This window comes from Martes martes (genome assembly GCF_963455335.1).
Source record: "Martes martes genome assembly, chromosome: 7".
NCBI classification, from domain to species: domain Eukaryota; kingdom Metazoa; phylum Chordata; class Mammalia; order Carnivora; family Mustelidae; genus Martes; species Martes martes.
This window is the reverse complement of record NC_137894.1, coordinates 68,900,676-68,972,764: the sequence shown is the minus strand read 5'-3', so window position 1 is coordinate 68,972,764 and position 72,089 is coordinate 68,900,676. Positions and strand designations below refer to the sequence as shown.

The 72,089-nt window shown below is 45.3% G+C and overlaps 1 protein-coding gene across 1 annotated transcript; it reads left to right on the top strand.

The window, feature by feature from the left end:
* The first annotated feature begins 31,898 nt into the window (after positions 1-31,898).
* TNFAIP8L3 (TNF alpha induced protein 8 like 3) lies at positions 31,899-70,813 on the top strand. The gene is made up of 2 exons (XM_080808637.1): positions 31,899-32,182; positions 69,319-70,813. The coding sequence occupies exons 1-2, from the start codon at positions 32,131-32,133 to the stop codon at positions 69,879-69,881; spliced, it is 615 nt and encodes a 204-aa protein (XP_080664763.1). The 5' UTR covers positions 31,899-32,130; the 3' UTR covers positions 69,882-70,813.
* The last annotated feature ends 1,276 nt before the right edge of the window (positions 70,814-72,089 follow it).

Genomic DNA, 72,089 nt, shown 5'->3' with positions numbered 1-72,089 from the left:
TGCTAAACTGACTTAACAGGATTCTTCCTGAAGACAGGTCAGGGTGATCAGATACCAAGGGTGTGGGGAATAAAGAATTTGATCATGTATCAAGGGTGATCACATATCACGGATGGGGGATTTCTTTAAACTGACTCGGCAAGATTCAGGATTCTAAAACTGGGTTTGGCAAGAACAAGACACAGAAACCCAAGGTGAAGGCCTAACCAAACAGAGGGCTCAGAGGAGCCTGACCACAGTTTGGTCAGTGACAGTCTTGGTCCCCTGCCGTGATGGTCCAGCTACCAGTTATCAAGCAAGACCCTGGGACTTAGTGTTCTCAATCTTCAAAATAATCCTGGAAGACAGGGACTGGAATCATCAGCCCTGTTTCACTGGTCAGGAAATGAAGGCACCAACAGGTTAAGTATCTCACCCAAAGTCAGACTGCTAGTCAATGACAGAACTGGGACTGGAACCCGGAAAGTCTGGCTCCAAAGCCCACAGCCAGCTGACATGGCTTCTCATTTCGTTCATTTTCTGATGGATTTCATGCTTAGTTACTCCCTCTACCACCAGTTTGGGGCACAGAGACCCAAAAAGACAGAACTCTCATCCCATCTTGCTTTATGAAAGACCTCCCTTCACATCCTTAATATGTACTTTGGGGCCAAGAAAGATAAGCCATTGTGATGATTGTTCCATAATGTGATTTGACCAACAAAAACATTGGTACACAAAAGAAGAAACCAGAGCAGATTTGTGCATTAGTTTCTATTTTTGTTGTGTTCTGCTTTTGTTTGATAATAAGAGGGAAGAGACTGAGCCTGAGCACTCATCTGCAGCAAGAATTTTTTATTACCAGGGCCTGGAAAACAAAATGAGTTTTAATTTCTTCCAATTTTATTTCAACTTTGCCAGTGGACATCTGTGCTCATGGGCTTGGAAGCCATGTATTACACGGCTAACACTTTCCAATAATTTTCTTTTGATAATTTCCTCTGACAGTGTTGAAAAAAAAGGGGAGGGGCAAACATGGATTAAATATCGCATGACAATACTTTCCCAATTCTATGTGGCAAATTGATACTTTTCTTTTTCTACTAAGATAAGAGGGAAGAAAAAAATGATTCAATAGGAAAAGCAGCAGGCTAGGTATCAGGGAACTTGGGCTCTCATTCTGGCTACCTACTCTATAGCTGTGTGACCTGGGGTGGATGACTTTGCCTCTCTGGGTGTCTGTTTCCAAAATGGGAAAGGAGATGTTTAGAAGACCTGACCCCAAACACTCTCCCAGCTCTGAAATTTCCTGAGTGATAAAAGATAGTACCAAGAGACCTTTACTGTGTAAGCATCATTTTGGTTTGGGGCTAATTTTGAGTTAACCTGTGGCCACCACAGGGGAGGAAATCCACAATTAACTGTGCACACTTACGAGCATAAAAAAAGGGCAACATTTGGGATGCCTGGGTGGCTCAGTTGGTTAAGCACCTGCCTTCGGCTCAGGTCATGATCCCAGGGTCCTGGGATTGAGTCCCACATTGAGCTCCTTGCTCAGCAAGGAGCCTGCTTCTCCCTCTGCCTGCTCTGCCTGTTCTGCCTGCCGCTCTCCATCCATCTGCGCGCACTCGCTCTCTCTCTCTGACAAACAAATAAACAAATAATCTTAAAAAAAGGGGGGGGCTAAATTTATTCCAGGGATCCCACATGACAGACAACTTAAGTGAGGACACCTGGCTGAGCAAGGAGACAATAGAGAGTAGCAGGGACAGTGGTGAACAGTGTCTCTGAAGGTGGCAGCTGTGAAAATGCAGGCCCCGTGTGACCAGAGTTTGATTTTTCAAGAGAAGAGGGAAGCCTAGATTTTTGTAGATTTCCCACATTTTTAAAACAGTACTGGAACCCAGTTAGCAGACCCTACGTCACATGTGCTAGATTAGATCTCCATGCCCTTCTCTTGGCTCCCAGAGTGCTCTGCACTTCCTCTTTCGGGCAGACCACCAGCCTATTTATTCATCTGCCTCCTTGCTGGGCTCAGAACATTTGTGAAAGTCATGGGTTCTATGTCAGTCCCGAATAGCACACTGTCAATTGTAAATGGCATAAAAGGTTCTTATTATTTACAACTAAAGCCTCACAAAAGGCCACAGACTGCATGGCTCAAACATGAGAATTTTCTTTTTCTCAATTCTGGAGGCTGGAAGGTCGAAGGTCAAGGTTCCAGCAGGGTTTAGTTTTGGGGGAGGCCTCTCTTCAGGAGCTGCAGATAACCACCTGCTTGCTACCTCCTCACCTGGCCTTTCCTCGGTGCACAAGCTAAGAGAGTAAGCAAGCCAACCCCGATTCCTTCTGAAATGGACACTAATCCTATTGGATCAGGGTCCTACACTTAAGACCTTATTGAATTACTTCCTTAGAGGCCCCATCTCCGAGCATAACCTCACTGAGGGTTAGGGCTTCCACATATGAATTTGGAAGGGGGTTTGGGAGGGCACAACATTTGGTCTGTAACACTCACCTAATTCTAATCCACAAGAATTGATGGAGGGGTTGGGGGAGGGAAAGGACAAGAAGCTGAGTCCAGGGGGTGAGGGGGATAGGAGATGCAGAGCCTCTCTGCCAAGCTTGTCTCTGCCTTTGCCCTTTCCCAGTGGCCCGCACTTCCTTGAGCCAAGGCTGCTACAGAAGACAGCCCTTACTCCACCTTGCTGATGCTCCTCGCTCCTCTGCTCTTCCATTACCCACTGAGTGAAGGGCTCTCACAGGACTATGACCTGAGCTCTTCCTACAAGCTAATACACATGCAAAACTGGCTAAGCCACCGCCAGCATCCACGTGTGTCATTCCCTTCTTTACCACAAGACTTCCAGGGAGACAGCATTATCTTCACACTCCTAATGAGAAAACTTGGGTCCACGCAGGTAGAGTAACAGGTCCAAGGTCTCATGGCTTGTAACTGGCAGGGCCCAGACCCAAACTCCAGTCTGCTTGGCAACAATACCCCTGCTCCACCCCTTGGGCATCACTGCTTTTCTGCCACCCATCTATCCACCAGGTGTCCTGTCCTTGACTGAGAACTTTCAGGTGTTAAGAGCCTGCACCTGAACCCCAAACTGACACCTATCAGGAGTCAATCCCTCAATCCCTCACCTTCCCCAGACTCTGCCCTTTCTAAAGGAAGACACCTCACAGCCCAGCTGATCATTATTTCCCCTCAGAGTCAGCTTGAGCATGCTGTAGGTAGGAAATGATCCATGGGGAATAGTTTCTGGGGTCCCAGCAAGACCCCCTCCCACAGAAGTGGTTTCTTAACACACTGCTTCCTGATGCTTGAAATTCCACTTTTTTAGCTTCCTAAGTCAATCCCTGAAATGAAGTGCGGCTAATTATCAGAACCATTCAGGAAACCTTTTTAAAAAAATATGAAATGTTCATTGGTTTCCCTCCTGTTAATAAAAGTAACAAAAATTTTTGGTAAAAATTTGAACGATATATAAAGATACAAGGAAGAGAATAAAACTCACCTGAAATTCCACCTTGCAATAATTACCATTGACACATCTATGACCATAAATTCATGTGTTTCTTTAGGAAGACATATTATACATGCATATAAGTTTTATGTGGTCATCTCACCCATGCTGTTTTTTATTGCTACCTCTTTAAAGGTAGTATTGGGGGGGGGTACCTTTTTTCCACCTCTGTCTCCCTTACCCAGCTAACATATATTCTCTATGTTCATCAATCACATGTAAATATGCAGACAGGCACAGGTTGATGATGACGATGATGACAATAATAAGAAGTTTAAAAGGGAGACAGATTATCCTTTGATTTATCCTTTAAAAAAAAGAATCATATACATTTCTCTGACTTTTGATTTTCTCATTTAATAATACCTCATAGGCATACCTCTTAGTCATCTTTTCTAAAACTACAGAACATCCCATATTGTTGATAATTGCAATCCATTAAATTATTCCCCTATTGGTGGGAACTTCATGTCCTATTTTTGTCACTATGAATAACATTGCAGTAAACATCCTAGGAAGTATCAATCCATACACCCTGCTTTTATTCTATGAAAGACAGTCTCTGGAATGGAACTGTTAAGTTGAAATAATGTGTTTTTTATTTTCATTGCTAATTCCGAAATGTTGCAGCAATCTACATCTCTCCCAACTGTGTGGAACCATACCCTCTACTGCTTCCCACAGGTAGTAAGTATTACCAGGCTTTAATGTCTCTTAATCCAATAGGTGGAAACTGATCACCCATTGTCACCTGTTTTTGCATTTCTCTCTCTACCAGAGAGCTTGAGCATCTTTACTGTTCATGAGTCATTTGGGTTTGCACTTCTAGAAACATTCTGTCCTTATTCTCTGCCCATTTTTGGTTAGGTTGTTTGCCTTATTATTATCAATTAGAAATTAATCCACTGGGATGGAGACAGGCTACCAGCTCACCTAACCCCTTTCTTCATCCTCCCAAGAGCAGGCAGATGACATGTGCCAGCCTCTCTAGTGCTCAGACATCGCCACAGACTGAGTTCCAGCTGGTGAAGTATACGGAAAGCACTATGCTCTACTCCCAGGCCCAGCCCACAAAACTGCCCCCTTGTGAGCCTCCCTAACCGCCTTTCCCCAACAGCTTTGAAGAAATGTATTAAAGTCAGAGGCTCACAGAATGGAGGGAGCCCGGATTCCTGGAAAAGAGCTACAAGTCAAACAGGACTACCCACCATGGACCACTTATGAGTGAGAAACTCATTTCTATTGTGTTAAGCCGTAGAGAATGATGGGTTGATATGTACAGCAGTCAGCGGCACCCTAACTAATTCACCCACCACCTGCCATGTGTTGTACAACTCTCCTCCCCAAATTATCTTCTGTGTATCCACTTTACTGGTAGTAAAATGTAAATTTCAAAATGCCTATATTTTCTTGTACTCCTGGATTTGATAGTATCTGTATTTTCTGTCTAAAATGGTCTCTTGGAAGCTTTTCAGAGATACTAAGATCCATCCTAGAAAATTCTGCTATAAGCAAACTGGAGTGGAGCCAGGAAATCTAGATATTTTTAAAGCTCCCTGGAGGATTCCACTATTTTCCCAGGATTGAGAGTGATGCTTAGGCCATTAAGGTTGGCAGCTCCTGCCACAGTAGGAGTAACTCTATGGTCATGACCAGCCTTATCACCTACTGATGCCTCTGAGAAGCAGCTTACCTGTCTTCTAAAAGCAGATTCTTAGAAGCATCTGAAGAGAGCCTAACCTGAAGCTATTTGTTACCCATCATTATGGGGAGGTTCTGGGTTCAAATCCTGACTCCATTTGCTATTACATGCTCTTGGGCAAGAAACTCAACTTCACTGGACCTCCCTTCTCCTTCCACACAAAATGGGGGGGGTGATTATAATTCCTACTTTGTAATATGAAAGTGACTTTAACTTTCAGGGTTAAGGGAAAAATAAAGAAACATATAAAAATACTTAATCCTAGACTTGGTACATGGGAATAGCCCAAGAAACTGTTGTTATTAACTCAAGATTATAGAGACAGCTGAAGCGCCTGGGTGGCTCAGAGGATTAAGCCTCTGCCTTCAGCTTGGGTCATGGTCTCAGGGTCCCGGGATCGAGCCCCGCATCAGGCTCTCTGCTCGGCAGGGAGCCTGCTTCCCCCTCTCTCTCTTCCTGCTTCTCTCCCTACTTGTGATCTCTCTCTGTGTGTGTGAAATAAATAAAATCTAAAAAAAAAAAAGATTATACTTTATCTATATACCTTACCATATATATATGCACTATATATATATATACACACATATATATAGTGAGAAAGAGAAAAAATACACATACACAATTAAAGAACAGTTTAGCTTTATAAGCAAAGAAACATTCCAGGAATTCTCTGAATCTCTCAAAGCTTGCTTAGTTCTATGTGCATTGTATTAGCATATTTGCGTGTGTGTGTGAGTTTATGAGGTGTGGTGTGTTGATGTATTCGTGTGTGTGTGTGTGTGTGTGTGTACATGCACACGTGCAAAAAGCATTAGGTTAAGCATAAGGACTACAAGCTCGTCGAAAAAAAATTTGGATGCTGCAACAATGTTTCATGAATAATTGTTCAGAGTGGTTTCTAACTAAATTGACAGAAAAATAGCTGGTGAAATTAAGTTGAGAGAACTCAAATCTATCGGGGACCAGGGCCAAAACTGTGCCAGGCCATGCGCTAAGGGTGTTATTTGCTTTCTCATTTACCCCTTAAATAAGCCCATGAAATTGTGTGTTACTCTTCTCACTTATAAGATGAGAAAACCAGGGCTCAGAGAGGCTAAGTAAGTTGCCCACAGTCACAGAGCTATGAAAGGATGGAGTTAGGATGTGCTCCCAAATGCAAGTTTCTTTAGGAGATAATGAAATTTTTCTAAAATGAGATCATGGTGATGCTTGCACAACTTTCTGAATATATAAAAAAATTGTCGTTATACATTTCAAAATGGTGAATTTTAATGGTATATAAATTATATCTCAATAGAGCTATTTTTTTTAAAAAGTGCACCCAGGTCTGCCTGACTCCAAAACCAGAGTTGTGCAAAATGTTTTCTGGTCTAAAAACCTGCCTTTCATGGGCATTGCTTTGTTGATGTCCAGACAGCCCCCTTCTCCCAACACCACAAAGTAGCTGTCGAAACCCCACAGGCCTACAGGAGGGGCAGGATGGATAAACAAAACTATAACTGGCCTATGACCTCTCAGGCCAGATGGTCAGCAAAACCACATGGAGGCCAGGGGTGAGAGTCAAAGTCAAGAATCAGAGTGGGGTGTGTGGGAGAGTGGTGGCCAGGGCAGATGGTTGCACACTCACCACAACTGCCACAAATCCTGTGCAGTCCATTTACAATGCTGGCTTGTTAGCCTCAGTTTAAAACTCAAATCAGATCTTGCGGATCCCACCACAGCTCTCCTTTGTCTTCAGAGTTATACAAGAAGCCTTCAGCATGAAACCCAAATCCCTCAAGACCCAAGGCCACATATTCCCTTGCACCCTAGTCACCCCAAGACTGCCATAGTCAGTCCCCCAACTGTAAGTGGACATTCAGGTCTTCATGCTTGTGCCCCTTGTCTAACTAAAGGATCCTACCCAACACTGGATTCCATTTTAACGTTTTCTCTGTGGTCCTCTTCTGCCTTCTGTCTCTCAGGGCCCCGACCTCCTAGCTCTCCATTTAGATTTCCTTCATATCCTTTTCACACAAGATTGTCACCATTTTCTTCTTGCCATCTCCCCCCTCTCTGCAGCACTACCACTACAGAGCCACACAGCCAACTGCCCACTTAGCCACTCCACTTGTGAGGGGCACAGGCACTGTTTTGGGTTGAACTGGGTCCTCCAAAAAGACAATGTTGAAGTGCTAACTAACCCTAGGCCACTGTGAATATGATCTTACTTGGAATAGGGCCTTTATAGATGGAATAGTTAAGATGAGGTCATACTGACTAGAGTGGGCCCCACCTCCAATTTGACAGATGCACTTACAAAAGGAGGAGACACAGAAACATAGACACAGTGAGAATGGCATGTGATGATGGAGGCAGAGATTGGAGTGATGCAGCCACAACCCAGAGAAGGCCAGAGATTAACCACCAGAAACTGGAAGAGGCAAAGAAGGATCCTTCCCTAGAGCCTTCACAGGAGCATGACCCTACCAATACCTTGATTTCAAATTTGCAGCCTCTAGAACTGTGAAAGAAAAAATTTCTGTTGCTTTAAGCCGCCCGGTTTGTAGTAACTTATTACAGCAGCCCTAATAAGTTCATACAAACATTTTATACCTACATCAAGGTGAAGGGTAGCAGAATAGGCCACTTCAAAATAATGCCACTTTGACATAAGGATTATTTTGAGCTGAAAGCAATTGAGAAGAAGCAGATACAGTATTTCCTCTATTTGTCCAAACACAGGACATAAATTTGTAAAGGTGTCCCCGCTCTCCTCTCTACCGGGATGGACTGAAGTTCATCACCAAAGACAACTCTAGGCCCTCACCCACTCAGAGATGGCAATAAGGAACCTATATAACAAATTAATAACTGGCCCTTATCTTCTACTAATTACCCATATATTTGCCTTTCTACAACTTGTTGCCTTAGAAACTCAGAGTCCTTTCCCTTTGTCTTGTCACTTCTCCGAAAACTTTATTGGTTTTCTTTTTGTTTCTTTGTTTGTTAAGATGGTATATAAGCCCAAGTTCTACCCACTCCTTTGAGTTACTCACCTCTGGGTACTCCCATGTGTATGTGTAATTTCTCATGTCAATAAACTTATATTTGTTTTTCTCTTGTTAATCTGTCTTGTCCCAATGTAAGTCACAGGTCCCCAGCCAATGAACCTAAGATGTGTAGAGGGGGAAAAGATTCTATCCTCTTCTAGAAAGGCCAAATCTGATTTCATGATCTTTTCTCCAAACTGGCCTCTTCCACTTCTTTTAGCACACCTAATCCTGTTACATTAGCCTGAATTCAAAAACAAGGTGGCCAACTTCCTCACCTCCGTATTCCCATTTCCAATTCACCACTGAGTCTTGTTGATTTTATCTGCTAAATATCTTTGGAACCTGCTGCCTTCTCTCCAGCTCCACTGCACCAACCTTGTTTATTATTTCTCACTGGACTACTGGCCTCCCCACACACATTCTTGCCCCTCCAGTCTTTCTCCACACTGCAGCCATGAAGTTATTGAAAAAGAACTCTGACAATGGGTCTCCATACCAGTTTAAAACACTTCCTGGCTTCCCATTACTCCTTGGGAAGAAAACAATACTTACTCTTCCAGTAGCACAGTGGGTGTCACCTTCTGTCTCCCTCTGAGATCAGCTGCTTTTTGACCTTTTGGGCAATTCTTTTAATACACCCCACTCCCCACCTCCACCACAGACCTTTTATATCCCCCTCTCCAATTCATAACTCCCAGCAACATTTCTTAAATCCCTTTTTTGTCCCCTCTCTTCCTCCAAACATACTCCAGAGCTTCTAATTTGCCATATGCCTGTTTGGCCCGACATGTTGGACATGTTGTTTCTTTTCCTCCTCTCTTTTTGCACTTTACTAAACAAATCAATTTCAGTTTTCCAGCTAAACTCTTCCCCTGCCCACTCCAGTCTTTCTGTAGCATGAAAGTCCTGAAACCCTTCTAACAAATGGAAACTTCCTAAGCATGGGAGTGGGGAGAGAAAGGGCAAGAAGGGACATAGGGATCAAAAGTTAATGCATAAAGGCAGCATTATCCGAACCAAGAGGAGACGAGGGAATATTCAAGTCTAAGTGTCTTTTAAGATGTGGTGAAGAGGAAAAGCAGTAAATGCTTTTAGGAAATGCTTTTAGGAAAATGTCTACAGTTTTGATCTGACCCTAAAATGCTGAATATTCGAAAAGGTCCTAACTCTATGATCCACATGAAGAGAATATGACATAGATACACACAAAACCATGACCAGGTAGATAGGATACCACAGAGTGTTCTCATGTTTGGGAGCCAGTGGCTGGAGAGACAAATTCCAAGAAAGGAGGGCAAGCATGGGGAAGAGTGGTGAGCTGACATATTATGTGTCGACAGAGCCGGGCATGAAAGATGGTGAGTGATAAGCAACACTGACAAAGAGAGCTAAATTTTTGTGATTTTTCTGAAGGTTAATGAGTCACGAGTCAACCATTTCCAAGTAAACATTTCAAGCTGCATTTGAGGTCTCTGGGCAGTAATAAAAATGAAGGAGTTATATCTGCATTTTCATTCAATTTTACTTTATTTTAGACATGACTCCAGACTTGTAGAAAAGTTGCAAGAATAGCTAGTTATTTTGTACAATGTCCTCAATTTGGGTTTGTCTGATGCTTTATCATCATTAGATTCAGATTATGCCATTTTGGTAGGAATGCCATATAAGTGGTGCTGAGCCCTTCTCAGGTCTCCTATCAGGAGGAGGTATGTTTAAATTTGCAAATAAAATATAACATAATATGGAGGGATTATTCTCTGAATAACTGTGTAGAGATTATGTTTACTATAAAAATGAGAACAAACTATTCCTACAAGAACCACAGCAGGAACAACTGTGAACAATGGAGGTGTTTTGTGAGATGACACCAAAGCCTGAAGTTGTTTTCTTCCTGTCTACAGAAATTTTTCTGTGTATCTAAGACCTGAGTCCATGTAAGAGCATTTGGCCTTTAAATTTTTTTAAATCATGTAATTTAAAAAACAAGTCTTTATGATATATCCATAAAATAGAATGCTACGCAGTCAATAAAATGGTGAGAAGATAAGAATCATATGAATAGACATGAAAAGATGTCCAGAGTAGGTTTTATTTTTTTGGTTTTTTGTTTTTTTGTTTTTGGTTTTGAGTAGGCTCTATACCTCACATGGGTCTCAAACTCACAAGCCTGAGATCAAGAGTTGCATGCTCCACCGACAGAGTCAGCCAGGCACCCCCAGAATGGGTTTTTAAAGGCAGGGTACAAAGCAGCAATGAAGGAAACCATCAACAAAACTAAAAGACAACCTACCAAATGGGAGAAAATATTTGCAAATGACATAGCTACTAACCAGTTTGTATTCAAAATATATAAAAAACTTATACAACTCAATACCCAAAACAAAAAAAATCCAATTAAAAATGGGCAGAAGACATGAATAGACATTTTTCCAAAGAAAACATACAGATAGCCAATAGACACATGAAAAGATATTCAACATTACTCATCATCAGGGAAATACAAACCAAGACTACAATGAGATACCACTTTACACCCGAGAGAATGGCTAAAATCAACAACCCAAGAACCAACATGTGTTGGTGAGAATGTGGAGAAAGGGGAACCCTCTTGCACTGCTGGTGGGAATGTGAACTAGAGCAGTCACTCAGGAAAACAGTATGGAGGGTCCTCAAAAAGTTAAAAATAGAACTACCCTATGATCCAACAATTGCATTACTGGGTATTTACCCAAGGAACACAATATACTAATTCAAAGGGATCCATGCATCCTGATGTTTATAGCAGCATTATCTACAATATCCAAATTATGGAAACAGGCCAAGTGCCCACTGACTGATGAATGGATAAAGAAGATGTGGGGTGTGTGTGTGTGTGTGTGTGCGCGCGTGCGCATGTGTGTACGTATACACAATGGATATATATCCCCCTAATGAAATAACTAATGAAATAACTCACTCATGAAAAAGAATAAAATCTTGCCATTTGCAACAACATATGTAGAGCTAAAGAGTATAATGTTGAGTGAAATAAACAGAGAGAAAGACAAATACTATATGATTTCATTAATATGAGGAATTTAAGAAACAAACAAGCAAAGGAGGAAAAGAAGAGAGAGAGAGAGAATATTGGGTTGAACAAAGTTCTACAGGTTTCTTAATACAGAATTCATCAAAATCCTTCATATTCAAATGGACACTTTGAATCTCTAAAAAAGAAGCTGTAAGTCCATTATATTTCAAAATTATTTGACCTCAGAATTTTTTTTTTAATTCATAGAAGATTCGTGCTCAGGAAAGATCCTTGTGAAGGGGACATAAAATGGAAAATAGGTCCCTGAGCCACTGCTTGGGGCTACCCAGGAGACCAACCTTACCAGAAACACCAGTGATAGGCTTTTGGCTAGGTGGGAAAAACATTTTTATTGTATCCAGCCACTTAATCTTCAGGATTGTTTGTAACAGCAGTTAGACTATGCTGTCTAATACAACAAATGCATGCAGGTTTTTAAGTTATTTGCCAAAGAATAGATTACCTTTTTCAGTCTGGGAAGTTTTGTCACAAACAATAAGGCACAAGAATTGCAACTTTCTTAAGACTGGGGCATTGTGATAAGCACTTTGCAAACATTATTTCAGTTAATCCTCTTGACCACCCAGTACAGTAAATACTATTGTTGCCTCATTCACAGATGAAGAAACCAAAGCTCTCACCAAGGCCAATAACTTGGAGACAAGAAGTCCAGAAAATGAATTCAGGTCAACTGATTTCTGGAGCCTTGCTCTTTATCACGTTGAGGTCCTGCCTTGTAAGCCCAGGTTGCAAGGTCAGAAAACCCGCATTTCAGGTGCCATGCATTAATTACCTAGACCCACAGAACATACAAATGACTGACTGACTTTTAGCCTTTTTATTTAGGTGGGTGGTTCTTAACCAGAGGTGGTTTTGACTGTATCTGGAGACTTTTTTGGTTGTCACAACTGGGGAGGTACTACTGGAACAGTACTTTTGTGGCCAAGAACACTGTTAAAACATTGTACAGTGCAAAAAATCACCCCACTTCCCACAAAGAACTAGCTGATCCAAAATGTCAGAGTACCAAGATTGAGAACTTTGGCCTAGACATCTTATATATTTTCCTGACAGAGCTCAAAATGTCCTACATTCCTGCTGGACTGAGAAGCATGCTTGAAAAGTCTACTTTCTGCCTCAATACCTACACCTAAATACCTAAGTAAGTGGCTCTTAGTGCTCATGGATTTTTGAACCTTGGCCTTTGTGGAAGGGAGTCCAGCCCCAAGAAGACTGACCATGGATAAAGAATGTGGCTGGCAAAACCTCAGGAACACTATATGGTGGCAGAATAGAAAATTTCTTGAAAGAATGCCAAACCTTTTTGGTTTCCTAGTAACATAATTTTCCTGAGATTTCTCTTACATTTGAATATGCAGCAACTCTACACCTATTTTAAATCAAGGCAACAAAAGAAATTAAAAAAAAAAAAGATGACATAACAGATTCAGAACCTCCTTAAGAAGGAGGGAAACCTAAAAGACATCTGGTCCACCCCCTTCCCTCCCCTCTGGTATATGGTGCTGATGTTCCAATACCATATGATTGCAGGGTAGGGATGTCACCATCACAAGGATCCTGTTCCATTTCCAGAATATTCTGTAGAAAGTTTTCCTCCCCAAGGGAAGAAACTATCTTCTCTGAACTCCATTGGTTGCCCCTAATTCAATCCAATGTTGGAGGTTGGTGGGGAGAAGGAAAATAGGTACAAAGAGAACAACATGGGATAGAAATTACCCTTTAGGGAAAACTTACTGGTCCCAGGCAGTATACTCGGCACTTTATGCATATAATTTTTATTCCTCCAACAATCCATCTAATCCTTCCAATTCTGTCCTCAGCAGCCTCAGTAATGATCATGTACATTCTCTTGCCAATGCCTGTTGACTCTTTCCTTGATGAAGCATCACAAGATCTATTTTCACATAGAAAAAACCCTTTGGCATGCTGTTCATTCACTCAATCATTCAGCACACATTTACTGACCACCTTCTTTGGGCCATGCTTGTGCCAGACTTTGGGAATACGACTGTGGGCAGGCTGGTCTCTCAGGACAGCAGAACTGTTGTGTAGTCTTGGCAAGGAAAGCCTTCAGTTTGAGCAGTCATTATTGTTATCTATGCCAAAAACTCCCATGCTGTTGACTAGCCTACAACATCAGGGACTCATCTTAGAGAAAGTGATGTCTAACTGGAAGGTAAAGCTCAGATGGGGGGGCTTCACCAGGCAAAGGGGATGAAGAGTGTTCCAGGTGGAGTAAGTCCTGTGTAGATACCATGAGTGCACTCAGGTCCATGTGGCAGGAATGAAGAGCAAGTATCTGTGAGAGACAAGAGTCATGGGGCTGGGCCCAAACCTTCGTGAGCCCTGCAGGTCCTGTAAAGGAACTGGGTCTTTAGCCAAAGGATAGTGAGGACCACCAAAGCTGGGAACAACAGGATTGATTCAACTTTTAGAAAGCCAGCCTTGAAAGCTATGTAGAGAATGGGTCAGAAGGAGTACAGGTGTCAGGGAATCTGGGTGGGAAGCCCCACAGCTGTCCTGTGTCCTGCAGTTGGGGGAGGAGGTAGAGGCAGTGGGGACTGCGAGATGAAACTATGGTCATGGAGGGGTTGGGGGACTCTAGCCATTGCCCGTGATCTCCCTAAATTCACCTCCAAAGTCACCCCAAGGAAACAGATCCTCAAATTTAAAGCAGGGTGTTGGCTATGCACCTATAGCTAAGAAAAGGCCTCCCATTCTGTCCCTCTTTTTTTTTTTTTAAGATTTTATTTATTTATTTGACAGAGAAGTCACAAGTAGGTAGAGAGGCAGACAGAGGGGGAGGGGGAAGCAAGTTCCCTGCTGAGCAGAGAGCCCGATGTGGGGCTTGATCCCAGGACCCTGAGATCATGACCTGAGCTAAAGGCAGAGGTTTAACCCACTGAGCCACCCAGGCGCCCCCCCCCATTCTGTCCCTCTTCTACCAGAAGCTCCCCTATGGTGAATTTTATCCAGCCTGGAGAAATGGGATTATTTAGGGTAGATAGGTCTTCATATTTAGACATGGGACACAGAGAGGGAGAGGAAGACAGGACGACCCCAATCCCTGGCTTAAGCAGCAAGAAGATGGAGTGTTTCAGGAACCAGGAGAAAGATCATGTTCAGTGGGGAGGAGCCAGGTAGAGCAGGGGGCACCTGCGGGTAGTCCAGGTGCAAGGAAAAGGATTGGAAGCCCTGGGAGAATCAGGGTGTGGGAGAAGACAGAGGACAAAGACATGAGCCTAACAGGAGAGTGAACAGCTTTTTGACCTCCATGAAATCTTAGGGATGTCTGTGAAACTCACAAAATGCTTGCCACAATGGCTACCCCATGGAAACAAGTGTGGCTGAGCTTGGCACCAGGGTGGATGTGAGAGAAAACAAGATCCAGGAGCGGGAAGCTGAGGGCACCCCATGACTATCCTAGACATGGCTTCATCAGGCTGTGGAGATGTGTAGGATAGCAAGAAGGAGGGGTGTCTAGGGAATTTTACCTAAAATAAAAGGAAGTGAGATTCCCAACCATATCCAAATTATGTTCATCTGGGGTTTTGGTACAAGAGTTCATTTGCAGAAGGAACTCTACTGCATTACCATCATCCCCTCAAAAAGAAGTCTGAAAACAACAGCATCAAAAGGGAATATTACTTAGCCATAAAAAGAATGAAATCTAGCATTTGCAATAACATAGAGAAATAAGTCAGTCAGAGAAAGACAAACACCATATGATTTCACTCAATGTGGAATTTGAGAAACAAAACAAATGAGCAAAGGAAAAAGAGAGAGAAAGGCAAACCAAGAAACAGGCTCTTATCTCTAGAGAACAAACTGCTGGTGACCAGAAGGGAGGTGGGTTAGGGGATAGGTTACTAGGGCATCAGGGTTAAAGAGTGCACTTACTGTGATGAGTGTAGAGTGTCCTAGGAAAATGTGGAATCACTGTATGGTACAGCTGAAACTAATACAACACTGTTTGTTAACTAATTGCTCCCTGAAAGAATGATCTGAGAGGCCAAATTTCCCTATAGTTTTATGCCTGGGGGCTGAATAAAAACAGGCTTAAACAATTGCACAGAAGCATCATAACCTCCTGGAAATCTCTTGGGAAGCTATGAGGTAGATGTGGAAAAAAAATTTTTTTAATTGCTGAAAAAATAATTTGCAGTTTGATTGCTATATGAAAACATTTTTTATATCATGTACATTTTCATTTCAGGCTCATCTTGTTGAAATAGCATTGTCTTTGTTCAGTTTTTGTTTTGTTTGGTTTTTCAGCACATTGCTAAGCAAGAAGAGGCCCATGTTCTGCCTGCTAATAGAGTAGTTCGGGTACCTGTCTTGTATGCTCCTGCTTCCCCAGCCTCCAATCAAGTTAGTCAGCTCTTTAAGACTAAAAAGGTTCCAGTTTTCCGTATCCTCAGAGGATATCCTCAGCAAGCCCAAGACCATCCCTCACAGGTAATAGGTGCTCAAGAGGAATCTGCAAATCTGAAGGAAACTGGGGAAGGTAGCAGCATGGCCTTTTCCTCAGGGAAAAAAAGGGGGGGGGGTCACGGGGCAGCCATCTGGAAGGGCACCTGTTCGGAGTGTTCCATGACAGGAGGGACTGGGCCATAATTCATTTTGTATCCCCAGTCCTTGATACCCAGAAAGTACTTAGCAAATGTTTGATGTAAGAGGCCAGGCATTAGGGCCAGGAAAAAGAACATTTGTACATCAAAGGGAGTACTACAAATCCAGGCCTTTCTTCCCCTTGCCATCACGGAATTCCAGGCCAGAGGATCAGCCTTGCTTTGGGTGCTGGCATGTTAGAGCCGTCACTGGTGAGGAATGGCAGGATCCGAGTTCCTGGTGGGTAAACAATGGGAGCAAGGGCCACAGATCAGCTCCTCAATGCCTGGACTCTGCGAAACACAGAGCCTCATAAGCCCCAATTCAGAACTTCTTTCTGAATACATTCAACTGTTCACATTTTTTTCTGGGAGGGGCTCTGGGGAAAGACAGATTTGGGTTTCAGCCAGAATTTCACCAATTAGCAGCTATGTGACCTTGGGCTAAAAGACTTAGCCTTTCAGAGCCTCCATTTTCCCATCTGTAAAACCAAGATAAAACTTAGTAATGCCCATCTCATCAGGAAATCTCAACACATGTAAAGCACAGTAGTTAGCACATGTCAAGTACTCAGTGAATTTCCCAAGTTCCCAAGTGAACTTCCCAAGGCGAGACTTACCCAGGATGTGCCCTGGCCAAAACTGCGAGGTGGGACATGTGTGTCCAATAAGACCTCTCACAGCTTCTTTTCCTGGCAGTGATTGCATGCAAACAGACCCTACCCCAGGAATGGGGTGGGAGGACTGGCGAGGAGCGTAAGTGGTGGCACTGCAGCAGGACCAGGAAGGGCTGGGGCTACGGGGAACCAACATGCAAGGTAGCCTGCTCCCATCTTGGTGTCAGGGATGGGGGGGTGGGGGTGGCCAAGTAAGGACTGTTGAGGCCATCCCCGGGAGCCCCTACAGAGCTTGCAGAGGGATGTAGTGGGGAGGGATGGGGAATTGGCAGGCAGTTTCCAGGGCCTCACCCAGGCCATCTGGGGCTTTGGATACAGCTCCTGGACCCTCTGGGAAGGAGGCTATCTTCCACTAGCGTTTACTCCAAGCCTCCCAGGCAGTTGGACTGGGAATCAGGAGTAACAGCTCCCACCCACCCCCATCTCTGACTTCCTCATGGACCTCGCTATGTCTCCCCTGAGCTCCCAGACCCCTTGCTGGTCGCCAGCATATCGCTTGTTCCTCTGCTCAGGCCTTCACCCTAGCTGCTCCCTCTATCTGGGGTGCCTTCTCTATGTTGCCCACTGGCTCGCTCACTGCACACGGCTTCTGCCTGGCTGTCACCCCATCCAAGAGAACTTCCCTGTCTGTCCAGGTGAAATATCATACTCTCCTTCCTTATCACTCTCCAGCCCCCTTACTTTCTTTACAGCACTTATCACAGTTGACCCACGATACATCTATCGGTGAATTTATTGTCTATCTCCTACCTAATGCACGCCCCATGAGGGCAGGACCCGTGTTTACTCCAGTATCCCCAGAGTCTAACCAAAACCCTGGCAACTGAGCATGTAGCTCAATAAATATTTGCTGAATGAGGGATGAGTGAGTGCATGAGTTTCAAAGCCCACCTGCTGGCAGGTGAAGGGTACCAGCATGCTGAATCAGCTCCGGAGCAGGCCAGGACTGAGCCAGAACCTCACGAAGCTCACAGGCACTAGTGGCCAGGGCTTGGGAATGGGGAGGAAGGGCTGAGTGCCGAGAAGGCAGCAGCTTTCCTTGGGGCTCCCATATACCTGCTTCAACTATGCATCCAACAGTACTGTTATTAGGAGACTCTGACACTCTGACAACTTGCTTTGGATTCAAGGGTGTGAACCACTGACGGTGGAACCTCAGGCCCTGGTGCCAGCAGGGGAGCGGTGTTGAGCTGCTGGCCTCACCCAGATCATACCCCTTGAGTCACTTCATACCTACTAGAAAGGCTAACTCCAATAGCAACCAAAAGGCCATTCATTTAAACCTTAGTTTCAGTGGCATTACCCAGATGAGTGACAGCTTGTGGCTAGAGCTTGGATGGCATTCTCATCCACAAGTCAGTGTTCCTTCTCTCCAATGCTTCAAATCACTGTCTGGCAAAGCATGCAGCAAGCAGGGTATCACTACCTGGAACAATTCAGGACCCAAAGTGCAAGAATGTCCCCTAAGCCCCACTCACAAGCCCATGATCATGATGCTTGCCCAGTCTGCTCATGGTTGAACCCATTGAGAGAGATTATTTTGGTACCAAGAACACATTTCTCTAGTTCCTGTCCATATGGGGGAAGAACTAGCAAACGCCTCTCTGTGACAGCACCCAGCAGACTCTCACATTGGTGAGTGACAGAAACCTCACCCACAGCCACGGCGGACATCTCAGAGGTTTTCCCAAGAGCCTTCTTGAAGCAGCAATGATATTTTCCAGAGAAGGGTGGGGCACGGTGGAGATAATATGGAAGGGGGGAAAGAAAACAAAACTCCCCATTCTGAAAGTGATGGTTGTGAAGGGGGCTGTTCCTTATAGGCCTGTCACTGCTCTGTCTCCTGTAGCTTGGCTTCCTTGCTGGCTGCACCCCCGGGTACTGAATCCCTCCTTAGCCAGGGCCAGTTACAACAACATGCCATTCCCAGGAAGGAGATGCGCCTGCACAGTGTTCACTTGGATGGGATCTGATCTATGCCTGGGGAAGTATTCTAGCTTATGTGGGCCTCCAAGTTGTCATCAGTACCTGCCATAACTACAAAGTGAATGGAGTTTGAACATCAGGTCTCCCAGTTAGCTGAGTTACCCTGGACAAACTTATTACCCTCTCTGAGCCTCAGCTTCTGCATGGGCAAAGTAAGACAACTTTAAGTTCATGTGTGATTTTATTGGGATCAAATATGATTAAGTAAAATTATGTACATAAAAATTTAGAGAATGCCTGGGAGTGCGTAATAGATATTATTTTCCCTGTCCAAGTCCCTCACTGTTTTGCTTACTAAATAATATTTGCAGGGAATAATTACTCCTTTTAAATTCTGGCCTAGACTGCCCCTTTAGTTTCTTGTATTTTATTTTACAGAATGTAGATAGAATATGTTTGGCTTTTAGCTCTGATAAAGCTATCTGTTGGAACCAGCTCAGTCCAATAACACTCTCAAATACTAGGGTGATTTGAGGGATATCTGTTCTCTCATTAATTCATTTATACCCCACCTTGCTCCAAAAGTATTTTGAGGAGGCTTACAAAAATAAATACAGTGGGATACAAAGAGATAAGAATAGTTGTTCTAAGTTGATCACAAAGTTGACCAACTGGTTTCTAGAAAGCTTCCTAGGAGCCAAAGCAAACAGGTAAGGCTGAGCAATGGGAAGACTCAAGAGTTTGTTAGATATCAGCTGCCACCAGGAAAGACAATTACTCCTGCACTAAGCTCTAAGTGAGCTCTGTCCCATCTTCAACACCATCTCCACAGAAGAGCTGCCTCTGATCCTACCTGTTGATACGAAACAGGGCACCATACCTGAGGGCTGCTCAGGAGAGACCTAAGCACAGTAGTTTTCTGCTGGTCTGTCTTGATCCAAAGGTAGGATTTGATTCAGAGGAATCAATAAAATACATCACAAATTGCCCCAAAACTTAGAAGCTCACAACTACCATTTTGTCTTGCTTAAAATCTCATGGGCCAAGAATTTGGACAGGGTATACGGGGATAGTTTATTTCTGCTCCATGATGGTAGGGGCTCACATAGGGGCAACTCCAAAGCTGGAAAATGGAGGTATTTTCACTTATATGTCTGGTGGTTCATCTGGTGCTCACACATGGCCTTTTGATGTGTCCAGGACTGCCTCACTGCCTGAAGCCCTCAGGCTAGTCAGAATTGTCATTGGTAGCTCAGGGGTCCAAAGATGAACATTCCAGAGAACTAGAGCTGTCTACTCATCTCTGGCCTACCTTCAGATGTTATGCAATGTCCCTTTCACTGGATTTGGTTGATTACAAGCAAATCGCAGCCCTCCCTGATTGTGGGGAGAGGACATAGAACCGATCCTTGATAGAAGGTACCAGCATGGTCAGATTCTGGTGAAAGTTTTCCCCTTGGATTGCAGAGAGCTACCTTCTCACTGTATGCTCACATGACCTTTTCTTTGTGAAAAGCATGAATGTGCGGGTTTGGCTGCTGGGGAGGACCTCTCTTGCCTCTCTTCTTATAAGGGCACTAATCCTAACATAAGGGCCCCACCCTCATGACCTCATATAACCCTAATTACCTCCCAAAGTTTCCATTTCCAAATACACTGGGGGTTAGGATCTCAACATATAAATTGAACACATTCAGTCCATTACACCGTGCTTATAGACATACCACCATTCGGTAGAAAATGACATCAATTCCTGAATATTTCTAAATATCTGGAGTCTTTAATCAAGTAGACAAACCACCCACACACATGAATTTTTCACTTTCTTTCCAACTTCGTCTTACAGCTAAAACTCAAGCCAGAGACTATGACATAGTTATAAATAGACCCAGAGCATCATTATATATAATTTAGAAAGGATTTCACTGGCATACATCTGTAAGCAGTTCAGGCACACTTTCAAGCTGTGTTTACATGATACCAAACATCTGGATGAAAACTGAAAAAAATAATCAATTTGGATTGGAAACAAAACAGAAGTACAAATCTCAGTACATGGGCCCTTGGAATACTGAATGCAGAACTGATCCTCATACTCCAAGAATGAGATAATAGTGCACAAGAAGAGCCATTGAAATGGCCAAGGGGCAAAAGGGGCTTCCATGGGAAGACAGGCTTAAAAAAAAAGAACTCCATTATGCAAACAGGGGATGGGAAGGGATGAAATCAAGGACTATGAAAAACATGAAGAATACAAATCTTAAAAAACTGAAGTGCTGGAACCAGGAGCTTTGAAGCTTTCAGGCAAGGATTTTAGTTCAACTGAAAACCCAATATATCCTGGCAATCAAGGAAAATAGCACCCAAGAGACTTGAGCTTTGGGATAGTCAAGGAATTATTCCCTTACACATCACAACCTATTTCCACAGTTTTGGACAGAAACCATTCTAAAATGTACTTCTTCCCCAACCTCCTATAGGGATTACACTACCCCTAGATCACCACTAAAGCCCTCATTGCGTACAGTAATTAATAATAATAATAATCTCAAGTACCAATGGTACCTGCTAAATGACCTCCTGAGCCCCAAAATAGTTCTTGTCCCTGCTTTTTTTCAGAATTCTTCAAGTTCCCCTTTCCATTTCTTCTCACCTTTTCATTCTTGTGGCATTATTAAGACAGGTTCCCTTAGACACAGGCCTTGAGATAGGATTGGAGGGCAAGTTGTTTGTTTGGGAGGTGATCCCAGGAAGCACCAGCAGGGGGCTGGAAGGGAGACAGGACTGGGGAAGCAGCCCATACAGGTGCATTACTTACAGGTGCAAGTTACTTAGCTCTGGGAGCACCTGGGGCTCAGGGCACTGAGACTTCCACAACACTGTGCAGAGCTGTTCCACAGGAGGAGCAGAAACCTAGATTTTATCCCCAAATCCTGTCTGTCATTATTTAAGGGCTGCTCCCCTTAGCAACCTGGCACTTCCAGAAGCCTGCAGGTGTTTGCAGTAGGAAGGCAGCAGGATATGGGGGGAGGTGAGTGCGGGGGACAGAAGCTCCTCCACTGTGGTTCTGGAGCTGTCTGGACTGGTGCTCCACCCCTCTCTTTTATTCTTACACCAGAATTTCAGGGTAAAGAAGGAAGACTAGACTATGGTTGAGAGTCTAAGGGACCCTCCTTTAGGTAAAAGATACCTTTTATGATAGCCCAATAAAGTCTTAACTTCTTCTGGTTCTTGGTTATATTCCTAAAATGTGCTGAAAGACAATTGGTAGTTTAAAAAAATTTTTTTAAGCCACTCAAAAATATCCAGTCACACTAACTTCTGAAACAGAGTGAGAGTCCACAAATTGCAGGTTGTATTAGGCAATCTCTCTAGAGATAAAATCTGGCTTATTCATAGTACCTCAAATAATAGGATATGCCCAGACCTCAGGTCTGTTCAGAGTGGGGTTACGGTCTCAAGAAGGATGCATGAGTGCAAGTGGGAAAACTGAGGCAAAACCAAGCATACTGCTTCAAGTATAAACCTTCTGTGGGGCAGAGCCAAAGGAGAAACTGTAGGTCAGTGGAAATGTGGGGTTCAGGGTACACTGGATGCCAGGTTACAAACAAGATTCATCCCCTCCCTCATCCTGGTGGGGGAGGGGACTTGGTCAGAATAGGCACAGGCATTAGCAGGGAAGAGAGGGGCATGTTCAAGACACGTGAGATGACAAGCTGAAGGTCTTCAGAACTTGCATCTGAGGAGGGCTGGGACAAACATCCCTGACTTATTTAAAGTCACATATCAAGTTCATGAACATCCAGGACAAAAATCCAGGTGTCTTCACTCCACCACAGCAGAAATTACCCAATAGCTAGTGGTCCCAAGACAAAGCCAGGAAGATGTGGGTTCCAAGAACACCAGGGCACGCTGGCCGAAAGTTCCTGCAAGGATAATTTCAGGGAGAAGGGGCCCCAGGCCAGGCCAGAGAGTCAAAACCTCTAACAAAGCACCCTGACTGATAGGAAGGAGGCAGGCTTTATGCTGGGGAGAGGAGGAGCAAGGAGCCTACATGCCAGGGATGGGGCTGCAGCAAACAGAACCAGAGAAATTAAGTGTGGGGCAAGACAGAAGCAGGGAGAGACAGAAACTGGGTGGGCATGGAACAAACCCATCCCTGCGTAGACTCTAGCTAGTTCTCTGTTTTGATATGTATTCAGGGCTCTTCTGTGCATGGGGAGCAGTGCAGGATAGTAAAGGTACAAGCTCACAGTTGAAAAAGGTGGAGCTTGAGCTCTGGCTTGGGTGTAGCAGGATTTGAGCAAGGCTAGACAAAGTGTGGGTGACACAGGAGAAGAGCGGAGAGGAGGGAGACTGCAGATTTGGAATCAAGAGGACTGTAGAGAAATTGCATTAGAATTTGATCGGACTGTGGATGCCAACATGAAAGAAAAACACAAGTCAGGGAATTCAGCTGAAGATTCTGAGCCTGGGGGACGGGGGGCTGTTGGCACCATGGGTGCTGATGGAGACTTTGGAAAGGTGTGATTCTTTGGAGCAGAGAGTCCACGTGGTGCTGACTCCACCCTGCACTCTGTATCTGGGAGAGGAGAGCATGATGGAGCTGGGATCCAGTGTCCAGGGCTGACCTCTCTCCTGTGCACCACTCCCCATTCCTGTTAACTCTTACAGCAATTTCGCTGCCCTAAGGAAGGAGACAGGTGTCCCCTACACTTGTTTTCTGGGATAGAAACCCAGTATGGGATCCTTGGACTTATCAACTTCACCAAAAGAAATTAAAGTATGAGTTGTAGGAATGTGAAGGGTGAAACAAGTTCCTGGATTCTTGACAATTATGTGATTTGACAAAATCCACACTGGAAAAAAGTAACACAGAGTTTGGAAGGAGAGAGGAATATAATTAAGCCAACTGGAAATAAGGCGTCAATGTGCCCGTTCAGGGGGAGGATTAGTGCGTTTGAACAAGGTCACTGTGACTCAAATATTGTACTGTCATGATGTTATCCTGAAAGAGCTTCAATAAATCTAACCTCTTGTGAACGTCCAGATAATACAAATTTGGAAAGATCTAAAAACCAGCTAAAAATGGGGCCCCTGGGTGGCTCAGTGGATTAAGCCTCTGCCTTCGGCTCAGGTCATGATCTCAGGGTCCTGGGATCAAGCCCCACATCGGGCTCTCTGCTCAGCAGGGAGCCTGTTTCCCTCTCTCTGCCTGCCTCTCTGTCTACTCTCTGTCAAATAAGTAAATAAAATCTTAAAAAAAAAAACAGCTAAAACTGATACTGACAGCTAAAGAAGAAAGTCGTTGAACACTGAAAACTACGATGGGATGATATGTGTTAATGTTTTGAACTAAAATAAATTTGGTATTTTCGGCTAGGGAGGATTTCCCATCTATGCCATACTGTCTGAGATGTTAAGATGCTCACATCCATAGTTAAGAGGCCAGGGAAGTAACAGAGATATGCCCAGGGGTCCTTCTAAACGATGACATTAATTTATGGCTTTCCTCAGAAAATGATCAGAGGTTTATGGCAACGAGGAATCATATCTAGTGCTTGAAAGATTTCTCCCTTAGAAGTGTTGATGGTTTCAACCAAACAGATTGGCTTTGAGCACAGAAGGGAGGAATCAATTAAAGAACAATGCTAAAGGGAAGACTTGGTGAGAAAGAAAATGTTGGCTAGCAAGGAAAGAGAAATGGAAATTTCGAAAATCCACTAGAGAAGAATAAGGGAGAGAAGAGAGTGGGGAAGGGAAGAAGGGGAAGGCAGGGGATGAAGTAGGTGAGGGAAAGGTAGAGAAGGGGAGGGGAGGAGAGGGGAAGGGGGTTGGGAGGGGAGGAAGGAGAAGAAAGAGGAAGGGGAGGGAAGGGAAAGAAGGGAGGGGAGGAACAGAAGAGGGGAGAGAAAGGGAGGAAGGGGAAGGGAGGGTGAGAAGGGGTAGGGAGACAAGGAAGTCTTTGATGAGATGAAGGAATTAAAGAGGGGTTGGTCAAGTCCTGCTTTTGATAATTCCATTCCAGGTGGAGATGGACTACTCTGACACTGGTATGCAGGAGGTGATAAAACGGGGAAAGATCAGTATTGAGGGGGGAGATTTGAGAGCTGAATTCAGAAGCAGATTGAAAACCAGATGTAGTAAAGAAGAGTAAACAGCCCATAAAAGAGCATGGTACTACGATGAGTGTCCTGAACTAGGACCAGAGACCTGGATTCTAGTCCCTCTTCTGCCTCAAACTTTGAGCAAGTCACTCCATCTTCCTGGGCTTGTCTCTTTATATGTAAAGTGATGGGCTCAGACTAGGGGACCTTGAACATCCCCTCCCTCTTCTATAGCCATAGACTCAGTGAAATCAGAGACTTATATAAATGGAACCTTCCAGAATGGAACATGTATTTAGCTTTTCTAAGTAAAAAATGCTTTGAATGGAGGGGAAAAAAGGTTCCACTCAACACTTGGCGAGCAGTATTTGTTCTGTAAAATAATTAGCAAGTAAGCATTATTGAACTGGGTTGTCCCATAATTACAAGAGAATTAAAAGGAAAAAAAGAATTTAGGAGGCTCAATTTTCCCTCACATAGATCAGAAGAGTGATTAACATAAACTATGGTTGGATGGCTAATAAAGATATAAGCAGGAGGAGAAAGCTAAGATCAGATGAAAAGGGTGCCAGTCCAGGGGTCAGGAGCCTTGAGTTCAGTCCCAACTCTGACTCTTCCAGGATCTGGACATGTTATTTCTCCTCTGTACCCCAACTTCCAACTGAACCTAAAGATCATGGATGCCAGCCTCTCATCATGTGGTCATCCACCTGTAATCATTAAAATAGTCTTTCTGCTCTCTGTATCTATACTAAGATCCAACTAGGAAGAAGAAGCTAGTTTATGTATTTTCAGGAGTAGTGCGGGGAACAGGCCACAGAGGTGACTGAAGAGCTGAGAAGGCAGAAAGAGGACAGCAAAGCAAGAGACATTAACAAGAGCAAGGAGTCACTGCCACACTGAGCTGGAGGGACAGAAGAGAGGAGGTGCTGTTGTTGGAACCCAGAGTCTGTGGTCACCTGATAGAAGCTCCAACCACAGTGGGTCCATCTGGTGGAAGCTGGAGGAGCCACGGAGGAGATGTGGCCACTGTCAGAGGTGCCAAGATCTAAGGGATAGACAGTGGCAGAGAACATCCCTGGCAAATGCAGACTGCCGGGGTCAGCACTTCCTCCAGACAGAGAAGGGAAATGGCAAGAAAAGGATCTGAGGACAAGCAGGCCAGGACTGGCATGAAATCCAAAGTCTACCTTCTTACCATGTTCACCTATGGATCCTGCAACAGCCTAGGGTCCGGGTCTTCCACACATTTGAGGACATCCCTGCTTTCATGCCTTGTTTTCTTTCTTTCCCAGCATGATGTTCAAACTTCCTCACACAGAATGGTTTTCAAACCTCTCTCATCATCCTAATTCCTCTCCTCTGGGAGCTCCCTGGTCTGTCTCCTTGAAACGTGGCTCCAGATGTTCACAAGCCCCCACGTGTCCATTATACCAGCTCATATACAGGATTATTCCCGCCCTTCTCCTGGCAACGTAGCTGTTCTCGCACTGTTGACTCACACTGAGTTTATGAACAATCAAGACGACATATCTCTCCCATGTGATTCCAAGTCTTCTCTGACTTGTCCTAGCAGGGTAATGTACATATTTGATAAACACAACTAAATTCATCCTCTAAATCACTGATTAAAAAAAAAAAAAGTAGAACAGACCAAGGACACAACCTTGTGTTACTCCACTCAAGACTTCTGTCCAAATTAACTCAGAACAATGACTCAAGGCTCACTGGGTAGGGTTGTTCAACCAGCTTCAGATTTACCTAACAATAAGAGAATTAGGCAAGATTTCATCAAAATCTTTACTTAAATAACAACTTATGGCATCTGTGGCAATCAGTTCCTTTCACTTTGCACCTGAAGATCAGAGAGTACTCAACTAATATTTGCTACTTTGAAGGCAAATAAAATTATCTTGATTTATATACCTCGACACCTAGTGACCCTGTGTAAAGGAAGTATGCATGGTCATTTTAATGACACATAAGAATGTATCCATGTTGGCTGCTGGTGAGCACCATTTTATTCTCAAAGTTTGTTCTAGACTTCTGCTAGCAGGCACCAAAAATGTCACCAATCTGTTATTCCTGGCATTTATTCCTTTCTTCCTTTTGAAAACTGGGGCAATATTGCCCCATCCAGTATTTGAGTACTCCCCTATTTTCCTGAAAACCCAATATACCCCAGAGGGAGGTGGGCCAGAACACAAGAGAAATTGGGTCTACATAGCTTTGTTCTTTCTCCCTCGTTCTCTTCCTCCTCCCTCAATTTCCTTCTCCCTCTGAATCAGTTATTTATTTATTTATTTATTTATTTATAGCTGGGGTGGAGGAGGAAGAAAGAGAATCCAAAGCAGTTTCCATACTTAGCATGTGGAGCCTGATATGGGGCTTGATCTCAGGACCCTGGGATCATGACCTGAGCCAAAATCCAGAGTCAGATGCTTAACCAATTGAGCCACCCAGGAACCCTTGAATCAGAGCTTTAGAGTCACTATAACTGCATTAGCTGCTCCAGAAGCTATCCTATAAGCAACTCATGAGGGCAAAAGCTAAGAACATAGAACAACTTGATGCCCAACTGCCCAGGTCCCCACACCCTGTCTCCTACAAAGTGGCTTGATTTGGATAGGGCTGTGCAGGGGACATACTGTCCACAAAGAAAATGTGAAAGGAAATTTTCCACTCCTCTCCTCAACCCAGAGGAATCCCCTCTGGGCTCAATGAATGCTTAGAAAATGCAAAAATGAACTCAAATGACTCACTTCCTACTGAGAGGAGACAATGCCCATGACAATTCTTGATAATCTTAAACTCTTGGTATATATACAGCAATTATTTTGTTAGATGCAATCGTCCATCTCTCTCTCCACTACAAAAAAACAAATGAGGGGCACCTGGGTGGCTCAGTGGGTTAAGGCCTCTGCCTTCGGCTCAGGTCGTGATCTCAGGGTTCTGGGATGGAGCCCCATGTCAGGCTCTCTGCTCAGCGGGGAGCCTGCTTCTCCCTCTCTCTCTCTCTGCCTGCCTCTCTTCCTACTTGTGATCTCTGCCTGTCAAAATAATTAAATAAAAAAATCTTAAAAAAAAAAAACAAATGAAGTTGTTGAAAGTTCACAACATTGACTAAAGACGTATGCAAAGATTTAGGCATGAAGTGTTTACTAATGCTGTCAGTTATACCAGAAAATTGGAAACAACCTCAATGCCCAAAAAAGGATTGTTTAACTACATGATGATATATCCCCATACAGTAGAATACTGTGCAGATATTAAACATCATGGCAAAAAGTAGATGGAATGATGTTCATAACATACTATTAAAAGGAAAAAGCAAGTTAAAAAAGTAGAATGCTACACACACAAAGAGAAAAGTTTTTCAAAAGATGTGTTATAGTTACTATAACTAGTGCAATTATGACTGGATTTTAATTTTTCCACAGTGATACTCCTGAAATAAGGAATGGAGGACAATAAAAATTTATTTTTGCTAGCCAGAAAGAAAGAGGAAAGGCCCCCCTTTCAAGGTTGTCTTCTGCCAGATGAATATGAAGCCAGTTCAGACCCCTCTGTCCAGCTTGCCTAGAGCCCCATGAAGGCCACCTCACTCTGGGCAGGGGCTTCCTTGGTGCCACAATCCACTTCAAGACAAGTTATTTAAAATGGGGCTGTCCTAGCCAACCTCTCATCCCAAAATACTAAGGGCCACTTCAGCCTAGAAAAAATGGCAGTGCCAGAGCCCTGTGGGGTTTTGAAGCCGAGCAGCAGCCCTAGCGCATGAGAGGAACCTCCCTCCTCTCTCCAGGCTGCTTGCCCAAAGGTTTACAGACAGCTCCCTTTCCATCCCACAAGAGGAGACAGGCAGATGAGTCATAGCACTGGCTTAGATTAAAGGAGTATTATTGTGTTCGCAGAAATGGATCTACTTTATTATCCGTTTCTTGACACCTTACATATAGGTAGGCTTTTCCCACCAGACTGGGCAAGTGTCTTTAAAAGTCAATGACTTCGTTAGCTAAAGCTAAGGAATGACCAATAAGAGTTAGAAACTCATCTGTCTGAAAAGCTGCCAGGCTGAAAAGATGTAGTGGAAACACTGAGGAAAGTGGTTTATAACCCTCAGACTTTAGATTCAAGTCTGCAAAGTGATGCCATTCTTCTAAAAATACACAGAGGAACTACGGAAATCCTTTCCTCTTTTCTAAGAGCTTTTCCTTTCCATCTTTTTCTTTTTAAAGAAATATACTAGGGCTGGCTTGTAAAGGAGATTCACCACCTCAGATTGCACTGTTTTCGTGGGGGTGATGGTCGTGAGATACTATTTTAAGGACTTCCTTCTCTTATACAGATTTTTCCACACTGGGAGGACAGATAAGGTATGTTCCACTAATGTTCCTCATTAAACCCACATGTGTGCCAGCAGTCATTTCCCTTTGTCTTGCTATCCCATGACAACAGATTGCATGTCATAGGAAATTGGAATGGGGACCTTATTTGGTTTGGATCTCTCTTCTCCATTGTTTAATTCCACATTCAATTTTTCATTCTAGGTCTGCTTTTTTTTTTGCAGAAATATACTATGACTGAATATAGGAATAAATAAATGAATAAGTGTTGTTTTTCTGGACTCATACACTTTTCTGAAGCACTTTGACCAGCATCCCCCACCCCCAGCATTCTATCTCTGGGATGAATGTACTAGTTATTCAGTAAAGACCCAATGACTGATGGGCCTATATGTACCATAAATGTGTGCTCTCCATACCTTGTTTACTGTTAACCAAGTTCCAGTAGTGAGCTTCCCCATTTCCTTTCTTGCTGTGATGTACAGATACCTCCGTGGGATTCTGTCTCTCTCATCCGTCAACCTAGACCATCTGTCCATTAAAACAAACAAACAATCATTAAAAAGCTTCTACCAAGTGCCAAGAAAGGAGGTGTAAGGGAGCAGAGAAAGTTTCACATTTCCTGTTGTTGAATCTAGGCTTGGCTTTCAGAGGAAGCTGGATATCTTTTCAATCTAATATACTCTGTTCTCTGCTACCATTCCTGTTTTTCCTTAAGAATGCAAAGCTATGGGGCATAACTAACTGGGTGGCTCAGTTAGTTAAACAAATCTCTTGATTTTGGCTCAGGTAACTATCTCAAGGTCCTGGGCTCCAACCCTGACTGGAGCTCTCCAGTCAAAGCAGAAAGCAGAGTCTGGTTGGGATTCTCTCTCCCTCTCCCTCAGCCCATCCATCCCTCCCCTGTGGCAAACAATATAAATTAATTAATTAATTAATTAATTTTTAAATCTTAAAAAAAAAAAAGGAATGCAAAGCTATGATGGCAAACTCTTTAAAGGATACCAGCTATTTATTTTTTGAGTATCAACTTTTACACAACTGTCACTGTTACTCTTTTCATTTAAAAATGTTATAATCTCTTCCAGTCCCGTCCATGTTGCTACAAAAGTTGGGTATTCGTCCTTTCTGATGGAGGCATAATTAAAATGTGATTTTAAAACATTTTTTCTAAATGGGATCCATTAGATCTAAGAAGTAATGTTCTTCTCACTTATCAAACATTAACTGTGTGTCAGGCATTGAGTAATAGCTTCCACAGTTATTATTTCATTTACTCTCTTACAACCATCCTATGAAGGAGATGCCAACATATGAGGAAACTGAGAGATTAAGCCATTTGCCCAAGATCACAGGGCTAGAATGGGAATCTTTTGACTATTCCACAGAAACCCATCCAACTTTTGTCAACTAAAGCCCATGAGTTTGGCCACCTAGAAAATGTTTTCTGAGGATGCAAAGTAGAACCGTACTTGTACTCTATGAAGCCCATACCTTCACTAAAAGAGGCAGTCGTCACGTAGCCAAAAGGCCAAACTGACTTGTTACACTCTACCCTACCAGCTGGGAGCAGGGCTGGACATCAGACAAGCCTGATTTCAAGTCACAGCTCACTCACTCACTGGACATGCGACCACAAGAAAATTATTTGCTCTCCCTGATATTCGGTTTCCACATGTATAAAATGGAGACAGCAATATTGGTCGGATTCTATGAAAATACCAACTTTGAGCTCTCTTTGAACCCCAAAAAAGCATCTGCACGTGGTTCAACCCAAACTCTTCAGTAGGTCGCTGTACAGATTAAACAAGAGCGCACAGGAAACAATTAAATGGCACTTTTAGGTAGACTGTGTCCTCCTGACTTCATTTCGCTCACGTCAATATAGTCTGCATTTTCGGTGGCACTTTATAAACACAGAGGCTGGCCTGAAGTTACGTAAGTGCTGGGAGTTGATAATTCGGGAGACAGTACGACTGCATGGATGGTCGAAAATTAACAACCAGCGATCTCCCGATCTCTTGAGGCCTTACAGCTCCTGTTCAGGGCGTCCCCCGCACCGGTCCCCGTCGTTTTGTCTCTTAATTACTAAGTAAATTCACAAATACCTCTTTCTACAAAGTGAGAGGGTAGGGGCTTCGGAGCATGTGGAGCACTCCTCGTTAACACGAGGTTTGAAAATCCCATTCTCCGCCCGAGTCTGGGGCGCCAAGGGGCGGGGCCGGGGCGGGCAGGGTGTGTCCGCGGCGCGCGACGGCCCGGAGTTAGGCCCCCAGCTCGGCCCCCAGGTGGGCCCGGCTGCGCTCCGCCGCCCGCCCGCCCCGCCCACGCGGGCAAGAAGCGCTGCCGGAGCGAGCGTACCTGCCGAGCGCCGTTCCCTTCCTCGCCAGGTGCCAGGCCCTGCTCTCGGCTCCTCACGTGCATTATCTTATTTACTCCCCCACAACATTCCCGGCAAAAGGCAACTGTCATTTCCCCATCTGCCAAGTGAGGAAACACCTCAGGGAGGTTGAGTTTCTCGCCCAAGGTCCCGGAGCGGTGGACTCGGATTCCAGCCAAGGCAGCCCCAGGACTCCCACACGGAACCCTTTTTTTGTCTATTTCCCTTACGGAGTAGAGGCGCTTTTTCGCCTCAAAAGCCAACCAACTTGGCCATCCGCAAGCGACCGCGCTCGGTCTCGCCGACCGGCACGACCTCACCGTGTGCCTCAAGTCCCGGGCTCCGGGCGCGGGCGCGGGCGCAGGGCGCGGGTAGGAGGAGCGGCACCGCCCCCGGGGTATTTAAGCCCCGTCTGGAGCCCACGGGGCCGGACGCTCCCGCTCCTCCCAGCTCGCGCCTCCCCTCCCCCTCCGCGCTCTCTCCCCGCGCGCCCCCACCCTCCGCCCGGCGCTCGCCTGGCGCGCAGGCAACGGCCGGCGGGGCGCGGGGAGCGGGGTGCGGGCGGCGCTCGCCTCTGCGGAGCCGCCCCCCGGCCCCCGCCGCGCATTGCCCAGCCCGCGCCGCCAGCGCTGCCGCCGCCCGGCTGCCCGTCCCGAGTGCGCCGCGGTCGCCGGAGCGCAGACGCCGGCCCGGAGCAGCCCAGCAGACGGGCGAGCGGCTGTGGACGTCCGGCCAGCAGCCCGCAGCATGGATTCGGATTCCGGCGAGCAGAGCGAGGGCGAGCCCGTGACCGCCGCAGGTACCGAGGGGCCGCGGCAGCCCAGCCGGGAGGGCCGGGCCCGGGAGGAGGGGAGGCTGGGGCAGGAAATCGCGAGTATTTCTCGAAGCTGCCGGACGGGAGGCCGATCCCTTCCAGGCCAGGACCGGGGATTGCTCCGCGCCGTGAGTTTGCTGTGAGGTTTTCCACTGCACTTGGGCGCGCGGGAGGGAGAAGAGGTGCATCTGCGGGTGGCTCTCCGCGTAGCTGCGTCCTGCGGCGGGCTCGGGTCGCCTTGGCTGGGTGGGGGTGGGGAAGGGTTCGGGAAATCCGCGTCCTGTAGTTTGCTGCAGCGAGGGTTGCAACACATCTGCCCTTTGAAATAACTTTCTGTGCGCCGACCCTGTCCTCGAACCCTGGCGCCAGGGACGTTGCGGGACAGGTGACCCGGTCCGGAGGCGTGACAGGGGACTCCGGGAAGGAAAGGACCCGCGGGTGGACGGGCAGGGGTCAAACCACAGCTAGTGGCTGCGGTTCCTGAGGCTGCTACACGAGCGGAGCAGAGGGGTTTGCCCATCGCTGCCCCGCAGAGGCAGAGGAGGTCCCAGCGGAGGAGTCCGGGAACACAGCCACGGCGGGGGGGGGGGGTTGCTGAGGGGGCGCAGACGCGGGAGTCGGGCTTCGCCTTTAAGAGGCGCCGCCGTCTTTTCACAATCGATGGTTATCGAAGCAATGGGTGGATGCTTACTTTGGAAAAAATGAATGTCCTCCCCCGCCTCTCCCTGATACTGAGCAACAGGAGGAAGCCACCCACAGCCTTGGGTCGACTTACCGCTGGGTTCTGCCCACCTTCACGGCTCGGCTCCACCTGTCGCCCACGGGTCCACGCACGGTAGAACTGATCGCCCAGCCTACCTGTCCCCGGCTTCTGGCACCCTCGGGGGCCCTGAAGGCTAGCCGCGGCCGGCCTGCAGACTTGTGACCTTAGAGTTTACCCTCCTGTTACAAACCCAAGGTCCTAGACTAGTCCCCACTCTTCCCTATGTCAGACCAGCATCCTGAGAGTGGGGGCCAAGTGCCAGGAGGCACTCTCAGCCCAGGCATGGGTGTAGGAAAGGCAAGCTCAGGAACCAGGCAGGACAGCGCCAGGCGCTGTGCCAAAGGCCCTACATAGATGATTCCCCTACATCTTCACAGCATCTAGCCAGGTGGTTATTAGTTCCATTTTAAAGAAGCCCAGAGAAGCTAAGTAGCTTGCCCACGTCTCACAGCAGGGAGTAGCCAAGGGCAGAGTGATTCCTTATCCACTCCACGGTAACCCTCCGCCTCTCACAGGGCCGCTATTGGTCAACACCTTTGGGTGGGTGGAAGAGATGAGGCCAGTCAAGAGGCAGGGTGGCATTACCAAGATGCCTGTGTTGAGGATTCCTCCGTGTGTATCTGTGTTTGAGTGTATGTGTAAGGGTCACCTCCTTTGTGCAGGTAGGTGTGGATATAACTAATTGACCTGAGCCCTTTGCCTACTTGTATGTTTCTGTGGCTAGGAAGCACCCAAGATTTTGTATCATGGGGGACTTGTGGATCTCTTCACATCTGTTTAAAGTTCCAGTGGGTGTTTATGTATGTATCTAAATGTATCTGGAAAGCTGGGGCAGGATTGGGGGCTGCTGACCTTGACACTTTACTGTCTCAAAATCCCAGGAACTAATATGCTGTCCCCACCCTACCCTCAGGTCTCTTAGGCAGGTTGATGTTTCAAGGAGAGGAGAAGGAAGCTTAGAGAAAGAAGAGGGAGGAGAAGAAGGGGGAGGAGACACTCCAGAGGTGAAGTTGGTGCTTTGGTATAAGGGGAGGGAAGGAGTTCTCAAGAGTCCTGTTCCTTTTCCACCAAGCCTTCCCAGCCCCAGGTATCCCAGATGTGTACGTGTCTGTTTGTGTCAGGCCCCTGCGCTAACAGCAGACCTTACCACTGAGGTCAGATGGGTCCCATGAAGAATAGGACAGCCAACTCTATGAGCTGTCACCATGTGTTTGTGCCTTGCTGTTTCCTACAGTGATTTCTTCTTCTCTGTGTGTGCCCAAATCTCTCAAGCTGAACATTTAATTGAATATCACAAGCCATTCTGCTAAATGGCATTCCATCTCATTATTCTTAGTCTTAAACTATTTTTCGTGACAAAGCTTCAGAACTAGATGCTAATTCATTGCCTTGCTGTAGTTGCATCCTGTCAAATGGAAACCCTTGTTGCAACTTCAGATACAGGTTAAATGAAGCTGTGTTATCCTTAGGGGTTGACCTTTGTCTCCATAAGGACCTTTGTCTCCATACAGGTCCATCTGTGGACCTGTATCTGTGCAAGCTGAGTGCATTTGTAACTGAGGACAACAGAGAAGTGGGACTTCTTGGAGTATTCCTTGTGTGTGTGTCTGTGTGACACTTCTTGGGGAGTTAAGATGTGAGGACTGCTTCCTCCCGAGTGGCCTTCCCTTCTAGAACTTGCCAAAAAAAAAAAAAGCCCTGCCATGAGATGTACCCTATTAAGGTCAAGAGCCTGTACTCTTGGAATCAGAAGGACCTAGGTTTCATTCTCTACCTGTTGGGCAAGTATCTTAACCTCTCCAAACCTGTTTCTCCCTCTGTAGAATGGAGATAACAGTAGTACCACAAAGAGGTTGTGAGGATTAAATAAAATACCACATGAAGTGTTCCCGGTAATCTTTCAGTACATGGTAGCTGCTATGTTGATTATCACTTGACTGGATTATTTATTGTAAGAATACTGCTAAATAATGTATGCCAGTGCTTTATAAAATGTAAATCAGTAGACATGTGTAACACGTATTATTGTCATTATTATCATCATATTAATGTAATTGCCTGAGAAGGTTTGTTTTGAATTTCACTCTCTCATTCTCTCTGGGGGGTGTGTGTGTGTGTGTGTGTGTCTGTGTATGTGTGTGTGTGTGTGTGTGTGTGTGTGTGTTTGCTAGTTGGTTTGAGGGAGGTTATCTTTAATTTACCTCTTCTTATCCTCCTCATCTTCCAGCTCAAGGCATGAAGATGGAGACATTCAGAACTATTACCTTCACCATCCCCCTTTCCTCTAACTCTAGGTAAAGTAACACAAAGCAGAGAAGCCCTTACCCAACCCACCGGCTAACTTGGAGATAGCCACTTTCATGCCATTTCAAATGAAACAAGAGGAGGTAACCCTTCCAACCAGTGAACCGTTTTCCTTCAAGGTAGCAGGAGGCCCAGGAAGTCCTCATCATTCCCCTTCCATTTTTACCCATCCCAGTCACCTTCCAAGTTACAAATTGGCAGAAGAGTGAGAAAGTCTCCGAAGACCACCTACTCTTGACCCCTTTCAAGAGACATTTCCAACGATCTCCCCAGTGCCTGTGGTGCCCTCATCAAGCAGGACAGCACTGTGCATAGTGGGTGAAGGGGGGAGATGAGATTTGTCTCCAGCTGCACTTTCTGTTTTTCAGGAAGCACAGGATGAGGCTTCTGTGTCATTCTGCTGCCTGAAACTCTACTCTGCCTTTCTGTCGTTTGGGGTTCTTTCTATGATTAGGAAAGAGGCAGGGTTTATGGAACACTGGATTCATTCCAGAGACCCAACTTGGCAGTCTGTCATTTGGCAAACCCACCATCCATCTCTCAGAAATTTTAGCACTTGGTATATTAACTCGACAGTGATTAAGAATCTTTCCTAAGAAGCAACAAGCAAGTAAACATTAGCAGTGTCAGCTTTTTCTCTTTTAGGCCTGTAAAACAAAGACAGTCTACCCAGCTGAGGGCAAACAAGCTCCTTCTACTCACAGCTAGGTGGTCCGGGGCCGTCAAGCTGGTGGGATTTCTTCACAACCCAGGCAGGTGCAACAGAAAAGCATATCCAAGCAATGGAGTCAAGATATGGTAGGGGAGCTTCAAGACAGTAAAGGAAACGGGAAGACAGCTGGCCTCTAACCCTGCCTTTGCCATCCTTCTCATCACCTAGGTCCTCAGTGTGGTCCTTGTGAACAAAGTAGCAAGGTGGATTAGGCAGGTAGGGTTCAAGTAGGTAGGATTCTGTAGGTGGCTAAGAAGAGGAAAGGTGTTCCAGAAGTCAGACACCACTTGAGCAAAGGCCCAGATAAGCAGGGAGGTGACTGGAGTGGAGGGCATATTCTAGGGGGTACTGGGAAATAAAGGTATTGGAGTGATAGGGAGGGCCACATGGAAAAGAGTTCTTCATGGGGCCAGAGGGGATCCTGATGAGCTGATCGTTAAGCAGAGACAGGACTGACTGAGAGCTGGGTTTGCAGGAGCCGCATTTGAGAGACACGGAGTGCGGGACTGTCTAGGCTTGGAGCACCAGTGACCGGGGGTGGCTGCAGTATCAGGGCAAGTGGCAGTGCTCAGGCAAAGCAGAAGAGAGAGGATGCAAGTGCCATTTCTGAGAAGCAAGCAACAGAAGCTGCTGACAGACTGTATAAAAGCAGTGAAAGGAGAGGGAGAGTGGAAGGAGACTGGCATGCTGAGTCGGGGTGAGGGCTGGGAAATACAGAAGACGGACTCCCCGACTCACGCTTCCGAGCCGCCCCCCTTCTTTCCATCAGGCACTTAGCGGTGGTGTTTTGCTTACAGGCACTTGTCCACTGTGAACAGTAGACCATGCTACAGCACTAGCTTCAGGGGATTATGAGGTTCGGCAGTTTGTTGATTCTCATTGTTAGGTTCCTGGTGGAGACCGTTGGGTAACCCTTGTTGACTGACAGATTGACAGTGGATGGGCTGGCCAGCCTGGGACGGAGACCATCTGAGGATGAGGTACCACGTGCCTGTTAGTCACTGTCTTGTGTCTTGTTCCTGTTTGTGGACATTTCCAGGGGCCTCTGCCTTGTCCACACACTGTCTGTAACTGCTTTATGGGTCAGGACCTTGTCTTGTGCTTTCAGGTTCCTGAGATTTTATGGGCATAATAAATGAATGTGCATCTTGAGGAGCCTCCTGGAAACTCTGCACTGAGAGACCAGACAGCCAGAAACCTTTCCTATGCAGTGGAACTGCCAAAGCTTGCCTTCAGTGTTTTAAGATTTCTTGTGCTGTCTGGGACCCTGTGTTGGGAAGTATGGGGAAGGCAGAGAGGTAAGGACACTATCCATTCTATCTTCCAGGGCTTAAGATCAGATGGGGAGACAGGACACATACAGCAATGGCCACGGCCTGCACCAGTGCATGAAGACTCCTGACCCCTTGCCCTGGGATTGTACCCAGCCAAATCTCTGTTGTCTTAATAACAGCCATTTCCCATTGTGTGCTTTAGGGTTATTCTGGTACATTCTCGTCTCTTGTCCTGGATTGTTAGCTCCCTAAGGGTAAGGATGGGGTCATTTTCACCTGTATCACCTCTCACTAACACCTTGGATCCTGAACACACTGGTAGGTTTCTGGCTGGCTGGCTGGCTGGCTGTGTGCCTGCATGGATAAGTGAAGACAGGCACAGCACAGGGATACTGCAGGTTCAGTTCCAGACCACTGCAATAAAGCAAATATTGCAATAAAGGTAGGCCAGGGAATTTTTAGGTTCCCCAATGCATATGAAAGTCACATTTACACTGTAGCATAGTCTCTTAAATGTGCAATTACGTGATATCTTTAAAAAACAATTTACATACCTTAATTTAAAAATCCTTTACTGCTCAGGCACCTGGGTGGCTCAGTCAGGTAAGCATCTGACTCTTGATTTCAGCTCAGGTCATGATCTAAGGGTGAGATGGAACCCCACGTGGAGCCTGCTTAAGATTCCCTCTTTGTGGGGCACCTGGGTGGCTCAGTGGGTTAAGCCTCTGTTTTTGGCTCAGGTCATGATCTCAGGGTCCTGGGATCAAGCCCTGCATTGGACTCTCTGCTCAGCGGGGAGCCTGCTTCCCCCTGCCTCTCTGCCTACTTGTGATCTCTCTGTCAAATAAATAAATAGAATCTTTAAAAAAAAAAAAAAAAGATTCTCTTTGTCCCACCCCCCATCTCTTTCTCTCTCTCTCTCAAAAAATTTTTTTAAAAATACTTTACTGCTAAAAAATGCAAACCATTATCTGAGCTTTCAGTGAGCTATAATCACTGATCACAGATCGCCATAACAAATGTTAATAATAATTTGAAAGTTTGAAATACTGTAAAAATTACCAGGATGTGTCACAGAGACATAAAGTGAGCAAATGCTGTTGGGAAAATGACACTGCTAGACTTACTCCACCAGTTGCCATAAACCTTCAGTTCAGGGGGAAAAAATCTGCAAAGCTCATTAAGCCAAGTGCAACAAAATGAGGTATGCCTGTATGTGGATGGATGGATGGATGGATGGATGGATGGATGGATAGATGCTGTTATAGGCTGTTTCCCCAGGAAGTGGACTCTGTGATTGAGGTTGGCATGCCCTGGGTTTATTTGGGGAAGGAAAGGGAAGGGGAGGGACACTGGATTAGGCAGAGTGAGAAGCTGAGCTCCAATGCACACCCAATAATAGCCTCCAGCTCTGGAGCTAGAACAGCCCTTCAGAACTGTTCTGAGTCAGGGTGAGGGGCCAGGCCTTCATGTCCCCTTATACAAGGGGACAAGGTTGGTCATTAGATGCAGGCCATCCCAAGGAACAGGGTGCAAGCTTTCCCCACCCACTGAGAGCTATCTACAGGGTGAAGCTTTCCCCACCCACTGAGAGCTATCTACAGGGTGAAGCTTTCCCCACCCACTGAAAGCTATCTACAGGCCCCCAGAGGCTTGTGGCACGCTTGGCCCTTCATTCTCCAGGAGGAACCTGGGCAGGACATTGCGACATCCCCCACAGAAGGTCCCCAGAATTCTTCAGGAGTGTTTCATTAGTGAGGGCAGCCCTGTCTACCAGCAAAGCTCAGGGGATAGTCATTGAGCTGTAAATTTTACCTAGACCTCCCTAGGAAAATTTAGATTGCCAGATGAAATTAGCCATTCCAGACCTCATAGCTCTGCACCCAGTTGTTCAATCCATTCAATCCAAGAGGTATTGGCTGATCACCTGTTTCGTTTTCAGAGTGGCACAGGGTGCTATGGTCACATAGAGAAATAGAATTTGATGGGACCCTACCCTCTAGAAATTTGCAGCTGTGTTGAGGAGAGAAAACACCCACCCAAAACTTAATCTGCAAGACTGGAAGGCATCAGCAAAAAATTCTGTAGGATCTGGAGCAAGAGGCACTGTGGTCTGGAATTCTGGTGGTGAGCTTCCTGGAGGAAATGGGCCTTGAGGGTAGCCTTGAAGGAGTGAAAAATTTAGATGGGGGTAGAAAAAAGAAGGTGGCAAGGCTGGGAACCTGTGAGGAGCTTGGCCTGACCCAGGGGGATCTCCTTAGATGACCAGCAGCAGAAGGGAGTTTTTGTACTTAAAAAGTAAAATTGGGGGTGCCTGGGTGGCTCAGTGGGTTAAGCCTCTGCCTTCGGCTCAGGTCGTGATCTCAGTGTCCTGGGATGGAGCACTGCATCGGGCTCTCTGCTCAGTGGGGAGCCTGCTTCCACCTCTTTCTCTGCCTGCCTCTCTGCCTACTTGTGATCTCTCTCTCTCTGTCAAATAAATAAATAAAATCTTTAAAAAAAAAAAAGTAAAATTGGGTGTCATAGTGGTACTTGTAGCCAACGTGTAAGCTTCTAGAGCTGGAACAAGAATATGTGTGAGTGTGTAAATATAAAGCCCTATTTCCTATGCTATTTTTTTCTTTAAAAATATGGCACCTGTTTTTTTATTTGTCAGCAAAACCAAATTATAGTCACACTTTCCATTAGCACTCTCCACTAACTTGTTCCTTTTCCTCCAGAGTTACCATTGGCTCCCACTTGAATTAACATGCAGATTTCTATAAAGACACTATATACATAATTTGGTTTTGTTTTTTGCAGTCACTTGGCTTGTAGCTCTTCATGTAAAATGCCTGTGTAGGTGGGTGTTTGGGCTGTATTCTGTGCAAGTATAGAAATAAAGGATAGAGAAAAATTTAAAAAACAAGTTTTCTCTAACAACCTTATCTAAGAAAACGTGTAAGGAGAGTGAGTACCCTTGTCCCCCACATATATTAAGGCATGCCAAAAAAATCTATTACTTTTTTGTACATCAGAGATGGGTTTGTTTGTTTGTTTGTTTGTTTGCTTTTAGGCAGTTGCATGGTCCAAATTCTGATGCTGCTTTCGAACAGTCTTCACGTTCATAGTGGCTTGCCTAAACATCATTGCCTGGGAATAAATTTGAGCCTGTTCATGGAAAATCTCCTAGTGTGCAGACTATAAAAATGGAAAGCTTGGCGGCACAGAAAGTGCTAGACACACCCTAATAGAAACCAGTATTTTGTAACTCGGTTCTCCAGAAAAAAAAAGAGGAAAAAAAAGACACTTTGGTGGTGTCCAAATACTGGTTTAAACTGTTGAAAAACCCCAGGAGCAGCCACTGTCTTGTAGGTTCTCTTCTCAGAAGTAAAATATGCTTTCTGTGAAACTCTTCTAACCATGCAAGGAAACATTTTGGTGATACGTAGTTTTATGGAGATTCCTAATTGATATTTTTATAGTGGAGGCCTCCTATTTCACACAAGGGAAGAAGTTCTGTCACGGGCTGTTCTGGTGAGCACATATGTCCAGCAGGTCTGATTTGAGGCCTGTGGATTGTGCTGGGAAAGTCAACAGAGGGTTCGGTGTGGAACGTGGGAGGGAGATGATGGGGCCTTCTACAGGGCAGGCCTCAACAGCGACTCTGTCTACCAGTGTGCTTCCTTGGTTTACTTGGGAAAACACTGACACAACGAGGGAAGACTGGGGTTGGGGTTATAGAGGAGAGGGCATGGGCTTTAAGAAGTTGTGGCAAATATCTAACAAGATGAGAAGCTGTGAGGATGCTCTTTGCCAGCCAGAGTCCAGTCCCAGAGGGCTAGTCCTAAATGTAAAATAATAGTGATGTTTTGAATTTTACTTATTTATTTCATGTTAACTAAGCACATATAATGTATTCAAATCTGGACTGATTATTTATGTGATATTTAACCCTTATACCAGCCTTCTAGGATATGTACTAGAAATAGCCTCATTTTATAAAGTGGGAAACTGAGGCACAGAGAGGTTAAATAACTCGCTCAGGAATGTGCATATTGTCAGTGGATATGAAGTCAGGGGAACTCCAAAAATAGTGCTCTTGTACAAGGTAGATTAGGTAAAGTTGTTGGATGCCACCAGGCTCGTTTGTATCCCCCTCCAGCTCCCACGGGGTCCAGAATCCTGACCGTTAGGTTCCTTCATGAGGCTCCTTCTGGTAGGACATGCCATCTCCAGAAGGCCCTGTGTTAAGCACCAGACATCAACTGCATTAGCCCAGTAGCACATTGACAAGGACTGGCTGGCCCAGATTCCTGTTCTAGAGCTGGTGAAGTGTGGTTTGGGAGGGAGGATGGAGAGAGGGGCACCAAGCTCCTACCGGGGAGAGAAGGTTGTAGAAGGACTCTGAAGCCATGCACATCTCCAGACCATGGGACGTGGTGGGTGGTGAATGTAGCAAACACTAGGACAAGAGAAGGACTGAAAAGGAAAGTCAGGAGAGGTGCTGAAGACAGACAAACATTCCTTTTATCAGAGTGTACTTAAGCTTGCTGGGTCCTCAGGCATTTTTTTTCCACTCCAGCATTAAATCATCTCATATAAAGAATTCTGAGGGCATGGTAACCCATTGGATTCGAGGATGAGCAGAAACCCAAGGATGAGCCTGCCTCACAGTGAAGAGAAGTTGAGATTCAGAGCTTGATTATTGGGGTTTGGGTGTCCCTGCAGTCTCTTACTTGCTGCTTTTTAGTAACATTCGTTTCTGACCAAAGGAATGCAAGCTCATGGTAGAATATGTGTAAAAAAACGGTACAAAGAAGGAAATTAGATTGAGCCCTAAGAATAGATGTACTTTTCCAAAGCCAAAAAACAATCCTGAAAAGATGCAAGGGAACTTTCTTTGGGGAGGGAGCAGTCTTTTTAAGAGAACAAAAGCCCTCCCAACGCAATGTTTTCTTGGGGACATTAAAGCCTCTGGTTATACTGCCAGGCAGTGTCAGAACCAGAGCTGGAGGCCAGATCCTCTGGCTCCTCTGTCCTTCCCAAAATCATACATAATTTTTAGAAAAGGATCAAAGTTATTCTGGATGTTGTGATATCAAAGGGACCCCTGCTCTGTGTCCTCTCAACACCTTGTCCTGTGTTCTTGCCACCCCTTCCCCACCAGGCACGTCTGCCCAGAACTCAGGCCACCACAGACCCACGCCAGGCCTTACCCTTCTGCCTGGCCCCTCCTCCCGTTAGTCAGAAGGGCCCTACACAGAGCCCTCAGAAGATTTTCATAGTTTTTGTGGCCAAAGATGTTTACTGGGTTTTATAGATGCTCAGTGACAATTGCAAAGGTTAATCTACTTTTGAGTTTAATAGTTACTGGCTTCAGGGATAGATTTATTGACTTCTAGTTCTCCAGTTATGTTTTTTATCTGTGTTTAGATTGACTGTTTTTGTAAGGAAACAGGGAAATTTGTTCATCTGTGTTAACCTCTCTACCCTTAGGATTTAAGGGTATTCATATTGAATGATTCAGTCTCAGTGAAACAAGGCAGGCAGAGTTCAGTTAAAACAGAGTCAACTTTGAGAGAGCCCAGAGCGGGATCCAATGGGAATTCAACAATAATATCTTGGCTTTTTTTTTCCTTTCGAATTCTCCGACCATATGTAATCCTGGTTTTCCCAGATCCTTCTTCCATTGCTCCTCCTGTGTCCATCATTAATAGTTTTCTCCTACACATGTCTCTTCAGGCTGAGTCCTCAGCCTGGTCTTTTCTGACAATATACTTTCATTTGGGAGAGACCATTCATTCTAAAGGTGCAAGGCCAAAAATTCCCAAAGCTGCAGCCTCGCCCAGTCCTCTCTCCCAAAAAATCCTGCCTTTCAGGGCATCTGGGCCTCTCCTTCTCACTGGCCAGGAGGCCCCTCATCTCAGCACCTCCACACCCAGACCATTACCTCTCCCTCAACTTTACCCAGGTTTTCTGTGGCCTCCTTAGCCACTAAGTTATTCAGAGTGAAACAACGGTAAAGGCAGAAGAACAATGAAATACCCTGTACACTTGATCCACGGCAAAACCAGGACATGGATAAAGCAGGCATTATTATTCTCAGTTTACAGATGAAGATACAGAATCAGAGATTACCCCAAATCACAAAACAGGTGCTAAATTTTCACTATTTAAAAACGGCACCCCCATCCCCACCAAAACGAGGGCAGCAGCAAACCTGCGTATCCAACCTAAAAAACATTTGGTCAAATAGCTACTGAACGATTAAATACATAACGACATTTCCACACAGCAGAATATTATTCATCTGTTAAGAAAAATTTTGGGGACGCCTGGGTGGCTCAGTGGGTTAAAAGCCTCTGCCTTCGGCTCAGGTCATGATCCCACGGTCCTGGGATCAAGCCCTGCATCAGGCTCTCTGCTCAGCAGGGAGCCTGCTTCCCTTCCTCTCTCTCTGCCTGCCTCTCTGCCTACTTGTGATCTCTGTCTTTTAAATAAATAAATAAAATCTTAAAAAAAAAAGAAAAATTAATTTGAAGAACATATAATAATATAGAGAAGAGTTTGCAGTATAATGTATAATGAAAGCTTGATAATCTGTGATCTCACTTGTGCTCCATACATGCATATACACACATATTATATGTACATATATTTACTTATACACACACACGCCCCTATACATACATATACATACACTCGTTTTTATAGAGAAAAGGGGAAGAGTCTCCTTTACACTCATTCATACATATAAACTTTTTTTTAACTTTTTAATTCTGGAACAGAATTAACCATTCTATATGATGAGTTTATGGGTAATTATAATTTCCTTCTTTGTACTTTTCTTCCAGATATTTCACAGTGAGTATGTATAACTTTTAGCAGGACATATTAATTTTAAAGCAACAATCGAGTGAGATCTGGTGGCCTAGTCCACTGCTCATCCTGTGGGCTTTCTTTTAATTTTGTCCCAGTTCCCTCCCTCTTCTTCCTTGAAAGCAGTTCTTCCCTCACTTCCCTGTGATCTTCTTTCCCCTTGGACAAGTCCTCCCTGAGTCCCTCTCGGGGCTTCTTCTGGTGGGGGGCATGCTCCAGGCTTCTCAGCCCTCTTCCTGCTCACCCACCGCCTGGGCTGTGGCCCTCCACTCTCCCTGGTGCCTCCCCTGCATCATTCTGTCCCATCTGGGGCCACCTGGCCTAGACTTCATGGGCCCTCGTGACATGAAGAGGAAGTGTGGGCCGTCAGAGTAGGTAATGAGTAGGTAATGAGCTCATAGATTTGGGGTTTAGAGTCCGGCACAGGGTACCAGAGCCTCTCAAGCCAAATGCAATGCTGGAATGAGCTTGCTGACTCAGCCATCTTGGCCCCTGAACATGGCCTCACTGACGCTAGCTGACTGTCATTGTATGCAGCTGGCATGACATTTCTCTGTCCCTGACCTCTATCCCAAATACGAATGACTATGACTTTCCACTTTTTCATTTACACATTGATTTTGTGTCTTTATTACTTTTACAATTAGAAAAAAAGGGGTGAGCATTTAAAATCCTATTATAGAAGGATTATTAGCTTTTAGGAGGTACTAGTCTACTGCCACCATTGGTCTGCCATTCTAAAACAAAATTATTAGTGAGGAGCTGTATGATATTAAATATCATGTGTATCTATTTGTGTGTGTGTGTGTGTGTGTGTGTGTTTCTAATGGAATTAGAAATTTAATTGAGGATTTCTTATGCAGAGGGTTTCTTGGAGCTGAAAATAAGAGACATCGTGGCCCCAGTGTTCTTTACACTGTCCACTATGTCCCTATGTCCACCTTATTCTACTCTAGCCAACCAAATAGGGGTAGCCCAGTCAAGAAGCTTATAGGAAACAGAAGTGCTAACCATTTCGATTCACCTTTGTCAGAATTTTTAACCTAGGATTTTGTCTGTCTTTACTTTCTTGGTTTATAATATGCAAAATGATTATTTTTACCTCTTTTCAGATATAAAAATATGCATTGACTATGTTTACCCTCCAAGAAAACTTCATCCTCCCATTGAAAAAAAAAGTCACTTAATTTTCCCATGGAAGGCAATGTCAGTTCTTTATTAAGCAGCCATATCTCCTTCTTATCAATTGCAAGTGAGTGAATATGACCACTGTGATTTTTAAAAGAGAGATCAGGGAATAGGAAAGGCAGAATAATCAAGATAGGAGTGAGTTCTTGGAGAAAGTAGGCATTTATGCCAATAATGGATGATACATCTTAAGACCAGCATTTGTAGTAAGCACCCAGGAATTATCTCCAGAAAGCTGTCACCAAATACCCCCACCCCAGGCTTTCCTTCACCCCAGGAGGGAGGTCAGTGATGAACTGAGGCATGGGTGGGATGAAGATGTCTGGTTCCAAACATCCTTGGGGTTTTTTTGTTTCATTTTTGGTTAAGAAAAAAAAACAAACACATAAAAATAATTCTGCCAAATTGTCATAACCCAATGAGAGAAACTGGAGTCTAAGTAAAGTCTGAAGATAGTTGATAATTAAGGGGCCAAGATTATCTTAAGGCAGTCTGGAGGCAGGCAAGAACAAAGAGCAGCTGGTCGGGACATCAGGAAGTCGGGTTACATGGCAGGGAGGCCAGAGGGGCAGAGGTCGCAAGAAGGGCCACTCTCTTGAGTCACTAGGCCTGCAGCGGTCCTGACTTTCATGGTTTCCCAGCCTTCTTGGACCTCTTCACCTGGAGGATAGTACCTCTTAAAGAGTCCAACACTGAGAAAAGCTTGCTCCCCAGCAGCAGCCTCCTGACCTCTTATCTCTTGCCAGAAGCAAGTCTCACTCCTGACCTGTCCCCTTCTGTCCTGTCTCCCTGGCCCCAGATCACTGTCTCATCCTTAATGCTCCCCTTCCCTGCAGCCTTTCCCACCCAGGTGCATCTCTCCATTTCCTCTCCCTGGACACCCCACTCACCTCACAAGCCCTCCTAGGCATTAGAGGAATGAAGGCAGAGGAAATTCTGAGACGTGCGGCCATGAGTGGTCATGAAACAAAGATCTTAAAGCTTCCAGAGAGAATAACTAGGCCCTTTTACCAATGGACTAGTTTTCCAACGAGCAGCACCAAGAGCTGAACAACAGTGGTACAATGCCTTTGAATTCTCAAAGCAAAGGATTTCGCAGGTAGAGTTCTGAACCCCGTCAAACCATCAGTCGAGTGTGTGGATGGAATAAAGTCATCGTAAGACACATTAGGTGTCCAGAACATTACCCGACCACATTCCCTTCCTTAGGGAGCTGCTAGATCAGGAGTCAGCCAGCTGAAGCCCCCAGGCCCCGTCCGGCCTGCCGCCTGTTTTTGGATGGCCCATGAGCACTTTTACTTTTTCTTTAATGGCTACATTTAAATGGTTCTGTAAGTGCCCAGATATATTTTGCCTTTTGGCCCTTTATTGTCGGGCTCTTTCAGGTAGTTTGCTGATGCCTGTGCTGCACAATGTGTTCCACTGAAACGGGGTGTAAGTTAAGAAAGAGGAAGCCATGAGACAGACACAGGAGAGAAGGGAAGAAGGATGGAAGGAGCACCAGGGTGGGGGCCTAGCGGGGGCTTAAGAGGGGGAGGTGCCCAGATTTGGACCAGCGCACCGAGAGCACCCCAACAAGTCTCCAAGAAAGAAAATTAAAGTAAAAGTTGAGGTGATGTGTCTGAGCCCATTGAGAACGTTGTATTGTGCCAAGAACTTTGGGAGTAAATTAGTGCTAGGTAGATAGAAAACTAACCGGAAGAAAAACAAGACAGTGTTTAACTCCTGAGAAAATAAGATGAATAAAATAGGAAATGCAGTCATGGAAGTGATAGAGCATACATGAGTCAGCTACGAATGGAATCCAAGTCACAGTAATGTAAATCACTGAAGTCTGATTTAACCAAATATTTTAAACCAGAACTAAATGGGAAAGTGGAAGGAGAAATGATTGGGAGAGAGCTAATTTCTCGGCTTCCATAATAGGAAGTTAAAAGCAAAGTGGAGGACTAACAGTATAAGCATGTAATTTATGTCTTTATATAAACATAAAGAGGTAATTATTAGTTGAAGTAGCTAAAAGAGTTTGAAGTGTTTTGCCATGAAGAGCCAGCATCCAAAGTGGGCCAGAAGATGCTGCATTTTGGATAAGCCCTAGAGTGACCAGACTTTTAAAATAATGTACCCATATCACTTTGAAAATAGATTTCTAAAATAATAAAAAGGAAGCATGACTGTTGAGCTGGAGGAGTGATGTCCTGGCAAGCATGCCCAGGTGGGAAAGAGGCTCAGTGGGGGTGACCTCAGGCCCCTGGTTGGAGGAGACAGGCTTCAGTGTCCTGGGGCCACACTAGTTCTGATTATCGTTATTTCTCCTGACATAAGTGTGAAGACATTTCAATAAAATGTCAAGACTGATAACCATTTGCTCACGCAATGAATGTTCTCTGGGTTTCAGTCCCTGGCTGGAGCCATGGGATGACTACATCTTGATGCCTGCCGTCCAGCCACTCACAGACAGGCGGCACATGACGTCACTCATCCAGCTGGTGTGTGATGGCTCTGCACTAGGACAAGTAGACTAGAGGGAAATGTGGTGGCAGGGATGCGTGCTCAGAGGTCAGAAGTCCTTCTGTGGAGCCTGGCAGGTCAGATAGGAATTGGGAGGAAGGGGGTGAGGGAGGCACCCATGTCCAAACACCAGGGAGCAGGATGTGCAGAGGCACAGAAAGGACCTGGGAGTGATCAAGCCTGGTACTGGGAGACCTGTGTGTGGCGGCCGGCAGTCAGGAACTCAGAGTCTGGAGAGAATGAAGCTGGAGAGGGGAACAGAACATAGATTCTTGGCCCTGCAAGGTGGCAAGCCATGATAGAGCCTGTCTTTGTCTTCCCCCACAACATTGCTTCCTGACTTGTCACTACTGGTTTTTTTAGGTTTAAATTTATTTGAGCTCCTACTATGTGTCAGAGACACAACTGTGGACACAGCAAGGCAGGTCCCCACTTCTGCAGTTTGCAGTGGACCAACCAGTGAAATCAGGCAGGAGGTCCTTAAATAGGCCCTGTGTTGGGGGTGGGGGGTTCTGGATAGAAGGACTGTTCAGGGGAGGGGTGTAAGGGAGAGCAGCACAACACAACACTTCTACACAGGTAGAAGCTGCATAGAGTAAAGCGTGTGGGGCTGGGGCAAGGATGAACCAATTTCTCTTTGGCAGAAAGGTAGGATGACAGGGAAGTGAGACCTGGCAGGAAGAGCTGGCCCTGAGGGTTTGGGCAGAGCTCCCATTGGCAGCACAGGGTGGCCTGCTGGGGCTGGCAGTCTGTGGCTTGGTCTGTGGGAACTGAGGCCAGCACAGGGACAGACCTCAGGGAGAGTCTGCCGACCGCCTGTTCTGTGTTGACCACAGGCTGTGGTCTGATGGAGGAGGCAAGGGCCCCAGGAAATTTATGGAGGGGACATTCTGGAGGGAAACCACAGAAAAAGAAAGCTGGAGTCTCCAACGTCGGTGCCCTGGGTTTTTCAAGGAGCGAAAAAGGAGGCATTGCATTGCTGAAATGGGCAGTTGGAGAGCAGAGTGAGAGCTCAGTGGATGAAGGAGAATCTGAGAGAAAGGAGCCTGAGAATCCATCCTATGGGTATCCGCTCATATGTCATGTATGCTCAGTGCTGTTCTATGGACTTAAAAACTCCATTTCTGATTCTGAAAAAGTTAATATAAAATTAGCAGAATCATCTAGTCCAGCTCCCCTATTTAACAGACCAAGAAACCAGGAAGGTGAAGGCTTGGGCCCATGATACACAGTCAGCACAGTGGGGGCAGTGGGGCAGCCTGGGGTCGGCCTCAGTCCTCCATGCCATGCTGTCTGCACAGTGACTGGGCACAGAGACAGGGGAGCAACTCCATGGCCGCAGCTCTGTACCCTGACCTCACAGGACAGCCATTGTCAGCATCTGGGGGTGATCACACCAGATAACTTGATTTGAAATGGTAAAACAAATCATTTAGGGACATCTCCTGCCATGGGACAAGTATGGATAAAGTTTAATTTAGAAAGGAAGCCTCAAAGAAAGACACATTTGTGTGTAACTTCCAGGAACACGAGTTCTCCACAACTTGTTTGGTTCTTGAGTGATGTGAGTGGGACCCTCTTGGCTGACAGCGGTTCTGTCTGAAAAGGGGTCCCAGCCGAGCCCAGGAGTCCAACCTTGGAGACTTTGCAGGTGAATGAGAGACCTGCCGTCTCACCTCCCCTCTGCAAACTCCACTCCCCGACATGGCCTTTCCCCTGGGCCAGAAATGACCATGGCCCCAGTGGATATCCAAATGTGGTCTGACTTACTTCTTAGATCTCAAATCCATGGACAAAAAACAAAAACAAAAACAACAAAAAAACCCCACAATTACTACAGAATATATGTAAGGGGTATTATTAATGATATATTACATGTGCCCCTTTCCTGTTCCACTTTCAAATTGACTGAAATCCAAAAATGTCATTGTACAAAATTTATGTTTCATTTAAAAAAAAAAGTAAGTAGAACATTGAGCAAGGCAGGGTACTATCTGCCAAATCATCTCCCATCTAGAAGTACCTTCTGGTTTCTTCTCCCTCATGTGTTCTGACCTCTCTAGTACAGCTACTGTTTATTTATTTTCTTTTTTTTTTAATTTTTTATTTTTTTATAAACATATAATGTACTATTAGCCCCAGGGGTACAGGTCTGTGAATCGCCAGTTTTACACACTTCACAGCACTCACCATAGCACATACCCTCCCCAGTGTCCATAACCCCACCACCCTCTTATTTACTTATTTTCTTTAAACTCACTAAGCTGTGTTAATCTAATCACAGCACCTTCCAAGAGCCTCATTCCTTTAGGCTTACCTGCCCACTAATCTCAGGCCATTATTTTGTTTATTTTTTTTCCAGTATAGACTGGAATGTGTTCCATCTTATTGCCTGATTTTTTTTAAGGTTTTAGGTTTTATATCTACACTCCAAATTTGAAGAATTCCAAAGGCTGACATTTTTATTACATCAGTCTGTTTACTAATTTCACATATTACGAAGTTGGCATCCTCCCATGACTCTGAATGCGGCATCCTACTGGTGTCCTTGTTAACAGTCTGCTGGCCTGAGCCTGGGTTTTCAGCGCCTGCCATGGAGAACAGTGTGGGAGCCGCCGGCAGAGAGGGGATCACCCAGAGAGACAGATGTGGCCCATGCTCTTGTGATTCCCAGGAGCTCCTGGGTGTTAAAATATCAAGTGAGCGTGAAGGGATGTGAATGGGAAGGCTCCGGGGGTGGCAGGAGGGTGGGGGCTGCTGCCATGGAGAGAGAGCTCCTGCTGGAGTTGAACACGGAGGGTGTGGTGGGCAGCAATGCTGGTGCCCTAGGGGATGCTGCCGCGTGCAAGGGTGCAGACCGGCAGGACCCAGCTGGGCCTCGCAGGTGACTTTCTGGGAAAGGCGGGGCATGAACTTGTGCTGAGCTCAGAATGTTCAGCAGGTACCCCATGCCTCCGCACACTGTGCCAGCGTGGATCCTGAACAGATAGAATCTGGGCCTCAAAGAATGAGGACGAGCACTCTACATCGTTCAATCAGTTATTCGTTTACAGACATTTATTGAACACTTGTACATGGCAAATGCTGCCCTCGTTGGGAGGATACACAAGTCCTCTGAGCATCAGTCCTGGAATAACTCAGTGCCAATCACAGTGCAGCACTGGAAAAGGACCACACTGGACATAGGTGCGAGCATGGGTGCGAGGGCCCCCCTTCCTGGAAGGATGTGAGTGCTGGAGAACAAACCTTCGCTGCCCCTCTGCCGCCTGGGCAGGGATCCATGGGATTCTGTGATGGGCACAGAAGACCAGGGCAGCTGGGGTCAGGGCATTAGCCCCAGAGGAAGCCCACTGAATTTCTGGTACCGCTTGGCTGTCACCTGCCTGTCTTCAGCCATTTGGGCTAGGGCAGAGCCATCCATGTGAAGGGATGAGCTGCCCTTTGGCGTCTGATTTCAGCGTGTCCTCTAACATCCAACAAGCAGGCATCTGAAGGGATGAGGTGGACGGAGCCAGGGGTTCTGTGGGAGGCGCTCCTCCTCGGTGTCTCCTGCCACCTCCTGGCTTAGGAAGGGGCAGTAGAAGGGACTCCTGGATGTGCAGGTAGACACCTTTGTACACCCTTTCCCCCATCACACACCTGCTGCTGGGTATTTGTTACTTTCTGTAGATTAGAATATAGGGTTCTTTGATCATGTGTCTGTGGATATGAAAGTGTGTATAGTGTGGGAGAGTGTTTGGTAGAATATACACATGGGGGCTGTGACGCATGGAGGGGTTATGGGAGACTCATTTTCTTCCTTTAGTGTATGCATCTTTTCTGACTTTTCTCAACACTATACATTAATCATTTTTTGTAATAAAACTGTTAAAGAAAATATTTTGAGAAATATTTTATCTTAAAATAGAACACGGAAAACAGTATTGAAAATTATAGCTGTGGATGGTGTTTATTGTTTTATTCCTGAGAGTGACCCATCATTCACAGTGGCTACCTATTTTGTGGGCACTCTAGGGAAAGAAAAGAAAAATCTAGAGAGCTTAAAATAAATGTTAAAAAAATCGTAAGTATGTGTTGATTTTAGGGGATTATTGCTCTTCTACACATGAATAAACATTAAAGAAATTGATTCTCCATTCATCCCCAGTCTCAAAACACAACACTTGTCACAAGTGGCTTTATGGGTGAATTTTACTAAACCTTTAAAAAAACAAGGAGGCTACACAATCCATTTCATGAGGCTAGTTTACTCGAACATCAAAATCAGACAGGGACTGTACTAGGAGAAAGTTATAGTTCAATCTCACCTTTGAGCATAGTTGCAAAATGCTGAGTACAATACTTACTATGGAATTCCTCAGTATATTATATGCGTGTATGTTACATACATACTTATATACTATGCTATATATAATGTACATATGTAATGATGATGAAGGGGGTTTTATTGTGGGAAGGCAATGATGATTTAAATCAGAAAGTCATTTAATAATTGGTTAGATTCACAAATTAAAAGGGATAAACCATATGGGGATCTCAATAGGAACAAAGGAAGTGTTTGATAAAATTAGATACACATTCCTACCTTCAAACAAAGCCTTACTAGCAAAACCGGAGCAGATGGAAGATTCTTCCACTTGATAAGTGGTATCCATCAAAAACCCATAGCAGAGATCATATGTGGCCAGGGTCAGGGGTGGGGAGGATTTTAGAGGCAATTCTGGTAGTTGAGAACAAGACAGGGATGCCAAATAGCACCCTTATGATTCAGCATTACACTGGAGGCCCCCAACAGTGCAACAAGGCAAGAAGAAGAAATGAGAGGTAGAAGAAAGTCATTTTGTGTTGGCAATGTAGTTGTCCATATAAAAAAATCTGAGAGATGCTATCAAAAATCAATTAGAATTAAGAGGGTTCCCCTTTCTCCACATCCTCTCCAACACACGTTGTTTCCTGTCTTGCTAATTTTGGCCATTCTAACTGGTGTAAGGTGGTATCTCAATGTGGTTTTGATTTGAATCTCCCTGATGGCTAGTGATGATGAACATTTTTTCATGTGTCTGGTAGCCATTTGTATGTCTTCATTGGAGAAGTGTCTGTTCATGTCTTCTGCCCATTTTTTGACATGATTATCTGTTTTGTGTGTGTTGAGTTTGAGGAGTTCTTTATAGATCCTGGATATCAACCTTTTGTCTGTACTGTCATTTGCAAATATCTTCTCCCATTCCATGGGTTGCCTCTTTGTTTTGTTGACTGTTTCCTTTGCTGTGCAGAAGCTTTTGATCTTGATGAAGTCCCAAAAGTTCATTTTCGCTTTTGTTTCCTTCGCCTTTGGAGACATATCTTGAAAGAAGTTGCTGTGGCTGATATCAAAGAGGTTACTGCCTATGTTCTCCTCCAGGATTCTGATGGATTCCTGTCTCACGTTGAGGTCTTTTATCCATTTCGAGTTTATCTTTGTGTACGGTGTAAGAGAATGGTCGAGTTTCATTCTTCTACATATGGCTGTCCAGTTTTCCCAGCACCATTTATTGAAGAGACTGTCTTTTTTCCACTGGATATTTTTTCCTGTTTTGTTAAAGATTATTTGACCATAGAGTTGAGGGTCCATATCTGGGCTCTCTACTCTGTTCCACTGGTCCATGTGTCTGTTTTTATGCCAGTACCATGCTGTCTTGGTGATCACAGCTTTGTAGTAAAGCTTGAAATCAGGTAACGTGATGCCGCCAGTTTTATTTTTGTTTTTCATTTCCTTAGCAATTCGGGGTCTCTTCTGATTCCATACAAATTTTAGGATTATTTGCTCCAGCTCTTTGAAAAATACTGGTGGAATTTTTTTTTTAAGTTTTATTTATTTAAGTAATCTCTGTAACCCTACGTGGGACTCAAACTCACAGCCCTGAGATCAAAAGTCCCAAGCTCTTCCAACTGAAATACTGGTGGAATTTTGATTGGAATGGCATTAAAAGTATAGATTGCTCTGGGCAGTATAGACATTTTAACGATGTTTATTCTTCCGATCCAAGAGCATGGAATGGTCTTCCATCTTTTTGTGTCTTCTTCAGTTTCTTTCATGAGTGTTCTGTAGTTCCTCGAGTACAGATCTTTAACCTCTTTGGTTAGGTTTATTCCGAGGTATCTTATGGTTCTTGGTGCTATACTACATGGAATCGATTCTCTAATTTGCCTTTCTGTATTTTCATTATTAGTGTATAAGAAAGCCGCTGATTTCTGGACATTGACTTGTATCCTGCCACATTACTGAATTGCTGTATGAGTTCTAGTAGTTTGGGGGTGGAGTCTTTCAGGTTTTCCATATAAAGAATCATGTCATCTGCGAAGAGAGAGAGTTTGACTTCTTCCTTGCCAATTTGGACACCTTTTATTTCTCTTTGTTGTATTATTGCTGTTGCTAGGACTTCTAATACAATGTTGAACAAGAGTGGTGAGAGTGGGCATCCTTGTCGTGTTCCTGATCTCAACGGGAAGGCTGCAAGCTTTTTCCCATTGAGGATGATATTTGCTGTGGGTCTTTCATAGATAGATTTGATGAGGTTCAGGAATGAAAGGGGAACCCTCTTACACTGCTGGTGGGAATGCAAACTGGTGCAGCCACTTTGGAGAACAGTGTGGAGATTCCTCAGGAAATTAAAAATAGAGCTTCCCTATGACCCTGCAATTGCACTACTGGGTATTTACCCCAAAGATACAGATGTAGTGAAAAGAAGGGCCATCTGTACCCCAATGTTTATAGCAGCAATGGCCACGGTCGCCAAACTGTGGAAAGAACCAAGATGCCCTTCAACGGATGAATGGATAAAGAAGATGTGGTCCATATACACTATGGAGTATTATGCCTCCATCAGAAAGGACGAATACCCAACTTTTGTAGCAACATGGACAGGACTGGAAGAGATTATGCTGAGTGAAATAAGTCAAACAGAGAGAGTCAAGTATCATATGGTTTCACTTATTTGTGGAGCATAACAAATAATATAGAGGACAAGGGGAGATGGAGAGGAGAAGGGAGTTGAGGGAAATTGGAAGGGGAGGTGAACCATGAGAGACTGTGGACTCTGAAAAACAATCTGAGGGGGCGGGGGGTGGGAGGTCGGGGGAACCAGGTGGTGGGTATTAGGGAGGGCACAGATTGCATGGAGCACTGGGTGTGGTGAAAAAACAATGAATACTGTTATGCTGAAAATAAATAAAAATAAATTAATTAATTAAAAAAAAGAAAATCAATTAGAATTAATTACAGAACTCAGCAAAATTTCTCAATTAGAGATAAATATACAGGAATCAGTTGGATTCCTACATATCACCAACAACCATTTAGAAACTATAATAGAAAAAAATTATACTTGCAGTAGCAACCAAAACCATATGATACCCAGAAGTAAATCTGACAAAAGATATGTGAGAGTTTCATGGGAATGACTCTTAAAGCATTATCGAAGGACACAGATCTGACAAATGGAGAGATATATCATGCTAACGGATGGGAGACTTGATAGCATAAAGATCCCTGTTTGCTCTAGATTAATACAGCATGTTCATGGCATTTGGTCCAAAGATCCTTAAATTCATGTGAAAGAATAAAGGCAAGAAGAAGAGTCAGGACAATTTTTTTAAAGATTTTATTTATTTATTTATTTGAGAGAAAGATAAAAACAGAAATAGAGAGAGCGCAAGCAGGGAGGAGGGAGAAGCAAGCTGCCCGCTGAGCAGGGAGCCCAATTCGGGGCTCGATCCCAGGATCCTGGGATCATGAACTGAGCCAAAGGTAGAAGCTTAACCAACAGAGCCACCGAGGTACCCAAGTCAAGACAATTTCTCAGAAGAATAAAATGGCGGGGGGGAGCCTTCCCTGTAGCCTATCAAGATTTATTATGAGTTCCAATAGTGAATACGGTGTGGTGCTGGTACTTAAATAGTTTAGTAGAACACAGTACAAGACACAGACCTGTTGTAATTTGGAAATTTGATAAGAAAAAGGTGGCCCAACGGGTGAGTGGGACAAGGATGAACTATTCGATAAATTGAATAAATTGTGAGGAGACAAAGGTACCTCATGCAGAATGCACAAATAAATGCCAAATGAATTAACGACCTGCAGGTGGGAAGCAAAACCTTTAAACTTCCTGAAGATTATATGAGATTCACTTCCCACCTCATGGCAGGAAAGGATTTCTTAAAACAAGATACAAAACCCACTAACAATAGAGGAAAACATTGATAAATTGGACTGTGTTAAAAATTTTAACTTCTGGGGCGCCTGGGTGGGTCAGTGGGTTAAAGCCTCTGCCTTCGGCTGGGGTCATGATCCCAGAGTCCTGGGATTGAGCCCTGCATCGGGCTCTCTGCTCAGCAGGGAGCCTGCTTCCCCCTCTCTCTCTGCCTGCCTCTCTGCCTACTTGTGATCTCTGTCTGTCAAATAAATAAATAAAATCTTTAAAAAAAAAATTTAACTTCTGTATGACTAAAGACACCACAAATAAAGTGAAAAGGTAATGCTACAGACTGGAAGGAGATGGTTGCAACTCATGTGACCAGCAGAGGATTAGAGTCCGTAGCATACTAAAAGCGCCTGCAGGGGAGCCTGGGTGGCTCAGTCCGATGACAGTCCCCTCTGCCTTTGGCTCAGGTCATGATCTCTGTGTCCTGGGATTGAGTCCCGTGTCAGCCTCCCTACTCAGCCAGGAGTCTGCTTGTCCCTCTCTCTCTGCTTGTGCTTGCTTTCTCTGTCTCTCAAATAAATAAATAAATAAATTCTTTTTTAAGGAAAGAAAAGAAAAAGAAGCCCCTACAAATTAGCCAGAAAAAGACACACAATCCAGGGCGGGGGGCCGGGGGGGGGGCGCGCCTGGGAGGGTAAGGCAGGAGTTAGCAAATTCTACGAATAAGCAATTCACAGAAGAAGGACCTGAATGCTCAATATACACGAAAATACATTGAATTTCCCTAGCAGAGAAAGATATATTACAACAAGCTACTACTTTGTACCTACCAGATTGGCAGGAGATTAAAAGGTGGGCTGTTTGAAGTGCTGATGAGGAAGTGGAACTGCAGGAACCCCTCGGCTGCTGCTGAGAGTGAAAATTAGTGCTGTCTGCTGCAAAGCAACGGGCAGCCTTGGGCCCAGGAGCCGGCGGTCACCTCCTAGATGTAGAGCCCAGGAGACTGACGTGTGTGCACAGAGAGACAGGTCTGTGGATGTCTTTGCTCGCAGAAAGGGGAAAGAACTGAATCGTCCATCATCAGGAAACATGGGGACATCGTATAGTCATATAAGCAACTCCATGCCTGAATATGATAAATCTTGAAAGCATGATCGTGATCGAAGAGTTGCAGAAAAATGTGTGTGGTCTGACATCCTTATCTGAAGTTTTAAAACACTCTAAACAACATACTGGTGATACATGCTTTCTCAGGAGCCAAAACTATAAAAACGTGGAGGAGACAGACACATCAGCTTCTGAAACGCAGTTAGATCTGGGGAGATATAAAGGGAAAGAGGCAGCTGAATACAAGGAGGGAATTTTCCCTAGCTCTGTCTCCCAGGACAAAATACTGAGATTTGTCACACCTGGGCAGGGGCCAAATGACTAGAGTTTGTCAGATTATTTCCATTCTGTCTACATATTTGCTATGTGTCATGGTTTTTAAAACATTAATTTTTCTGAGGGGAAAAAAAACCCATTTCCATTTTTCAAGTGGGCAGTAATTCAAAGCACATTTAAACTAATTGATCTTTGTCACTCGAGAATGGCAGTTTAGCGTGGCGGGGTGAAGCATGGGACTCTGGGGCCGGCTTCTGGGTGTGAACCCAGCTCTGCTGCTCCCTGAATGGTGGCTTCACATGAGCTATTTAATCTCTCTGCTGCGGATGCCTGGGATGGAAGACATAGAACGCCATTACTGCTGCTGATGATGATGGTGATGATGGTGATGATGATTGGCGTGTGCTCATAGAGTTGTCACAAGGGTGTGATGAGGTTGTGTGCATAAAACACTACGGAAGTGGGCTCTCTTATCATGCCTGAATATGATCTACCGTCCAGACGGACCCCAGTTAACTCATTAGATGCAAGGGAGAGTGGGGGAGGGGATAAACAAGCTCTGGTTCAAGAAATCACGTAAGTAGATGTTGTGTTTGGTGGTGGTGGTTCTTCTACTGCAGTAAGACAAAAATATCTCTCAAATCTCCAAAATTAACCTGTGGAGTTGGAGATGACTCAACCCCCAGCGACTTCACCTATATCTGCCTCAGTTAGCTCTGCTAAGTAAAATCCTCACTCATTCACTTTTCAGAGCTGACTGTAAATCAGTAGGAAAAACAAAATCAGTATGTAACTGTTGAAATATATAGGATTCCCTCTAAAAATGAAAGCGACATCTATCTTCAGGTTTTGATGAGTATGTGGCATTGTTCTATTACCTAATAAGAATGGTTTTTGTAGTTAACTGATGAAATGTACATCTCCTCGCTAGATGGGGTCTTAAATTGAAGCCTATTTAATGTCTCCAATAAGTGAGAAATCACAGACATTTGGGAGCCAAGGATGATTTTCTGAAAGCAGGTGCCAGAAGGCCAAAATGGCGGGCTTTGTCTGGAGCTGATCTGAACTTGGGCCCGACTGCAGTTCTGCTGCTTTCTAGCCCCGTAGCTGTGAGTGAATTACTTAAATCTGCCATGGCTCAGATTCCTCATCTGTAAAATGAGACTCCCCACCCCTCTCTGGAAGCACTCTTGGGAAGATCAGATACATGCTGTCCACCATCCCAGGTACATAATCTGTGCTCAGTAGTTAATAGTATCTGTGATGCGATTCTTAATTAAATGAGCTGCTCAGTGCTGATGGGTGGGGGGCTTGAAGGGGATCTAAGACAAAATGAGATAAGGTGCTGATAGGTCTTACTTACAGCTGACCCTGACAATCTCTCTTCACCTTACTTAGAACAAGAAGTTATTTCAAGGCCCAGGAATTTTTTGAAATGAAAACAAACAAACAACAACAACAAAAAAAAAACAACTTGGTCTTCTCCTTAAAGGTGATCAAATGCAGCTCTTAAAGAGTAATTATTTGGGACCCCTGGGTGACTCAGTTGGTTAAGCATCTGCCTTCAGCTCAGGTCATGATCTCAGGGTCCTGGGATCGAGTCTGCACGTTGGGCTCTTTGCTCAGCAGGGAGCCTCCTTCTCCCTCTGCCTGCTGTTCCTCCTGCTTGTGCTCTCTCTCTGACAAATAAATAAATAAAATCTTAAAAAAAAAAAAAAAAGGAAGAATGATTCAGTGCAAGGTGTTGCAACAATCAGAATCAGCTCTCCTGTAAGAAATGTCCCGTTTTGATTACCATTGCTTTTCTACATTTTTGCACAGCATCCTGAAATGTCCTGTACAGTTGGGAAGATTCATCATGCTTGGACCCCCAAAAACACTCATTTCTAACCACTGGATGAATGACTCTCGAGGACTGAGCAGCCACCAAGGGCAAAGCCCAAACTCTGCCTGCTCCCGGGCCTGGGCCAACGGCAAGATTTCCAGCCAAGCCCGAGCTGGTGGGGAACAACTGCCCAGTGTGATACCCTGTCCTCCACGTTTGCTTATCTGACAACCTAGTCCTTCTTCCTTCCACCCTCCCTCCCAGTCTGCCATACCCAAGCCCGCCTCTCACTTCCTGCCCCCATTTTTCACTTACTAGGACAGGCAGTTTGGTGGTGGGCCCAAAGAGGGGAGAGAGAATCTCTAGGAGGGATACAGTATGGCCCCAACTAAAGGGATTCCCAGCAAGCTGTGAATAGAGACTATGCTTTAACCAGCTAATGTTAGATAGTTGCATTTTTAAGAAAGAACCTATTTATCTCCAGGGATCCCCCATCGACAAATTCCTTAGGGAAGATGGGTCTCTTCACTGGCTCCTGCTTGATGGAAAGAGGTAGAGTTTGGGTGGGCAAATGGGACGCTCAGCGTGGGGCAGGTTGGTGTGAGGTGCCTACTGTGCAGGCTCCCGTGACCTTCTCCAGTCAGATTGCTAGGGCCCTGGAACTCAGCGTGCTAAAAACGAATTCATCCACCCCACAAGTTTCTAGATGCCTCTTCCAGTTGATGGTGCATTCCTTGCCCCCTGCCCCCAGTTAACCTAGAAGAAGCACTCAGCGTCATCCTTGACTCATCTCTGCCCCCCTCCCCCCCACCCCCGTGCTGTTCCTGAGTACCCCTCCCCCTCACCCATAGGACAGGCTAAAATCACAATCACAAGCGCATTTCACTAATTGTTATGGCTTCCTACTACCTTGGGGAATATCTCAAGACAAGTGAAAGTGTTTCAAATCATCTTATTAGAATTTTTGAAATTTTTATGGCCCGTTTCTTGTCAGATCTGATTAGATCATTACTTTTACCTTATAATTTGGCTGTGGAAAAGCTTTTACGATGAGAAGGATAATCGTCTGCTCTGCCATTTCCTTGCTTTTCACTTATGCTGGCATGATTAGTATATTGTCTTCAGTTTTGGTGCTTGCTGGAATCTTCTGAAATCACTGGTCCATTTTGTGAGGGTTTAGTTGAAACTAAATAATGTAATCACTGAGTCTGTTTAACCAAGCACACATAAACAAATGCTGAAATAAATCAAAACTTGTGAGAGGGGATAAACAAGTGAGGGATACACTAAACACCCCCCAAATCCTGAGAGGGGGACGTTCCCCACCTCCCTTATGTCCCCCAGTCAGCCTGCGTGTTCAGTGTTAGGAAAACTTCACTTCTCTCCTAAGGAGACAGAAACAGAGGTTCTAACATTTTCATTTTGCACACTGCTCCCCTGTACGTCAGGGTGACCCCACCGGTAGGACCCACAAGCCGCCTGCTTCTTACTGCAGTAGTGGAAATTGGGGGGACCTCAGGTCTCAGGCGCAGAGGTGAGCCCAGGAGATACGCACTCAAGGCAGGTGGCTCTCTTGGGTTGGGGGGGAGACCCAGCCTCGAAGAAGTCTCAGGGTGTGCTCAGGGGTGACCTGCAGTCAGAAAAATGCATTCCTAACCCAACCAGGCCATCCAAGTTTTACTGTGATGCCTTTTAAACTATCCCAAAATATCTTTTTTAAGTCTCAAAAATGCCATCTCAAGTATGAAAGGGACTAGACCAACAAAGCCTTTTTTTTCATGGGCTTCTAAGCTTTGGTCATTTCTCTGTGGAGAGAGGGAAGGATCCAGGTTTTTGCTTGTCCCTAGCTCAAAGACCCCACCATCACTCAACGATCTCGTTTCACTGTACCTCCTCTAGTGCCATGTTTTTAATATTCCAGCAGTACACAAGCCACAGCTTTATACAAGGAAGAGGCAGTGCTTTCTAGTTGACTCCACTGGAGATGCAACGACTCAATTAGTAGTTTTCCTGGAAACCATAACTCTGTTAGGTTCACATTTCAAAACACTACTTAAGGTTGCTTAATAGTTTTGTCCCCATAACTACATAGGGACATCCAAGAACTGAAGCAGAGCCAGTGTCTTCTCTAGAAGGTGTTTTGTCATTGTCATGGAGATCCAATCCTGCAGACCACCTCTCTCCCTAAGCCAACCCCTTCCCATCGTTCACACAGAGAACAGACAAGGAAGCAGGCAGGGAGAGGAGAGGGTGTCACTCTCCCCACTGGGTCCTGGCCCCTTGTCAGTAGTGAAGGAGGAGCCTGAGGGACATGACCAGTCCAGTCAGCTTTTCTGGGTGCATGTGCAGGTGAATAGAGAGGAAGGTGCTCATGAAAGTTCCAGTAGTTTGTGAGGCTGCTGCATCCGAAGGAGGCGTGCTTTTTTCCCCAACAGTTACATGTAAGTGATTGAGTGCCATAAATTTGGACTACCACTGATCACCCTCTGCTCAGGGTCTTGCCCTTCCCATGTTCCTTGTCTGCTGGGTCTCCTGCTTCGACAGATGGTGCTTATTAAGTGCCACACATTGTTTGCCTCTGGGTACCGTCTCCCCTCCTAATTTCTCCTTCTCACTGTTATAGCTCACTCTCTTCCTTGCTATCATCATTTTAGGCTGTTTACAGAAGTGACATGATCCTGTGTACAGCACAGGCCATGACAGATAAATTTCCAGTTTTATTATTTTGACACAACTATCCACACACGCCTTCCCCACTCTCCTTTACCGGAATCAGAGTCGAGAGTAGGGAGAGGTGGGTGGGGTCTGTCCCCCAGCCCCTCCATGCCTCAGCACATCCTGGGCGGATGCTCAGAGCTCCTCATCCCTCATAACCAGCGTTTGCTTTATTTTTCCCAAAATGTACTACCTGCTCTTACCACGCTAGAGCTCATCTGCCTCTTTTTCTGCCCACTCACCCAGCTCAGTAAGATCTTCCTGCTGTGTGTCACCACCCATTTGGCATTTCACCATCTGGGAGAGCTTAGTGTTGTCTCAAATGTGGAAACATCACTTGTACTATGGCTGAACATCATTTATAGAAGCATCAACTCAGCCGGCCCCAGCACTTTTCCGTTTAGTGAGAGACCCACTTAAATTATCTTTTGCTTTCTCTCTCCAAACTAATTGGCCACCATTGTCACACCAGTCTCCCAACATGGCTCTGGTACTTTTCTTTTCTTTGTGAATATTCCAAGAGGGCTTATTCTCAGAGCACTGACCTTGCATTGCTCTCACTTGAGCTTCTCCATCAACCTTAGTGTAAGGAAACCCCTGTTATGCTTCAGTGATCAGTTTCACACCTTCCTCCATCTTGTCTCATGGTACTGGCCAGGGGAGCTGTACAGTAGCTGCATGATCACATTTTTATCTCTATTCTCAGAGACTCTGAGGTGTTGTAAACAACTCCTTAGCTTTTGTGGCTGGGGAATGGGAACTTTTGTACAAACATGGTTAAGAGAATTATCCCTGGCCAGAACAGCCCTCCAAAGGCTTGTACACAGCAACAAGGGGACAGTCTGCGCCAAGACCTAACCTGGATCTCTTGGTGTTTTCCCAAAACAAATATGTGTCCACCAGTTAGGCCTGTTTCCCCAAATATCCAAATACACTTCCAACCCTGGCTCCCCAAACTTGCATTCTTTCTCTCAGCCAGCACTGTTTCTCCCTGATAGATCACCCACATAGTCCCCCCTGCAGAAGGCTGAGAGAGAAGAATGGAGGGAAGGAAACAGGCCCAAGATTTCTCTGTGCAAAAGTCTTCTGAAGACGACCGCCCCTCTGGCTCTCCTCATTGTGCACACCCTCCCTTTAATCATGCACACATGTTGGAGACATTGGCTCTCCTCAGCCCTGCCCAGCCGATCCCTGGGAGTTGTAAAAGTTGACCAGAGTGTCTTGATTTTATTTCTCTCAATCCTATCCCAGCATTTTTCATAATATATACAAGATGATTGTGTGTGTGTGTACAAATTTTGTAAGGTTCAGGAAGTCTGAGAAGTGGGTAGACTAAAAAAACTACACAGGTATCTTTACTGTGGGTCTTCTCAAAGCCTTTAATAAGCTACCGGGTATGGCAAAGCCTCAAGAGCCAACCATAATCTGTGGTCATCCACAAAGTCATTGTAACTCACCACAGATCCTTCTCTCCGAGAACACCTAGCAGGATGAGTGTTCTGGCGGATCCGTGTTGGCCATGTCCTGATCAGTGGGTCTTTCACACAGCATGTCAGAGTCACCTTGCAAGCTTGCATTACCAGCCATCTCCTGAAGATTTTCCTACTGGCAGTCTGGGGTAGAGTGGGAGAATCTACTTGTTTGTTGTTGTTTCTTAAATCTTTCTTGGTGATTTTGATGATCCATAGCACTTGGGTTCCTCTGCTCTAGATTGTTGCTATTTCGGGCTTCAGAGGTGCCACACCTGTGACCCTCCTGAGCCCTCAACCCTGGAAGCCTGTACCCTAAGTCCCCTTAAACATAAATAACACATTCTTATACAGTAGAGATGGCTGAAAACTTAGCAGGAAAACTACCCCAAGCCTTTGTGATTAGGGAGAAATTACTGGCCTGTACCTTTAACTTTAGAAAACACTTTGTAACATGGTAGCCACCCCCCATCTGTCCACATTCAAGTCCCCCTTTAGCTGTCCCCAGCTGTTCTCACTCAAGCCATCTTGGGACATTTTGTATGTTTCTGCATTTTGATTCATTTGTCTGTGTCTCCCATCCCTGTGGGGCCATATTCAGAGCAGGACCCAAATGAATATTTTGGGGCGATTTCCTCCATAAGCACTTCATATAGAGCCAAGCTAGCCAAACTATTAGGCGACTAATTTAGCCAAACTAATTTATTGCCAGGCTAATAAGAAGTGCTCATTAACTACAGAGCAACCAAAGGACAAAAGGGACTTTGCCCAAAATGAGCAAAAGGGGTTAAGTTTACAGAAATGAAAAGTAGAGAGAAGGGCAGAAAACGGTAAATGTGGCAACATGAGCGTACAACTTACCTGCTGAGATGACAGGCAGGTATGTATGATTTTCTACCACCCTCGGAAATTTTTCTTCAATTCTCTGTTCAATTTTTAACTCAATGATATATGCATCACTGGTGGTTTCGGAATAGGGTGACCAACTTTTCCCAACGTCCCTGCCACTGATCTAGTTCCAGCCCCGAAAGTCCACTATATGGGAAACCCCTCCATCCTGGCAGACCAGGGCAGCTGGTGGCTCTACTCAAAAGACAAAAAGAATCCCCTGACCAGATAAACTTGCTACATCACGTCTATCCATCTGAATTATTGCTGCTGTAACAAAGCAAATTACCACAAACTTAGTGGCTTCAAACAACACAAATGTATCCAATTATACCTCTAGAGAACAGAAATCCCAAGTGGGTTTCACAGGGCTAAAAATCAGTGTATCCACAGGGCTACACTTTTCCTGGAGGCCCTAGAGGAGATTGTGTTTCCTTCCCTTTTCTAGTTTCTCGAAGCCAGCCATGTTCCTTGGCTGGTGGCTCCCTCCTTTATCTTCTCAGCCAATGACCACATCACTCTGACCCTTTACTTCCACCGTCACATCCCTCTCTGTGTCCCATGCTCTCCTGCCTCCCTCCTTCACTTTGAAAGACTCTTGTGATTGTATTAGGCTGACTGGATGATCCAGGGTAATTTCTCCATCCCCAAGCCCTTAACTCAATCCCATCTGCAAAGTCTCTTTTGCTGAGTCACATTCACTGTTTCCAGGGACCAAGACACGGACATCTTGGGGTTGGGGGTTATTTTGCCTACCACACCCAACCCTCTCAAAGTTGATAAAACACCTCAGTGTATTAAAGGAGTGTTTTAAAGTCTCACAGGAAAAGAATCTAACTGCTTAACCCAGTATTTTCCAAACTTATTTGGTCAAGAATCTCCTTACCCCAAAGAGTACTTTTTATCACCTCTTGGAATCCTGCTGCTCTTGCTGAAGAGAATTCCATGTAGTGTGCGCACCGAGAGTCCAGACCTCCCATGTGATGTGCAGACGAGGATGATTTTGAGGGAATTGATTTATAGATCCAATTCGTCTTTCACCTCAATGCATACTCTTTTCTACACTTTCCTACCTGAGGAACAACCTGAGGTCAAAGCATGGTGGACCTCTCTCCCTTCTACTCTTGTAGTCAGAGTTCTAACCCATGAACACTCATATGGGGACTGACTGACATGCAGCCGGGGTGCAGAACCTCCCTGGTCAGACACAGGGAGGACAGGAAGCTCTGGAGCTGGTGGTGCCTCTTTGAATCAAGGTGCCATAATCCACCCCTACACATCTCATTTGGAAGTGCATACCCAATAAAAATTTATTTTTTATGTTTAGTGTTTACCAGCGTTTTAATATTACATATTGTACCCCAAAACAAAATAGCTCACTCTAGAAGAAATGTTTTAAGGCATGAAGATTTATGATCACTGGAATCATCTTTTAATTTAAATTTCAATTTGTATGCATCCTTTGGCTGTAGAGAATTATGATGAATTGATCAAATAAAACATTTTCAAGCATAAAAATACATTAAAATTCTCTGGCTGTCATGTCATAGAGATAAGGGGGGAAGAACAATGTAATATTTCTAATTTTTAAGAAAATTTTATTTATTCGTCAGAGAGAGAGCGTCCAAGCAGGGGGAGCAGGAGGCAAAGGGAGAGGGAGAAGCAGGATCCCCACAGAGCAGGGAGCCTCACCCAGGGCTCTATCCCAGGACCCTGGGATCATGACCTAAGTCAAAGACAGACACTTAACTGACTGAGCCACCCGGGCGTCCCTAACATTTCTAATTTTTAAAGAAGAGCTTGCTCTTAACATTTTAAAATGGACAATAATGGGTGTTATATCACTGTAGTGCTATGTTATTTTGGACATATTTAAAAGAATGCTTTAACAGGCTAATTTTTAAATACTAACTTTATAATATCTAGAAATTATATCTATTAACAAATTATGACTAACCTTAAGGTGAAAAATATTTGCTGTCAAGTTAAGGGTGCAAGGAGGTGCATAGTTTTTTCAAAATTCTTATGGGAGTATATGAGCAAAAGGTGTGACAGCTACTGGTCAAGAGAAGAATGTTGGCATTGCTGGAGGGGAAAAGACTAGCAAGGAAGCCTTGGTAAAATTGTCAGCTTCATTTCATCTAGGTTGCCATGGAATGGGAGAAGATATTCGCAAATGACAGTACAGACAAAAGGCTGATATCCAGGATCTATAAAGAACTCCTCAAACTCAACACACACAAAACATAATCATGTCAAAAAATGGGCAGAAGACATGAACAAACACTTCTTCAATGAAGACATACAAATGGCTAACAGACACATGAAAAAATGTTCATCATCATTAGCAATCAGGGAGATTCAAATCAAAACCACATTGAGATACCACCATACACCAGTTAGAATGGCCAAAATTAACAAGACAGTAAATAATGTGTGTTGGAGAGGATGTGGAGAAAGGGGAACCCTCTTACACTGTTGGTGGGAATGCAAGTTGGTACAGCCACTTTGGAAAACAGTGTGGAGATTCCTTAAGAAATTAAAAATAGAGCTTCCCTATGACCCTGCAATTGCACTACTGGGTATTTACCCCAAAGATACAGATGTAGTGAAAAGAAGGGCCATCTGTACCCCAGTGTTTATAGCAGCAATGGCCACGGTCGCCAAACTGTGGAAAGAACCAAGATGCCCTTCAACGGACGAATGGATAAGGAAGATGTGGTCCATATATACTATGGAGTATTATGCCTCCATCAGAAAGGATGAATACCCAACTTTTGTAGCAACATGGACGGGACTGGAAGGGGGAGACGAATCATGAAAGACTGTGGACTCTGAAAAACAATCTGAGGGTTTTGAAGGGGCAGGGGATGGGGGGGTTGGGTGAGCCTGGTGGTGAGCATTAAAGAGGGCACGTAATGCATGGAGCACTGGGTGTGGTACATAAACAATGAATTCTGGTACACTGAAAAGAAATTTTTAAAAAAAAGTGTCAGCTTCAGCTAACAGAGTGAGAACCCTGAAGCACCTGGTGCACTCAGCACTCCTTCCCTGCCCCTCCCCCTGCCCCCACACCCACACCCAGAGCCACCAGTGCCTGAGGCCCTGGGCACACAGGAGGGCTGAGACCAGGGCTCCCCTGTTGGTTTCTTTTGCACCTTGACTGTAGGGAACGTCTGGCGTCTGGCGTCAGGGTCATTTGACTGGGAAGTTGCTTGAAGATTCTGTGGTTTCAGACTTTAAAGAGCGTGCGCTCCCTGGGCTGTAGGATGCTCCTGGCCCCAACTGACTGCCCGACTGCTGCTGACCCTGCCACACCAGCCCCCCTCCAGCCCAAGCCCCGCGGGGCCTGCGGGGATAAGCCCCAGATCAGTAGAGCTGTCCTGGAAAGGCCCAGAACTGAGGGAGCAAGGCGGGGCCCATGAGGAGGGGGAAGTGGGTGCGGGGAATGCATGGGAGCCTTGTTTAAATTGTGTGGGAGTGTTTTTTGAGTCTGTCCGTGAGACCCAAGCATCTGGGTGTTAATCGCTGAGCACTGAGCCATAAGCCCCGGGTGGGCAGACCGGTGGAACATGGGGGCAGCCAGGCAAGGCTTGCGGGACCTGGCTGGCTTGTATGGCCATGTGTCCACTCTGCCTGTCCTTTTACTTCCCTGTGGCCACAAAGCACTGGATACAGTCTCTTTGGATCCTAGAAGGGTCTTCAGTCCTCAAAGGAAAACTTTTTAAATATAAATTCACACTGTATTTTACTACCTTCTTCTTCTGCAGTGTTTATCTGGTGTTTCACCTAGCAGACGCCACTTCATCCCTGTGCCCAAAACAGAGCTGGGTGCTGTGGGAGACACTGCAGTGTTTATCTGGTGTTTCACCTAGCAGACGCCACTTCATCCCTGTGCCCAAAACAGAGCTGGGTGCTGTGGGAGACACCGACCGTCTCCACCCTTGGGCAACCCGCCTCTCCTCTGGACCAGTAATACACGTACACGCTGTAGCAGGATGGGCAGTGGGTTTCTGATGTCAGCTCTAGCTAACTGCCCACACCACGGAGTAGTTCATCAAATCTAAGGCACCACTGATTGTAAGAGGTTCTTTTATGTGCTCTTAAGAAAGAAAAAGGTGAAAAAAAAAAAAAAAGAAAGAAAGAAAGAAAAAGGGGCTGCCAATTAAATTGTGAGTGACTGCTTTCTTTTTTACTTAGAAATGTTATACTTATTGAAAGGTCCTTTTGGACTTGCTTAGACATAGGGTTTTTGTTTTTTTTTTAACATCTTTTACTCTTGTTCATTCATAAAGTGGAAAAGAAAAGAACCTGATCGACTTTAGTTGTTGTAAACTTCACATTCAGGGTACTACTTGTCTGAAGCATCTTTGACTTGGATTTCTTGGTGTGTGTGTTTCGCACACAGTGCCCTTCTGTTGTCTCTGCCAACTGAGGGCATCTGAGTGCTCTTGACTTTTCTCCCCAAGCTCTGGCTCCTGTTATGCAAATTGCTTGCGTATAGATAAAGACAACCACAGTGCATGTGTCCCTGGCAACAGTGACTGTAAGACACACAACAATTTCCTAGATAGGGAACATGAAAAAAAAATACACCTTAGACTCAAAATATGTATTCTGAGACTCAGTCAAAAAGACTGCCGTGATCGGGCATCCATGTCCATCCAGGGAATGGCGTTGGCGTCAGTGCGATGTGCTTGTTGCAGTAATTTGCACAACTGAATAGTGGAGTTCTCTGTGAGCTAAGAGGGTCAGGAAAGCATTGTGCATGAAGTAGGTCTAAAAAGGTGAGATTTGGCCTAGAGAAGAGGAGGCCACTTCCAGAGAAGGAAGAGGGTGATAAAAAGATGCAAGAGAATAAACAAGCATGGTATGTGGAGAGGACAATGTAGCAATCCAGGCTTGGGTGGAGTTTGGTGAGGGAGCGGTGGGATATAAAGGCTTGTTTTTGCTCTAGGAACGTAAGTTCAAATTAGTGTCTTTCACTTGTAGAATCATGATAAATAGCTCTCATATTTCTCTAACTTTTCTCTCTTTCCTCACACTAGGTCCCGATGTTTTTAGTTCAAAGAACCTTGCCCTTCAAGCCCAGAAGAAGATCCTGAGCAAAATCGCCAGCAAAACCATGGCGAATATGTTGATCGATGACACCAGCAGCGAGATCTTCGATGAGCTCTACAAAGTCACCAAAGAGCACACCCACAACAAGAAGGAAGCCCACAAGATCATGAAAGACTTGATCAAGGTGGCAATCAAAATCGGAATCCTCTACCGACACAACCAGTTCAGCCAGGAGGAGGTGGTAGTCGTGGAGAGGCTCAGGAAGAAGCTGAACCAGACCGCCATGACCATCGTCAGCTTCTACGAGGTGGAATACACGTTTGACAGGAACGTGCTCTCCAAGCTCCTGCACGAGTGCAAGGACCTGGTGCATGAACTGGTGCAGCGACACCTGACGCCCCGGACCCACGGGCGCATCAACCATGTCTTCAACCACTTTGCCGACGTGGAGTTCCTCTCCACCCTTTATAGTCTGGAGGGAGACTGTCGGCCCAACCTCAAGAGAATGTGTGAAGGAATCAATAAGTTGCTAGATGAGAAAGTCCTCTGAATGCCTTCTCTCCTCCCGGACTTTGCTGAGTCCCGGTTGCAGCACCAGTGTGGTCCAGGTTCAAATCAAGAAAACAGGAAACCCTTGTCCGAGATGCCCGTGTCCTACCCTAGTTCCCTGTCTGCCGTTGATGCCAGATTTCACTCAGGTGTGTGTCCCCCCTGAGCCCACTGACGAGCTCTGTACTTCCAGTCACCTTGGTCAGCCAGCCCAAAGGACATTTCATCTCTTCTCAGCGAAGGCTGCTGTGCTCATCGAGGTGAGCTCGCTTCATCTTGGGGAGCGGAAGGAGCCCTGGACCAGGAGCTGGAGGACATGGATTCGGTTCCTGGCTTCACTGGGACAGCCATCCTCAGGATCCTGGGACCACGATGCCCACCTGCCCACCTCCCAGGGCTGCTGGGAGGTTCAAATGAGGCAACATTTGTCCACACTTTTAAAAACTCTAATGTAAGGTCTTATTACTTTCTCTCTGGAGTGTGAGAGGGATCCACCTGGATTTAGACTACTAAGTAGCAGAGAAGGAAAGAATAATAGTATCTAGTGGGCCTGGTTTACAGTCTGTCTCTAGATGTGCTGTTTCAGACACAAATGAATACAAAGGTATGAAAAAGCATAGCAGCAGACTAGAAAAATGTTTTCCAAGAGCTGTGTTTTTAGGTCCCAGATGCAGGTTTATGATCCTGCAGAGGGAGTCTTTCCAGTGGGGTGGGGGTGTGGAGATTTTCCCACTCCTGACGCAGGGGCAGAGAACTGTGCTCCCTGCAGGCTAGGCCTCCCCCTCTGAGGGGTGCCGCCCATGAGGTGAGGTGTGGGAGGGCTCATCCTGGCAGAGGAGCGCAGGCAGAAGGAACCCCTATCCACCTCTCCTGGCCTTTCACATCCCATTGTGCTAGTGTCTTTGGTTCATCAATAAATTGAAACAACCCTTCAAACAAGAGGTTTTGGAGTTGTGATTCCAAAATAAAATACCTTGGAGTTAGATTAGAATAGGTTAAGAACAATGGGATTGAAAGGCAGACGGTGCTGGGCAGGAGCTATTCACTCAGACCCTAGAGGACACTGGGAGGGCGGGCACAAATGGAGCCCCGGGGAAGCTCGCTCACAGACATGTGGCCACCTTCTCTGACCCGCTCCCAGCCTCGCTTTCACGTTGTGGCTTCTGACATGTTTTTGTCAACTCTTTTAACAAACATCAGGACAGGGTATTTGCCGCCTTCTCCTGTCTGCAGGACACCACATTAGGAGACTTGCTCTCCCTGCATCACCTCCCATCCCACTCTGCTTCTAGTACCTGATGATTATGTCAAAATACCACACTAGCTCAGCCGCTGGCTCAGCCCATCAGAAGACGGCTTGTGGGAGGCTATGAAGTGACATCCTATGAGCCTCCAGTGGCCATGCTGCCTCGTGTCAGCATCAGTGCACACCATCAGTTAAGTTCTTCTACTACCAGCACGCAAAAGTAGTTCATAGGAGGGGCACCTGGGGGGCTCAGTCCATTAAGCATCTGCCTTCAGCTCAGGTCATGAACTCAGGGTCTTGGGATGGAACCTCACATTGGGCTTCCTGCTCAGCAGGGAGTCGTCTTCTCCCTCTGCTCCTCCCCACTCATGCTCACTTTCACTCGCTCACTCTCAAATAAATATTTAAAAATAAAATAAAAACTAATTCATAGGAAGGATGACCAGGAGGGAATAGGGACCAGGTAAGTCAGCCCCTAGCACCCCCTCACAGACCTGAGGACTGAACGTTGATACCTGGGCCCATGTGGGCTGGGGACATGGTTCGGCAATGGAAGCTGCAGGTGGCAGGCGCCTTCCTTCCCAGTCACCCACCAGGCAGCGAGCCGACCAGCAACAGCTGAATTTTCACATGGAGTCTTCAATGCCTGCCTCAGTGTACTCGTCTAATTAAGGACTCCTTCCTAGTTTTAGAGATGGTTCTAGAAGCAGCAGGTCCTTTTTCACTAAGCAGCTAACCAGGGAAATCAGACCCACCAGGACTGGGTAGAACTATCTTCTGCCCCATCTGAGACACAGCAGGGAAGAAGGTGGCCACTCCACAGGCCACTGCACACATCAGTTTCTGACAGTCTGTGAGTCTCTAAGGAAACTGGATCCTCCTTGTTCTCATCTGAGAAGGACCACTTCCACCAGCATGTCTCAGTGAGTGCAAAAGCAGAGCGTAGACCAAAATCTGTTCTGC

Excerpts from the sequence above, each read along its gene's own strand:
- TNFAIP8L3 (XM_080808637.1), top strand. The coding sequence starts at position 32,131 with ATGGATTCGGATTCCGGCGAGCAGAGCGAGGGCGAGCCCGTGACCGCC. Across the intron at positions 32,183-69,318 it reads CGAGCCCGTGACCGCCGCAG|GTCCCGATGTTTTTAGTTCA; the intron begins GTACCGAGGGGC and ends TCCTCACACTAG.